This window comes from Dipodomys merriami, unplaced genomic scaffold, assembly GCF_024711535.1.
Source record: "Dipodomys merriami isolate MVZ:Mamm:240054 unplaced genomic scaffold, mDipMer1.0.p SCAF_7, whole genome shotgun sequence".
NCBI lineage: Eukaryota > Metazoa > Chordata > Mammalia > Rodentia > Heteromyidae > Dipodomys > Dipodomys merriami.
In genome coordinates, this window is record NW_027206290.1 from 47,557,706 (window position 1) to 47,629,794 (window position 72,089).

Genomic DNA, 72,089 nt, shown 5'->3' on the forward strand with positions numbered 1-72,089 from the left:
GTAGTTCTTTGACAACTTTTCTATTTCTCCGACAGAAATCAGTACACTATCACTAGTTTTGTTAAATTGTATTTGCCTAGGAAATTGTCTATTTTACTTAGAGTTTTACTCTCTTATCTTTTTTTTTTTTTTTTGGTCTGTCATGGATTTGAACTGAGAGCTTGGATGCTGTCCCTGAGCAATTTTGCTTAAGGCTAGTGCTCTAACACTTTGAACCTCAGTTTCACTTTTCAGTTTTCTGGTGGTTAATTGGAGATAAGAGTCTCTTGGGCTTTCTTATGTGGGCTGCCTTTGAACTTCAATTACTTATAAATGTAAGCCATCAGCACTCAGCTCTTATGATTCTTTAATTACTTTATCTACATATTTTTTTTTACTTTCTGAGTTTTCATTTCTTTTAGACAACTATTTATTGTATTTCGACACTTCCCCACAATCAAAGGCTATTTTTTATTTTATTGGCTATTTTATACCAATGTTCAATTTCTATTAGTTAAATTTTGATTCATAAATTTTTGTTATTCATTAATTCATTTTCATTGATTTATTTTTTCCTCACTAAGTTTGGAAATTATCTGTGTACTTAATTATTTTATTTCATAGTTAGTTGAGTGGTTAAGATTACAAAGCATTTGCTTAAAGTTACTGTGGTTTATTTTCTAAGTCTGATGACTACGTTTTTTTTTTTTTTTCCTAAAAATTTCAGTTGAGTTTCTCTTTGTCCTAACAGTTGCTCAAAAGATTTGTCTTTTACTTTTGCAGTGATTGGATTTGAATTCAGAGCTTCACGTTTGCTAAGCAGGTGCTCTGCTGCTTGATCCAGGCCTCTAGCAGTTTATTGCTTTTTGTAATGTGTCTTCTTTATACTTCTTACCACAGCTGGATTGAGAGATGTGAACCACAATGCCCAGCTTTTTCTATTGAGATGGTGGGGGGAGGCGGGGGTTGTCTTATAAACATTTTATTTTTGCCACTGTGGGACAGGAACTACCATCTTCCCTATCTTCCCAATAGCTGAGATGAAATGTGCCCTACCATACCCCACTACTGATTGAGATGGGGTTATTGGGAACTTGTATCACTAGCTTCAAACAGACATCATCCAATCTCTGCCCTCTGAGTAGCTAGGGCTATGTGCTTGAGCCAATTTCAAGAGAAAAAAATTTAACATTTACATAGAAGCAACCTTTTCTCTCCTTTTGTAAGTATTTACTAGCTTTAATCCATTGTGCTTTGGAAAAGTTGTGGGTTCTATTTTTATTTCTTTTTCTTTCAGTTTTTGAGGCAGAGTCTTGCTAGGTAGTTCAGGCTGTTCTATTTTTACTTTTTTTGAGGTTTTATTTGTGACAGAATATGTGGCCAATTTTCATAACTATTCCATGAGAACTGAATGAAAGGCTATTTTTTACCTTGGGGCTTTGAATTTGATATATCTCAATCAGGACCACATCACTGGGATTCTGTCTAGGTTTTTTTTTGGTATCTGTGCATGATTTTTTTCCCTCCTCTGGTCTGCTTGATTGATGTCAAGGCAGAAAGGACTGTCTCCTTCTGCCAAGGTATCTTTGTACTTAGAGCTTGTGAGATTTCTGTCTTATGGATATTTCTGTTGAATTATTTGGTTCATGGCTGTTTATAACTCAAAATCAGTTGATTTTTCTTGTGTTTCTTTCTTTCTTTCTTTTTTTTTTTTTGGTCTGGTCTTGGGGCCTGAACTCTGGACCTGAGCGCTGTTCCTCAGCTCTTCAGTTCAAGGCTAGCACTCTACCACTTGAGCCACAGCTCCACTTCCGGCTTTTTTTTTTCTGCTTATGTGGTGCTGAGGAATGGAACCCAGGGCCTCATGTATGCAAGGCGAGTGCTCTACCACTGAGCCACCTTCCCAGCCCCTTCTTGTGTTTTTTTCCACACGATCCCAGGCTGGCCTCAAACTCGTGATTTTCTTGATTTAGTCCCCTAAATCTAGAATTATAATATACATTACCATGCTTAGCCTCCAAAACTTTCAACTTGGAGAACAAATTTAGTGCCATCAACTATCCATCTTTGTTTTATTTAATACTCTGGAGCTTTAATTCTACCTCTTACATTACACATTTTGTGATTGTTTCTTTATTTGTTTTTGTGCCAGTACTGAGGCTTGAACACAGGCCATTGAACTCTTGCTTGGCTGTTTTGCTTAAGGCTAGCACTCTACTCTTGAACCAAACCTGTACTTCTAGGTCTTTGCTAATTAATTGGAGAACATAATCTCATACTTTTTTTTTTTTTTGGCCTGGGATGGCCTCAAAATTTGATTCTGACATCTCAGCCTCCTGTGTAGTTAGGATTACAAGTATGAGCCACCAATGCCCGGCTGGTATTGGGATTCTTAAAAATAATTTCTTTGCATTGCATGGTTTAATTGAACTGCGTTTTCCTCCAAGATCTTTTATTTAAAGTTATAACTCTTTTATTTTGGTACAGAATTAAATTTGCTTTATGAATCAGTATGAAAATCCTTTCTCACTACATAAGTTAAACACATTTGCATTTTTGATTTGCAAATGACAAAAATACTTAGTTCAAATTGCATTATATTCCATGTTTTATCTTTTTCCTTTTAGAAGAGATTTCATTTGTGGTTGTTTTTTTGTTTACTTTTTGTTTGTTTGTCATTTTGTAATTTACAAAGGTTTAAACTTTGGTTTTAATGGCTTCGTTTGTAATTATGATTTGCCATGGTCTACTTTGTAGGCATCTCTGCATTCTCAGACATGAACTAGAATTACATTATCATGAATTGTGCAGCACTTCATGCCACTGTTAGATTATCTAACGAGTGGATAATTTATAAGAATACTTTTGTTTTCCCACAGCTCACGAGGCAGAAAACTACCACCAAGGAGACCATGGGTTTGGTTGTCTAGAAAAATCTCTCTCTCTCTCTCTCTCTCTCTCTCTTTCCAGGTGGCCCCTGCGAGCCTTGTGCTACATAGAAGTGCAGTGCTGTGGCTTCATATGGCAGAGAAGGCAGAGGACAAAGGAATGAGCTTCCTCTATGAAACCCATCCATTCTCAGTTGCATTCATGAGGGGAGTCCTTGGCTGATCACCAATGAGAGAGAGCCCCACCTATAAATTCCACACCACTAAATTCTTCAAGAAGCCCATTGAAATCAGAGCAGCATGTTCCCCTTTCCTCAAACTTCCTCTATGTTTAACACTAGCCACTAGGATTAAGAAAGTGCTGTTCTAGGTCCTTCCTTGCTGGCATTAACCATGCTGGAGAGAGCATAGGATAACACATGTGCCCTCCCAGACATCACAATTCTAGGACTTTGCTGCCACAGTACTAGTTAGTACTCTGCTTCTTAAAACTTTAGCTATTCTGTGAATTTAAAAAATTATTCTAAAAAGTTTAACCACATTTCTCCTACTTTTCCAAGTCAAATTGGATCCTGGCAAGCTTTTCCTCACCAGCCTTGTTCTCCCAATTGCTGCAGTAACCATGTCCTCCAGGAGGTGTGCTCATCTTTAGAGGTGGAGATTTTTTTTTAACTGCCCTTTTACCTCATCCTAAATCTCGTCTCATGGTTCTGTTGCAATGCCTCCCATATATCACAATGTTTTGAAGTCCTTGCATACATTTTGGAGTTTACAGATTATATGCTAGCCTGCTCTTAAAAATGGAATTTCAAGGGCTAAGAATGTGGCTCAGTGGTAGAGCGCTTGCCTTGCATACATGAGCCCTGGATTTGATTCCTCAGCACCACATAAGCAGAAAAAGCCAGAAGTGGGGCGGTGGCTCAAGTGGTAGAGTGCTAGCTTTGAGGTGAAAAGCTGAGGGACAGCGCCCAGGCCCAGAGTTCAGGCCCCACGACCACCATGGGGAAAAAAAAGGGAATTTCATCACCCTTCCTTTGTGCTTTCATAATATTTTCAGAAGTCTGATTCAATTTTAAAATATAGTGGGCACTCTACTTTTATAATTATAGGTCAAGAGCAAAATGAATAACATACAAAAGTTTTTAAAGATCCACAGTTACATAGAGTTGTGAAGATAAGGGACAAATTGTGGGAAATCTTATGCAATGTTTTGTGACTTTTAACCCTGACTTCATTCTCTCACACTCAATATCTAAGGGTCCCTACTGGTCCTTTGAGAATGCTCCAAATCTTTTGATGACAGCTACATTAGCCTAATTGTACAGGTGTCACACAAATAGGCCATGAAGCAGATCTTTGACATTCTGGATGATAGTATACAAAGTAATATGATATTCTTGATATTTGCTTTGGTCCTCATAGCCTCACACTATCTTAATGTCCCTCCCATTTACACATAGACCTAAGTGTAGAATGCTGGGAAATAACTGGGTAATAGAAAAGCTTCTTGAAAACCACAAATTATGATATAGAGTCAGTGAGCATTTCAGATAAAGGCTGTCATCACCAAGAGGGAACTCTTTATTCTTGAGTAATCTAGAAAGTATAAGTAACCCAGGAGATTCTATATTTTCATGCCTGTGATATATTACCCTTACCATCAGTACCTCTGAATGTCAAGGACAAAGTTATCTATGGATCCCTTTTATTACTCCTTTCCAAAATCACTTAGCTACTTAGCAACACTCCACTACATTTTCTGGTTTTTTATCTGTCATGTTGAAGGCAGAAATGGTTGGGGGATGGGTTGAGCATGATGGGAGAGAATATGAAAAAGGCATTTTTAAAAAAAAAAAAAGAGAGCACTTTCAATATATTAAATTCTTCACCCATAGTGACACAATGATGACTAAATCACCTGCCTCACACTAAAAAAAGGCAGTAGACTTGAATTTATTAAATACCTATTAGGCAGCAAATATTATATTAGGTGTTTTTTTTAAATTGCTCATAACATCTCCATTGCACTGGCATTATTGTCTGGCCTCATAGAGGTCCAGAGTAAAGAGCTAGAGCCCAAGTTTGGTATCTATCAATGACTTCAAACTGCTCATTTTTTTTCCTGCACCACTCCAGGTATGTGAGAAAAACAGCCTGTGCTCTAGGAAGACTTGAATCCTGCCTGAAAATCCTGTTTGCATCTGGAGGCTGGGTAGTGAGGCCTTGATGGAGCCAGAGCTGAGAGATGGATTTGGGGTTCCTTGCATGAAAATTAAAAACTAACAGCAATAAGGAAAACAAAATCAAGAATGCATTGTTTCACACTCAAAAAATACACATGGGGTCAGGTTTCTTGTCTACTATTTGAGGGGAAAGGCTAGATTTGTGCTTCTTGTTCATCATTGGCTGGCTTCATGCTTTCTGGCTTAGTGTAGGTGTGGTCATTAGGATAGTTTCCCCACCACTCTGTTGGAGAGGGGTCTAACACTTACCATGGACTTAGCTGTTCCTCTCACCTTTTCCATTCTTAGGGCCTCACCAGATCCAAGCTAGCCTCACACTGTACTGTCCTGGACTTCCGTGTTGAGCCTACTCTACCATCTTGCTTACACTCATTTGCTTTCAGTGCAGTAGACTTTTTCAGCATGCCATTTCCTGTGACACGAAGGTAATATGGCTGTGTAATTAAAAAGTTTAGCAACACTGACATTTCTGTGTTTGCACTAGAATTATCTTGATATTACCAGGGATTGGAGAATGCTGCCACCTGCTAGGAACATATGCATATGTTTGAGCAAAGGTTAATGAGTCTATTCTGAAAAATACTCAGGTGAGGGCTGCAGAGCTGCTTGATACATTCTAATGCAGCAGAACAGTATGCTTTGAGAACAAGGCCAGTTTGGGGCAGGACAATTTGAAGTTTCCCTTTTGGGCATGGATGTGGGTGGAATCTTAGAGGGAAGACAGGTTGTCTGTGGCTTTATTAGATGCTCCACCTTGCAAGTCTGGGTCTAACATATGAACTAATTTATTTTGTTTTATTTTTCCAGTATTGAGATTAAATCTTGTGTCTTTTGTCGACTAAGCATATACTCTCTCAGCTATAGTCACAGGCCCTCACATATTAGTTCTATGTTAAACTAGGCATACATTTTCTTTATTTTTTATCATGAGAATACTGTACAGAGGGGTTACAATTACATGGGCAAGGTAATGAATACATTTCTTATCAAGCATTGTAGCCTCCTCCTTTGTTTCCCTTCCCATCCCTTTCCATCCTTCCTCCCCCAACCCTCCCCCCTTCCCCCCCCACACAGAAGTTGTAAAGTTCGTTTTTGACATAATGACTTGTACATCTCATTGTTGCAATGGGTCCACCTGTATCCCTATTTAAACGATTTTTTCTTTCCCCTTCCTCTCCACAAATTATACTCACATCAAATACAGTGAAAGCAGGGGTTATACTGTGGGGGAGGGACATACAAAGCAACAAAGAAATAATCTTATAAATGTGTTAGAAACAATTGCATGAAAGAAAAAAAACATTTGAATACATATCTTAGGGTTCATTTTCCCTAACATCAACTTATCTGACCTTTTGTGCTTGACGCAGACATATAACTAGATATTGCAAATAAGGGAAACCATGGGACCTATGTTTCTTTGGGCCTGGCTTACTTCACTTAATATAATTTTTTCCAAGTCCTTCCATTTCCTAACAAATGGGGCAATGTCATTCTTTCTGATGGAGGCATAGAATTCCATCGTGTATATATACCACATTTTCTTGAACCATTCATCTACTGAGGGGCATCTGGGTTGGTTCCATATCTTAGCTATGGTAAGTAATGTTGCAATAAATACAGTTGTGCTGGTAGCCTTAGTATGGTCTTGTTTGTGATCTTTTGGATAAATGCCCAAAAGTGGGATTGCTGGGTCATAGGGGAGCTCTATGTGGAGTCTTTTGAGGAACCTCCATACTACTTTCCAAAGTGGTTGAACCAGTTTACACTCTCACCAACAGTGCAGTAAGGTTCTCTTCTGTCCACATCCCCTGCAGCATCTGTTGTTATTAGAGTTCTTGATTTTATAGGCATACATTTTATAGAAGGACAATTGTCCCTTTATTTTAGTATTTTTTGTGCTGGTACAGAGGCTTGAACTCAGGGCTTGGGCACTGTTCCTTAGCTTTTTTTTTTTTGTTGTTGTTCAAGGATGTTATTCAACCACTTGAGCTACAGCTCCTTTTCTGCCTTTTTGGTAGTTAATTAGCAATAAAAGTCTCACAGATTTTCCTACCCATGGATTCTATCCATGATCCTCAGATCTCAGCTTCCCAAGTAGCTAGGATAACAGGCATGAGCCATGAATGTCCGGTTAAATCTATATCTTAATCTTTATGTTTTTGCCGTTGTCTAGCTCAGTGTAAAGTGAAAGATGGCAGTTACTGTATAGTCATGTGTGCATTGATTTGGATTACGCATATAAACATGGTTGTGTAATACTATTGAAATATACACATCTTTCCTATCCATCCTCTATTGTCTGAAGGTTCTTATTTCACTTAAACACAATACCCAAGATTTTGAAAAGCTTCTAAATCCCAGAGCCTTTGGGAAAATGTTATTTGAAGAACACTATTTGTCAGAGAGTTTGCTCTTTGATTTACAAATTGTAGTAGGACCCTCTTGAATGCTCATCAGGACAAGCAAAATGTCCTGTGCAAATCAAGATGGCAGCTAGACCTGGAGGAGCACTTTCACTTCCCAGGAAAATAAAGTAGTGAAACTTGTCTCTTTCTTTTTCAACTTGTTTTACTTTAAGAAAAGGACTTATTAGTTTAAAAATAGTCATCTTTTTATTCCTTGCCTGTCAGGGCCTTTCTGCCTTCTCTCTTGGCATTTACTGATGTGTTTTGATTGACACTCTCTAAAGAACTAAAAGGGAATGCTCCATTTTATTGACAGATGCTTAGACCTTGTCAGGGACAATTGCTTAGCAACCTCTATGGCGCCACTTTGGATAAGGGGGGGGGGGGAAGGACAGAATTACAGATAAAAGAAAAGAATGCATATTTTAAAAAGACCATCCATCATTAAGCATGGAGTATTTTTTTTCCAACTCAAGTTAGCAATGTATCGTATAAAACCTGCATGATTTTTTTTTTCTTCAAATCTTGGGTTGTTGGATTACTGAAGTGTTGAGATTAGTGTAAGCTTTTGCAAATTGTGCACAAAGGCGAACAAGTAAAAGGTGTTTTTGAATCTGTGCAGCCCACCAAATCTCCTGAACCTTGTGGATGGCATTGAGAAAACACCTATGCAGAGACAAAAATGGACTCATCATGCATGTGCCAATAATTGAGTTTGAACTCAGGGCCTGGGCACTGTCCGTGAGCTCTTTTGCTCAAGGTTAGCACTCTACCTCTTTGAGCTACAGCTCCACTTTCAGTTTTTGAGTGATTAATTGAGGATACTAGTCTCATGGGGACTGGGCTGCCTTTGAACCACGATCTTCAGATCTCAGCCTCCTGAGTAGTTATGATTTACAAGCATGAGCCATTGGTATCAGGCTTCCTGTGCATTTTTATTTTTTGCTCAAGGTTAATGTTCTAGCTCTGGAGCCACAGCCCCACTTCAGCTTTTTGGTGATTAATTGGAGATAAGATTCTCATGGACTTGCTTGGCCAGGTTAACTTTGCATTGCGATCCTCAGATCTCAGCCATCTGAGTAGCTAGGATTAGATTACAGATGTGAGCCACCAGCACCCAACTTCCTTTATATTTTTAATGATTAGCACCAACAGAGAAAATTATTCTTATCAAACTACTATAAAAGTATTATTTATTATTATTATTATTAGGCAATACGGGGTTGTAACTCAGATCTAGGCAAGTACTTATTCACTTGAGCCCAGAACCCAGTCCATTACTTTACTCTTATTTTTCAGATAGGGTGTTGCATTTTTGCCTGAGGTTACACTCAGACCATAATTCTCTTAACTTATACCTCAATCATAGCTGGGATCATACTCACACACTACCATGCCTGGCTTATTTGTTGAGATGGAGCCTTGCTAACTTTTGGCTCTGTTTAGTCTTGAGCAGTTAAACCACTTGATCTGTGCTTTTCAAAGAGGCATGAAGCCACCACACTTAACCTGCAATAAAAATTTCAAATGCTCACTTCCAATGTTTAGACTTAGCGGGTGGTAAGCCAGTACCAAACAGTCCCCAGAGCACACTGGCAAGAACATTAGTGAAAAGATAATTCTCTTGTATTCACACAATCCCAGAAGGAGCTGTAACTTCTCACTCTCAGTTGCAAGTGCAAAGAAGAGCATCTAATTGTCCTTAAGACTGACAGTGTCCAACCAATAGTGGCAGTCCCCAGAGTGAGAGTGAACGGTGGTAAACACAGAGAAGTGGAGAGAAGAGGACACCTCAAGAAATGAATCCAGGAAGTAGAGATGTGGTTCAAGTGGTAGAAGGACAACCTTGTGCAAAAAAACCAAGCGAGCGCCTGAGGTCCCAAGTCCAAAACCTAGTATTGGCACAAAACAAAAGAAAAAGAAGTGACTTCCTATGAGATGAGTCACTGCCAGGGGTGCAGAGGGCACGTCGTGTGACAGAGATCCCTACACACCCCTGGCCTGCATGGAGGAGGACAACGGCAGAGATGGGAAACGGGGAAATCACAGAAAGTCTCTTGGCTTCTGTGTGGCTTAAACAGGGAGGTTTGTCAGCCTGCAATTTGGGAGGGTCATGCAGGACCTTTGAGGATGTCGTTAATTCAGAAGCAAGGGATATAGACTGGCTGTGAGGAAGCCAGAGTCAGTGAAGACGAAGATGAGTCTGGAACGTGGGAAGAAGGTAATGCTTTGCTGGGATGACTGTGCTCTGAAGAAGGGAGACAATGAAACAGAGCCTCCTGGTAGAAAGCAGATCACAGCAGTTGACTCTATGGGATATTAGTAGTCAATGGCTTGGGAACATGAAGACCTTGTAGAGGAATAGGGGTAGCCCAGCTTCCGATTTCTTCCTTTTCCTACAGTGAGTGTTGGTTTTCATGGAGATGTCCTCAGACAATTAAAAAAAGAAATGTAAAATTTGATGTGTGCCTTCACTACCCTGAATCATGGGTCTTTCCTCCATATGGATAGAAATGTGGTCTTATTTGAAAACAGGGGCTCTGAGGACAGAATTATGGATCTCTGGATGCAATCGTTCTGGATGTAGAGTGGCTCCCCAAACCATGTATACAGTGCTGACAGAGACAGGAGAGGAACATTGGCCCGATGGAAGACCAGAGTATAGATGGAGGGAGAGCATGAAACGATGATGCTACCAGCCAGGGAATGCTGACAGCTCCCAGAAGGAAGAGGAGGCAAAGAGAGTCTCCCACGGAGCCTTTGGAAAGAGCCTGGACTTCCTGAGGCTCAATTCAAATGTGTGACATATGAGAGAACAAAGATCTGTAATTTTAAGTCACCTAAGTCAGGGTAATTTGTTGTAACAGCTTCAGAAAAAAAAATCATCTAGGGCTTCTTTTCAGGACTCTATTCTTTTAAAAATAATAGTTTTGCGAAGTAGGGGAAAATGGAGCCATTCAGCAGAATGAAGGTTAAGGCAACTTAGCAGGGGTGACAGTGACTGAACTGCAGGCGGCCTCCGGCTTGGCCCACTCTTATTCAATGATCTTCTGCGTCCTCCTATCCTTCTCTACCAGTTACATCCTCTCCATCTTCTTTGTCTCTCCACATTTGAATTTACCTAACATAAAATTAAAACATATTAAATATGATTTATTAATTTGAAGTTTGTGTTGGACTTTCTAAGTTCTAATCAAAACTTTCCACTCTAAAGGACCTATATTACCACAGTTAAAGGTAACCATGGGGCTGGGAAGGTGGCTCAGTGGTAGAGTGCTTGCCTTGCATGCCTGAGGCCCTGGGTTCGATTCCTCAGCACCACATAAGCAAAAAGAAAAAAGCCGGAAGTGGCGCTGTGGCGCAAGTGGTAGAGCGCTAGCCCTGAGCTGAAGAGCTGAGGGACAGCACCCAGGCGCAGAGTTCAAGCCCCACGACCGGACCCCCCCCCCAAAAAAAAAAGGTAACCAGTACCATAGATAGTTAACCCATCTTCTGGTCAAATGTGTAGTTTTACTTTGGGGCCTTTCTTTTTATTTTTCTGTTGGTTGTGGGTCTTGAACTCAGGACCTGGGCACTGTCCTGAGCCTCTTTGTGCTCAAGGCTGGCATTCTAACACTTGAGCCACAACTATACTTGAGCCACAGTGCCACTTCTGGTTTTTTAATTTTTGCTGGTTAATTGGAGTAAGAGTCTCATGGGGACTTTTCAGCCTAGGCAGGCTTTCAAGCATGATCCTCAGATCTCAGCCTCCTGAGTAGCTAGGATTACAGGCGTGAGCCACTGGTGCTCAGCGACCTTCTTTCATTTAGAAATGTGTTAGACAAAGCTATGTTAATATGGGAAGTCTGAGAAAATAAATAAGGCAATTTTTTATCTGTCCGTGTATATTGCACTGGGTCATACTCTTTGGTTGTATTATACATTATTCAATTCCAACAGTGATGCTATGCAATTGACCCTAATAAAAAAGTCCCAGCACTTGCTCCGAGGAGCTCACCTGCAGAGCTGTTTAAGCCATAATAATGGGCAAGGGGTGAGTAGCTTGAAAGTCTGAGGTGACCTTATTCTCTCAATTTATTGCCTGCAACTATGGATCTATTGTGTGACCTGAAGGTTATAACCCTTTGAGAGTGTGCTGTTGACTTATCTATGGTACATGTATTTTACCACATGGACTTACATCTTTTAAATTAGTTAACCTTGTTTGACCATCTTAAGCCAAGGTCAGTGTTTATTTATTTATTTTTGCATTAGGTTCTTCAGAGAAATAGAACCAAAAGGATATCTATCTATCTATCTATCTATCTATCTATCTATCTATCTATCTATCTATCTATCGATTTGGATTTGTTATAAAGAATTGGAATTGGAGGCATGGTTGTATGCCAGTCCAGCAAGCAAGCTCAGAACGCACAGAGTAGAAGGTTCTGAATTAAAGCCCCCAGTACAGGCAAAAAAGGCATTAGCTCACATGATTATGGAGGCTGAGAATTCCCAAACCAAGAGACCTAATTCTATAGTTCCTTTGTGCATCAAAAGGCCTGAGAACCAAGAGAGGCCACAGTGTCAAGTCTGAAGCAGCAGGAGACAGATGTCCTATCTTGAAGACAGAGAAATTCTTCTTTAGGCTTTGATTTAGTCTAGGTTTTCCACAGGTCACATAAGGCTCTAGTCTCATAGAGAACCAGTGAGAGCAATGATGTGTGTGTGTGTGTGTGTGTGTGTGCGTGCGCGCGTGTGCGCGTGCGCGCTGGTGTGAGAGAGAATTTCATAAGAGAATTATTTAGTGCAACTGATCAAAATAAATAGATACATGTTAAAATTACCCAGAAATACCCTCACAGGCTCATCTAGAAATAATGTGTGAACAAATATGTGTAGATACACAGCTGCCTAGTCCACTAGACACATGAAATTAACTGCCACATTATTACACTACTGATGTTTTTCAAGTGAAGAGTCATATTTAACTAGCCTAGGCCAATCCTGGGCTGCTACTGGAGCTGGAGCTGTGTGGCCAGTGCTGCCTGAACCACTGAGCTCAACAATGGACTAAGGGCTGAAACGAATGCTTGGAGAGGATGTCAGAATGTCCACTCATTTCCAGCCCATTTTCAGTGACAGAGGCCATTATTGTCTGCCATTTGCAAGTGAGATAACTGTGAGATTCAACTCATTGACTTTGTGTATCCGTTTGGCAGAGATGATCTGTTTATATAAAGGCCATTTGGCAATATGAGAGATGGGTCCATTGATTCTTCAGGAGGTGTTTAATAATCTGTGCTTTGTGGAGAATCAGGACTCCCCCAGGACATTTCACTGTTGAGATATAAGAGAAGCTGGTAAGGTTTTGCCCCTGGACCCCTCCCTGCCTGCCGCCCCCTGCACCCAGCCCTGCTCCAATCACAGTGTATTTCTCCTACAAGCTTCCTATCATCTCTTGTTCCACACATGAGGCTCCAGTTAAGATTTGAAGCTGCTGATATGCAAGTTAAAAAACACTACTTCATCCTCCCTCTGTGATCATACAAACGGCACCCACTTCCCCTCTTCGGCCTTCAGTTCCCTTTACTTGTAACTCCCAAGGGCTGGACTAGAAATTTTCAAAGGCTTTTCATCTCCAGCTGTCTATGATTTTGGTGACTTTTTTTTTTGCCATTGGCCAAAGTAGCAGTTACGAATTTTGTGAAAACTGATGAAATCACTACCTCAGAAGTTATTAATTCAGTGCAGTGTCCCCAATCTTAGTGAGTTTTCAGCTAGCTAATGCCGCTCGACAGTCATAAAATGCCAAGCATTGCTGGTGTGGGTTGGAGCTAACAGTGTGAGATTTGCTAAGTGTTTCCATGCGATCAGTATGAATGCAATCACGTCTCCAGAGTGAGAAAGGTCAGTGCCCTGTAGCCGCCAAGCGTCACCATACTGGGGACAGGAAGGGGACTGCCACCCGCTGAACACAAATCAGGCTAAAAAATGAATACCCTTTGCAGTCACAGCCTAATAGCTTCGAATGTCAAATGATATTACTTTGGGAGGCTGGTAAGCTCCCTTCTCAGCACACAGCAGTGTATAAATCCCCTCATCTCATTTGATTAATCTGAGAGACTATAGAATATGTTATTAGACCCAGAAAACATGAACGCAGTGTGATAGTCAGTAGCATTACTGAGCATAGCAATTCTTTTAAGTTCTGGGTGCTTTTTTTTTTCCTGCTTCCATTTTGCTTGAAAGGGTGAAACTCCCTATTGAGCTCAGTGAATGAAGGTCTTATGTGAAGTTATGTTAGCATGTATGTATGTAAGTAAAAATATGGTTTGTTTATACCGGGAAACAGCACTGCAGTAAGATCACAATGCTTCCTCTCTCTCCCTTTCACAACCCACACCTCCAAAGCTGTACTTAGCAGAAAAGAGACCATAATATTCACAACTATTATCTCTACCATGTTAAGATGGTAGAGACTTTTAAAAAAATATCTTGTACCTTTTTTTTTTTTTAAAGTGGACACCTTTTGGCAATGACACGAATTGGCAATGATGTGTTATTTTAAGATACATTTTCCTTTGTTCATTTTAATGTAATGCTTTTATTGCCAATCCATCCCCACCCCTTCAGAAAGCCCCAGGGAGAATGTTCTCTTTCTTTCCTTCCTAACATGCAGGAAGGCATCTGAAATGCCACGTGCAGTAGATTAACTGCACCTTGCCCGGGAATCATGCAGCATCTTCCCTTTTAAGACCTGGAAGCCACTGTGGCCTGACAGGCAGTAAGAAATGTGATAATAAAGATGAGGGCCACTCCAGGGCTGGATTTCATTTCCAGCTTAATTAAGTCTTAGAAGCACACCTGACCTCGAGCTTTGAAGCGCTGCAGCCCAAGCCAGGTACCCTCATCAGCTTCGACTCACCCTGCAGTGATTGCGGAAAAACCACCCGAAAGGCAGGGTAGAGGGAGGCGGAAGCCGATGGAGATGAAACGGCAGAGTCAGGAGGCAATATTTCAGAGAAAGCTGTTTTATCCAGTGGGCAATCTAGTTGCCCATCTGCTTAAGAGATGAGCAGTGAAGCTAACATACAAATGTAGTGAATTGAAACTCCTCCAACAGGACTCCTCTGTTCTGGCCACCTGTCTTTCTCTCTCCTCTCAGAACCCCCAGCTACTTCTTCAACTCCTGTCCCCTCCCTCTGCCACCCCCCTTGTGGTTAATTGGGTATGAATGTACTCGGTGAGCAACAGTCCTGACCAGCCCATCAGTATGCGTGGTTTGAGTGATGCAACTATTTACATACCCCTTTAGTCACTGCTGCTATGAAGGGTCTCTTTGTTGTACAACCTGGTGGCCTGAAATTCTCTCAAAATGTAGACAGAAGAACAATGACTTGCCATGATTTATTGGGCCTAGATATGATTCGAGGATCTTGAATGACACCATCTCAGCTGGTTTTTATATCCACTTATGACTTATTAACAGGGTTTTCTAGGTGAGGAAATGCAGCTTCAGAGAGCAGGTAACTGTCTCAGATCTAGTAGCCAAGTGTGAAGGAGGAATGTGGGACCTGGGCTTATTAAGGTAGTGTCCTGGGAGAGACCTGAAGGGAGGCACAGGAACGGGAGAGAAATAAGAAAGGATGAGCAATGATATGGCCTTGGACTGGCCCACAGGAAAGCTCTGAAATATAAACTGTCCTTTCTTTCTTTCTTTCTTTCTTTCTTTCTTTCTTTCTTTCTTTCTTTCTTTCTTTCTTTCTTTCTTTCTTTCTTTCTTTCTCTTTCTCTCTCTTTCTCTCCCTCCTTCCCCTCCCTCCCCTTTCCCTTCCTCCTTCCTTCCCTTCTTCCTTCTCTCCCTCCCTCCCTCCTTTCTTTCTTTTTTATATTTTTTTATTGTGAAAATACTGTACAGATGGGATAGAATTACATGGGCAAGATAATGAGTACATTTCTTATCAAGCATTGTAGCCTTCTCTTTTGTTTCCCCTTCCCATCCCTTTCCAGTCTCCCCCTGCCCCCCTACCCATTCCTCCGCCCCCCACCAAAGTTGTAAAATTAGTTTTCCACATGACAACTTGTACAACTCATTGTTGCAACGGGTCCACCTGTATCCTTATTTAAAGGACCTGTTTTTCCCCTTCCCCTCCACAAATTATACTGACACCAAATACAGTGAAAGCAGGGGTTATACTGTGAAGGAGGGACATACAAAGTGATAAAGAAATAATCTTATAAATGCGTTAGAAAAAATGCATGAAAGAAAAAAAAACATTTGAATACATATCTTAGGGTTCATTTTCCTAACATCACCTTATCTGACCTTTTCTGCTTGCCTCCTTTCTTTCTTTCCTTCCTCTATTTTCTTCTCTCTTACTTTGCTGAAACTGGGGCTTAATCCCAGGGCCTGGATGTTGTCTTTTATATTTTCTTTTGCCCAAGGCTGGCACTTAGTGTGCCACAGCTCCAGCCACCTGCCCTGGGATAAGTATGAGTTTCTTGAGAGGGGAAAAACTCATTTTATGTGTGACATCCCACACTGTATAAGATGACTTGCCTGCAGGACTTCTGTGAGTACTCCTTGAATTTGGGAAGTTCTTTCTGATGTCACTACCCCAGTCAATAAATCAACATTAATTCAGTGTCCATGATCTGTGAATAGCTGCAGGGGTGGGGTGCGCCTTGACAGTGGCTGGCCTGATTCACTTCCTGTCTGTGATCTCAGAGTTCATAAAATAGCAACAGGCAGGAGAGCACTGGGGTATTTCTAGCAGGGCTTTCCTGCAGTATCAGAAAGCAGGGGAGCTATCTTGGAGCCACAGAGAATAAAGACAGATTCTTAGAATCAGGAGGCTTACATGTCACTCATTAATCCATTTGTGCTTTGAGGGGTGAGTCCAAGATGCTTCTGGCCCCATCTGCAGGGCTACTATTGAAGATTGAAGAGGACAATAGCAGTGAAGCCTACAGACATTACATAGTGAGCAAATGCATCTTTGAGGACCAATTGTTGGACCAGTGCTGGCTCAGAGGCAAGGATGGGTGGGGGGCATCCCTCCCTGATATTCAGAAGGCATATGCTAACTGAGCACCTGTGGGTGCTTAGAATTCAGTGCTCCGGGCCATAAAGGAGAAAAAGGGAAATCAACATTCCATTCTCTTTTCCTCCTGACTGTAGTTGTCTGTATATGCTGTAATTAGGGCCCTAGATTACATCTCCCATTTTAAAAAGTTTCCCAGTTAATTGTACCAGGACATACATACTTTACAATGCTTGACACCCACTCAAGCAGGCAAATAATTGTTTTGACATTGTGACAGTTGCTGAGTGTATATTTTAAAATTTTTTTCTGAAATCTGCCAATGGGATAATTAGAGTCTAATTCTCATTTGCCAGGGCAATGATCTCTTTAGGCCAAATGAATCCCCAACGGTGTGCCAGACTCCATTTCCTGGTCCTGACTGTCTGGCAATTCCACATAATATTTCCATTCTCCAATGATGACTGATGTTTGACTTTTAATGATGGTATCTATTATGTAACACATACATGTGTGTTTCTTTGGATATTTTCCCCTGACAAATCTCAAATCTCATTCCTTAAAAAATAATTTTAATTTTGTTTTCATGGTGATCAAGAACTTTACCTTCCTTGCAGGGTCACCCCTGTGGCTGGCCTCAGGCTATGGAGTATGGGGTGAGGAATTGGCACTTCAGTTCTGGGCCAAGGGTCCAGGCAAGGAGTGATACCTGAGGAATGGCATGCAAGGAAACAGGAAGAAAAACCAGGATGTGAGGTGAATGACTGGGGAGAGGCCTGGCCAGAAGCACCAGAGGTGGCAGAAGCACCACCTTGGGTTTCCAGGTTGGATTCAGTAAGAGTCCTGGAAATATGGAGAGTGGAAAGATGTGGGATTTTTTTCTTCTTGGAAAGCTAGGGTTGCTCTGCTGGGCCATGAATTTGGGAGCTATTAAGATGCTGAACTAGGCCAGGGAGCCTTCTACAATTCTAACCTTGCTCAAGGATTCCACAGGGCCTCTCCTTCATTCCTATTGTTTTGTGGACAAGTAATCCAAAATCTGAATATCTGAGGTGGCCTGTGCTAGGGTATATACCTCACAGGTATTCACTCCAGGCAAAATTTACTCTGCCACATTCTCCAGGTGACATAGGAAAATGTTCAGGTATTAAATATTAAAGGTTTGATTTTTTTTGGCTCTACCCCCACCAATCCTACCCTGACCTGTAATTATGTAAATAATGAAAGTGCTTTTAAGAGTTTTCATGGTTTATCTTTTTTTTAATAGTGAAAATACTGTACAGAGGGGTCACAATTACATGGGCAAGATAATTCACGGGTTATCTTTACAATAAAAGTATATATTGAAAAAAGAGTTTTCATGGTTTGCGCCCAAGGGATACATTTTGAATCTTGTCTGTTTGCGCATCAGAGTGGTCATTGATTCATATTAATTTGGTCCTTATGCCTGTCCATTTTGCCAATGAAAAAACTGAGATCTCAGGAGGTGGTGTGGCCAACTTAAGGTCACATGATTAGTAACAGGGTTAGGGCAACCAAGAGCTACAAAGTATTCTGTGTGTGTATGATTATACTTGTCTTTCTACATACATAGAAGTCAACCAAGACCCTTGTAGGCAAGGGGCAGGGTAAGACTTTGCTGTGTGTGTATGATTATACTTGTCTTTCTACATACATAGAAGTCAACCAAGACCCTTGTAGGCAAGGGGCAGGGTAAGACTTTGCTGTGTGTGTATGATTATACTTGTCTTTCTACATACATAGAAGTCAACCAAGACCCTTGTAGGCAAGGGGCAGGGTAAGACTTTGCTGTCTGCCCTTTCTTAATAGGCAGAAGCTGGAGCCCAGAGATTGGGGTGCTGAAAAGCTGGACACCTCTCCCTTGGGTCTTAGAGCTGTTCTGTGAGGAACATGTAGACCCAAACAGGAAACTGTTTTCTAAAATTAGGGAAACAGAGTTAGGGTAGACTATGATAGGCAGACTTATCTAGGGGGCAAAGGAGAGTAGACAGTAGGTGAACTATTTATGATAAGTCAAATGAAAATAGTACAGAAAGGTATGTATTGAGAATCAACTGTCATTGTCTCAGCACTGTTTCCTTGGTCCAGTTTGCATGTAAGTCCTTTCTGCCTTTGCGTCTCCCATTTGGTTACTTCCAGAATTGTGATTGGTATGTGAAAGATTTATTTCTCCAAGTTTTATTTATGTATGTATGTTTTATTTATTTGATCCAGTACTGTGACTTTAACTCAGGGCCTTGCCCTTTTGCTTGGCTTTTTGGTTCAAGGCTGGAGCTCTACTACTCCAGTCTCATCTCTAGTTCTAGCTTTTGGCTGATTAATTGGAGCTAAAAGTCTCATGGGCTCTTCTGCCTGGGCTGGCTTTGCACCACAATCCTCAGATATTAGCCTCCTGAGTAGCTAGAATTGCAGGAGTGAGCCACCTGTTCCTGGCTTCCACTTGTTAATCTTAATGTTAGTCATTGACTCCCTGTTGTATATAGTAAATAGTTACTCTGTGTCTCATTGATTCCCTCCCTTCATCCTATTTGTCCATGGTTAAATTATTAGTTTATTAGTTTAGGTTCTTCTATGGATATATTCCTAATTTTAAAAAGCAGATGATCCATCAGATTTAGACAAATTTTGCTTGCTTTTGTAGGAGACATATGATGAAATTAAAAACTCCAAATTTTTACTTTTCCTCTTTGCAGTTCTTAAGATCTTTCAAATACATCATTAAACATCATCAAGGTTTATTAACTTTTCATATATTTTATGAGTATGTATCAGCTTTCTTTGATTTATCTGTAGCTTGAATTTGAAAATGAAACATCAATGGGATAATGTAATAATTCTCAATTATTCATCTAATAAATAAAGAATGACTGGACTTTTCTGAGTACAGGAGTCTATACTCTGGTTTCTTTTCAGAGCATATAAATCTATCAGCTTTTACTGAGTGTAAGAGTCAGCATAAGACATACCTAGATTGAAGACACCAAACATTTAACACCCAAACCTATTTTAATTTGCTTCAGCTTCTTAAAACCATGGTATTTTAATGTTTCATGTTTTTAGGGTTTTTTTTTTTTTGCAGAAATTCTGTTTTGCCCGACGTTTTAAATTTTCTTACTGAAAGCACATTTTTTTTTCTCTGTTTGATAAGGAATTTTTTTTTTATCATAATTACCTACCAAGTTAGACTCTACCTTATGATAACTTTGTCCTGAGACTGTTAACATTTTCATTGGGGTGTTTTGATTTTTTTTTTCATGGTCAGTTGCATAGTTGTTCCTGCTTTCCATTTCATGCATTAATGGCTTTACTATTTTCATGGTTTAGATTTTCTTGAGATTCTATTTTTCTTTTGTTTCATGAGTATAACCTCAAGTAATCTTCCCCTGTCCCCTCAAAGCACTCATCATGAATTAACTCTATGAATTTTTATGTGATTTAATATTCATCCTTCACCTTTGGGTGTTCTGTTGGTGTAAAACTGGAGCCAACATTAATGTTGTCATGTAGATTTAAAGGCATTGGCAGCAGGTTGAGTTCCTTTGAGGCGGAGACAATGCAGAATTGGGCTGATGGAGAAAATAGGCCGAAAAGCAGGCCTCACCAAACCTCAGCTGACAGGGCAGTACTCTAGAATAAGATTAGCCATATATGTGTTGTGTTAGGTACCAAAGATTGGATTTTATGCCTTTTTTCAGTCTCAAGGTTGCTCTAGGAAGGACAGGGCTTGACTGAGACTCTATCTTTAGCTAAGCTTAGTCCTGTAGCAGATGACAGCTAAAGATTCCGTGTCAACTTCAGTCCTTGCGTCTGGCACATCTTCTTTGAAAGCAGGATAAATTCCTCTTTGAAGAGAGATCAGGGTAGAGCATTTCTGTGTCAACCACAGTGGTGATTCATGTTATTCTTGCAGAGCCTTTTTGATTCACACTACAAGCTTGAGGACACTTCTTTTTCCTTGGCATTAGAGTTGTCCTCACGCAGAGTGACATAGTGTATACAAAGCATCCTTTTCTGGGCTAGTGCAGCCCTGTAGTTCTGTGGCAGAGCCAGACTTGATGAGTGAGCATCAGTGTCTTGGCTGGGAGAGGTTCTACAGGGCCCTGCTGGAGTATCCTGAGATATGACCACACATTCTTTGCTCACATCCACAAGAAGGTATCCTCATTTTGCTCAGCATTTGTTGGAGTTTTCATTTTAAGAGCTTGACCCTTATCTTCCTTCTGGAGAATTTTCTCTTTTATTCCTGCTGGCTACAAGTTCTGACAATTAATAAGCATCACTTTAAGGTCCCTGGCAGTAAATACATAGACAGATGAAGTTCTTCTCCGGAGGCAGCATCCTTATCCTGTTTGTCTGCCAAAAATGATTCAATAGATTTCCTCTGCTTAGAACTTCGTGAAGATTTTGTATCAGGAAGTACTCCTTCTCCTTCTATCCCCTTGTCTTCAGTGATAACATAGTTTGAGTAATGTTTTAACTTTTTTTTTTGAAGAAGACATAAACAGCCTTTAGTATCTTGGTATATCATAGTGGTCTTGTTGTTGTTCCTTCACATTTAAGTTGTTTTGTCACCCTCCCTCATCCCAGTCTGGCTACACAGTACCTCCTTAAATGGTTAGCCCAAAGCAGAAGCATGTTTATTTCTATATACCTGACACCATTCATTCACAGGGTCAAGGTTCTGTCTGCAAACACTCCCCAACAAGAGGTTCAATGCTTGCGAAAGAATTTGTAATAAACCAGGCCTCCAAGGATGGCGATCTCCAACTGGATGATAATGGAAACAGCAGCTTGTTGGTTGTCACTTTTCTGGATATTGAACGGAGAATCTTTTGACTCTTACTCACATTTTCATTTGTGTTTGCCAATCTGTTCTTGGTATGTTCTAACTGCTCTTGTTGCACTTCCATGATTCCGGAGCCAATCTGATCAATGTCTGTGGCAATTTGATGAATACACTCAATACTTCGGGTGGCCCAAAGTGCCTTGTAGAAGCAATGTCCTTTGAGTTTGTAGCCAATTCATATGTTCATCTTCTAAGGCCTATGTGCCATATTTCATGTCTCCTCCGTCCCCAGGTATGGCTGTCAAAGGTGTGGTCCTCACCTCCCAATGAAGTTTGGCAAGGTCCTTCTAGTAGTTTCGTAGCTTAGACATCATGGGGTTACTGAAAGATGGGTGGGTGCATCTCATAATTCTTCCTCCAGCTCTACCAGCATTTCATTCGCTTCTTGTTGCTTGTCATCAATATCTCTGATTAAGGGAAACCATGGGACCTATATTTCTTTGGGCATGGTTTCCCTTATTTGCAATAATTAGGATATGTCTAGGATAATCTTATCAGATAAGCAGAAAAGCCCAAAAGCTATGTATGTATGACCATATAAGATGATGCTAAGAAAAATGAAGCCCAAAATATGGACAAAAGTAAGAAGTTTTCTTTGTTGTTGTTGTTTTTAATGTACTATCTGTTTTTTTCTTTATTTCTTTTGTATGTTCTTCCTTCTATGGTATAACCCCTGTTGTCACTATATTTGATTCCAGTGCCCTATATCTTGTAGATCTGTTTATCTAATTTGGGGAGGGGAAGGGGAATAACAAAATGCTGAAACAAGGACACAGGATGACCCACTGGCAGCAATGAGACTCAAAAGACACTATGTTGGAAAGGAACTTTACAACCTGGGGTGGGGTGTGGGAGGAGTGGAGGAGTTGGGGAAGGGAAGGGATAGTAGGAGAAAAACAAAGGAGGGGGTAACAATGCTCGACAAGAAATGTAACTCATTACCTTACTCATGTAACTGTAACCCCTCTGTACAATATCTTTACGATAAAATAAAATTTAAAAAAATCTCTGATTAACTTCTCTTCGGTCCTGGCCATCCCCAGCAGCCACTGGTGCATGGCTGGTAGGTCTTCATGGAGGCCACTGAAAATCTCCAGCTTCTGGAAGTACTGGGGGAGGGGAGGGGTGGGGGAGATGCCCTCCTAGACCAGCGGTCAGCAGCCCAGTCCCGAAGTCACTACCACTGGTGCCACGCCACAGCTAGCCGACTGTTTTAACTTGTTTTTAGGTATTGACATTTGAACTCAACTTACACTTGCAAGGAAGGCACTGTACCACTGAGTCATGCCTCTCTCTCTTTTTTGTGCTTATTAATATGATTATTTTGTGCTGGTACTGGGGCTTGAACTCGGCCTGGGAGCTGGCCCTGAGTTTCTTTGCTGAAGGCTAGTGCTCTACCACCTTAGCTACAGCTCCACTTATGACCTTTTTTGGAGCTTAATTAGAGATAAGAATCCCACTGAGTTTCCTGCCTGAGCTGGCTTTGACCTGTGTTCCTCAGATCTCAGCCTCCTGAGTAGCTAGGATTATAGGTATAAGCCACCTGTGTCTTGTTCTTTGCTGTGTTATTTTTGAAATAGAATCTCTCACTTCCTGCTCGGCATGCACTTAGAACATGATCCTCCTATTTTTTTTCTCAAGAACTTTGCTGCCTGGGCTGGTCTGGATCAAGATTCTCCTGAATTCATCCTTGCACATAGTTAGTATAACAGAAGTGAGCCACCAAATACTAGGCTAGAGTATTTTTAATGATCTCTGGGATTTTAGTGATCTTATGGTGCTCTGAGTGGCAGATGGCTGAGAATTTTCTGTGGGTTGGGCTTTTAAGGTCACATTCTAATTGAATTCTTTGTGTGTGTGTGTGTGTGTGTGTGTGTGTGTGTGTGTGTGTGTGTGTGTGTGTGTATGTGTGTGTGTGTACGCGTGTGTGTGCGCGCGTGCGCACCAGTACTTGAACTCAGGGCTTGGGTGATGTCACGTGACTTTTTCACTGAAGGCTGACACTCTTGACTTGAGCCACACTTCTATTGATTGCATTCTGATGGAAAGGAAGCAGGAAGGAATATTCTCTGAAACTATTTGCTTGTAGCAAGCACACTGTTCTTCTTTGAGTATATGGTAATTTGGCATGCATGTCTTGGGTGCTATTCATGATTATGGAGTCAAAAACCACACATCCCAAGGTACCATAATGTTTAGAATAGACTTTGCTGAGTTGGCTATTATTAGATATTTATAGCTATCTTGGAGAAGGTTCAGCTATCTTGAGGGGTAAGTCAAGGGCCAGTGGGATGACTTAAATAATTTCTTTCACAACATCTAATTCTGTGTTTTTATAGAGACAATCCTATGTAGCCAATGGACTATGTTTTATGCAAAATTTCTTCAAGAAATTTTCACTAATAAAGATGAACATTAGGGCTGGGAAGGTGGCTCAGTGGTAGAGCGCTTGCCTTGCATGCCTGAGGCCCTGGGTTCGATTCCTCAGCACCACATAAGCAAAAAGAAAAAAAGCCAGAAGTGGCGCTGTGACTCAAGTGGTAGAGCGCTAGCCTTGAGCTGAAGAGCTGAGGGACAGCGCCCAGGCCCAGAGTTCAGGCCCCACGACTGGACCCAAAAAAAAAAAAAAAAAGATGAACATTATTTCTGGCCACATTCTCACAATCCTCATAAAACAACTCTTTCTTTCTCTGTTCTTTCACAAGGCACTAAAGAATGTAGTTGTATTTTCCTAGAACTCATATGATGAACCACAGATTATATTTAGAGACCATATGTAGCTTTACAAAGGTAATTAATATTAAATAAAATCATAAAGATGAGTCTTAGATGCTGGAGGGGATGTGGACAGAAGGGAACCTTACTGCATTGTTGGTGGGAGTGTAAACTTGTTCAACCACTTTGGAAAGCAGTATGGAGGTTCCTCAAAAGACTCCACATAGAGCTCCCCTATGACCCAGCAATCCCACTTTTGGGCATTTACCCAAATGTTCACAAACAAGACCACACTAAAGCTACCAGCACGACTATGTTTATTGCAGCATTACTTACCATAGCTAAGATATAGAACCAACCCAGATGTCCCTCAGTAGATGAATGGATCAAGAAAATGTGGTATATATACACAATGGAATTCTATGCCTCCATCAGAAAGAATGACATTTCCCCATTTGTTAGGAAATGGAAAGACTTGGAAAAAATTATATTAAGTGAAGTAAGCCAGGCCCAAAGAAACATAGGTCCCATGGTTTCCCTTATTTGCAGTAACTAGTCTGAGTCAAGCAGAAAAGGTCAGATAAGTTGATGTTAGGGAAATGAACCCTAAGATATGTATTCAATTTTTTTTCTTTCATGCAATTGTTTCTAACACATTTATAAGATTATTTCTTTGTTGCTTTGTATGTCCCTTCCCCACGGTATAACCCCTGCTTTCACTGTATTTGATATTGGTATAATTTGTGGAGGGGAAGGGAAAAAACAAATTGTTTAAATAGGGATACAAGTGGACCCATTGCAACAATGAGATGTACAAGTCTTATGTCGAAAATGAAATTTACAACTTTGGAGGGGGGAGGAGGATTGGGTGGGGGGGGGGAGGATTGGAAAGGATGGGAAGGGAAAACAAAGGAGGAGGCTACAATGCTTGATAAGAAATGTACTCATTATCTTGACCATGCAATTGTAAGCCCTCTGTACAGTATTTTCACAAAAAAAAGATGAGTCTTTAATCTGGTACCCTTATAAGAAATGGAAAACAATAGGAGAAGGAAAGCCATGTGAATACACAAGAAGAAGAGAAACCAAGATATCTACACCTTCATCTTGGAATTCTAGCTTCCAGAAAAGAGAGAAAATGTTTTCTGTTGCTTAAACTACCAACTCTGTGTTATTTGTGTGTGTGTGTGTGTGTGTGTGTGTGTGTGTGTGTGTGTGTGCGTGCACGCATGTGCGCATGTGCATGCCACTTCTTGCTGAACTAATATAGCAAAAAAAATGTTTGGGAAAGATTTTTTTGCAACACACTATTTAGTCTATTTTAACCAAATGCAATTTCCCAATTATTTTTGACCTTTGCAAAGGTCCAAGATTAAGTAATTTGTCAAATGTGTTTTAATTATTTTTATGCTGGCCACGTACTGAACTTTACAAAGAGAAACTATGCATTGAGGGCTATTTCATTTGGTGTTTAGAAGATACAGAAGCCTAGGAGATGTGGTTTGTCCCCTTAAGTACTTCTACCCTTGGGCTGATCTGCACTAGATGATATGGCTATGCTCACTCACAGAAGAACATAGTGGACATATCTATCCAATGATGGCTGAGAAAAACTCTGAGATGGGAAATGACAAAGGAGTTGAATTCTTTCTGAAACACTGAAATGTTTATGACTTTTACTTCATATTTTCAAGAGAATATAGGTTTCTCAGGGTGTGGGGCTTTCTATCACAATGGTTCCTGATCTTTTACACTTTGCTTCTTGTTGCTGTTTGCTGCACCTGGAAGTTTTTCCTGACACCTAACTGCTTCCTTCCTGAGTAGACTCTAGTGACAGTATACCACTATATTCTATATGTGATTTTAACATTATGCCTCTTTCCTATCTCTGAGTAAAGATTGTAGTTAATCTTCAGCATCCATGAATTACTTAGCCTTATTAAGGTATGTACTAAGTGTCAGATGTGCCTGTAAGATGCCTACTCACTTTCATGGAGTTATTCAAGTTTTCTACTCCCTAGCTCAAGCCTTTCTTCCTCTGGGATCCTAGAGTCTTTGCATATGTCTGTCCTATTTTAAATCTCATGAATATAATGACTTTTTAAAAAAAATTTTCTTGGTTGTGGGGCTTGAACTCTGGGCCTGGGTACTGTCCCTGAACTCTTCAGATCAAGGCAAGTACTCTACCACTTTAGCCACAATGCCACTTTTGTTTTTTTGGTGGTTAATTGGAGATAAATGTCTCATGGACTTTCCTGCTGGCTTTGAACCACGATCTTCAGCTCTCAGCCTCCTGAGTAGCTAGGATTAAAGGTGTGACTCACTGGTGCCCAGCTATAATGACTTTTTAAATGATCCCTTTCTCTCCTTAGTTTCTTGAACCACAAGACTCATCGTGATGGTTTGAGAATCCTGTAGTTGCATTTCTATTGTGATTTGAGCCTGGTTAGATGTGCTTGGCACATCGTAGGCATTCAAAGGTTGCTGGCAATTGAATACTTTAGACAAATTGCTCTTTGATTGGAAGCATAGTATACAGGAAAAGAGGAGAAGAAAAAAGGGAATTGAACCAAAAAACATAGGTGAGGCAGATAAGAGAATTCCATGATATCCAACTACATGTAAGGCTGAGAACTGATGATTATAGAATACCTGGTGTAAAGCCAGATGCAGGTGGCTCACACCTGTAATCCTAGCTACACAGGAGACTGAGATCCGATGATTGCCACTGAAAGCCAGCCCCGACAGGAAAATTCATGAGACTCTCATCTCCAATTAATTATCAACCAGGCAGAGATGGAGCTGGGGCTTAACTGGTAACCTTGAGCAACAAGAATGGCCTGACCCTAAGTTCAAGTCCCAGGACCAGCACAAAACAAAACAAAACAAAAACCAAAATACTGGTGTGATCTGACCTAGTGAAAATTGGGCAGGTGAATGAAATTCCATTTGGCAAGACTGGCCTTCTTGAGAACTGGCGGAGGACTGTTCATCACTTTGATTGTGTTTACAAGTGTTTACTCACATATGATCATCACTACAAGCCCAATGTTCTCTGCAAACCAATCCTTGATTTTCTCTCAATCTGCAGGAATGGATGTGCAATTATACTTTCGTACAGAGAATACACTTTAAAGGAAAAACTTTGAAAAAATCCAAAGCATTGTTATTATAGACATAGAAGAAAACTTTATTTTGCAGATTATTTACCTAAGATAGGAGCCTTTAAAATTCATGGGTTTATATGAGGTTCCATGAGTGCTTGTATTTCTCATTCATGAGGAAACCGATTCAAGATTCTATACAAAGTGAGTTTTGTTTAAACTTCATTATTAGGAAGGTACATCGATTCAGAAGATTGTGAGACTGTGGCCATTCTGCTCAGATCTCCAAGATCAAGGGAAAGATACATCCTTTTCCAGAACCCTGTAAAGGTATCAGCTTGGATGGCATGCTGGTGATCATGACAGTAAAACATTTTGAAACATTATTCAAATGAAGATTTTTTTAAATAAAGAACTGTGGTGTGAATCACACTGTTTTCAATCACAGTCAGTCTCTTGGGTGAGCTGACAAATTTGTATACATTATCAGTGAGACCCAAGAATAGGTGGTAGTTTTCCTCTCCATTGAGAAATAGTGCTAGGGAGATCTCAGAGACTAGATTTCTAGATGGGTTGGCTACCTAAACTTGGTCTCCCAATACTGGTAACTCTGATTTACTATTGACATCCACTGAAATACAATGTTCATTCATTTAAATGCTGGGTTCTCATGACTGCTCTGTGGCAGACATTCTGCCTTTGGATGGGTTCAGCTCATGCTTGAGGGTATAGCATGCTCTTCCTGTGGCCTGATTTGTGGGACTGGAACCTGTCTAGACAAGTTCTCTACAATAAAATTCTAATACATGTCTTCTGCTGGTTCTATTTTTCTGGTTGAATTCCAATTCAATGACCAGGTAAGAACCTTGACATATTTGTATAATAATGTATAGTTTACAAACTATTGTCACATATTACCTTTACCAAATCCTAAGGCTGTAGAGACAGGGATGTCAATTTATTATCATTTTTGTTCATTATCACATATATCATTATCTGATAGCATCACCATCATCATGGCCATTATTACATTGTCACTTCAGAGCTGAGAACATGATTAATCTGCTTATGTGAGGTAGAAGTTATCCTAATTCAACAAATTATGGACAATACTAGTATCTACCTGCACAAATAATTAGAATTACTTTCTGAGTTTCATGATTGTCTATTCTCTTTCTCTTTCTCTCTTTCTCATTTCTTATGTCCCTCCCTCCCTCTCTTCTCTCTCACTCGCTCTCCCTCTTTGTTTTTTTCTCTTTCTCTCTTGCTCTCTCTTTCTTTCTTTCTCTTTCTTTTTTTTTTTGTCAGTCGTGGGGCTTGAACTCTGGGCCTGAGCACTGTCCCTCAGCTCTTCAGCTCAAGGCTAGCTCTCTACCACTTGAGCTACAGAGCCACTTCTGGTTTTCTGGTGGTTTATTGGAGATAATAGTTTCACCGACTTTCCTGCCTGGGCTGGCTTTGAACTGATCATCAGATCTCTCTCTCTCTCTCTCTCTCTCTCTCTCTCTCTCTCTCTCTCTCTCTCTCTCTCTCTCTCTCTCTCTCTCTCTCTCTCTCTCTTTCTTTCTTTCTTCTTTCTTGTCTCCCTTTCTTTCTCCTTCCTTCCTTCCTTTCTTCCTTCCTTCTTTCCTTCCTTCCTTCCTTCCTTCCTTCCTTCCTTCCTTCCTTCCTTCCTTCCTTCCTTCCTTCCTTCCTTCCTTCCTTCCTTCCTCTCTTTTCTCTCTTTCTCTTTCTTTTGTGCCAGTCCTGGGGCTTGAACTTGGTGCTTAGGCATTGTTACTGAGCTTTTTGTGCTCAAGGCTAGCACTCTATCATTTGAATCACAGCTCCATTTCTAGTTTTTTGGTGATTAATTGGAGCTAAAAGTTTCATGGACTTTCCTGCCCAGACTGATTTAAAATCATGATTCTCAGATCTTAGCCTCCTGGGTAGAATTACAGAGGTAAGTAAGCACCTGGTTCCTCATGATAGTTTTCAATAATCATTTTCACCATTGAACGAACTTACTTTTTCTTTCTTTCTTTCTTTCTTTCTTTCTTTCTTTCTTTCTTTCTTTCTTTCTTTCTTTCTTTCTTTCTTTCTTTCTTTCGTTCTTTCGTTCTTTCTTTTGTTCTTTCTTTCTTTCTTTTTCGGTCATGGGCCTGAACTCTGGGCTAGGCGCTGTCCTTCAGCTTTTCAGCTCAAGGCTACCACTCTATCCCTTGAGCTATAGTGCCACTTCTGGCCTTTTCTGCTTATGTGGTGCTGAGGAATCGAACCCAGGGCCTCATACATGCAAGGCAAGCACTCTACCACTGAGTCACTTTCCCAGCCCCACCACTGAATTTTCTAAACACATACCTTTCTAGCTGGGCACTGGTGGCTCATACCTGTAATCTTAGCTCCTCAGGAAGCTGAGACATGAGGATCACAATTTGAAGTCAGCCCTGGTAGAAAGTCCCTGAGTCTCTAATTTCCAGTTAACCACTCATAAACCAGAAGTGGCACCGTGGCCCAAGTAAGCACAAAGAGGCTCAGAAATAGTGTCCAGGTCCTGAGTTCAAGCCACCAACAAAAAGCCCCCACACAGACAACATACCTTTCTAGCTACCCTACCCATAGCAAACTCTTACCTTATCATCATTCGGCACATTATTTCTAAAAACTCTATTTTCAGCATACATTAAAAAATATATGCAGCTAAGACCTTTACCTGTGCATGTTATTAAAGTTCTGGTCATTTTGAAGTCTAATATAAGATGAGGACAGATTTTGTCCATAGTGAAGTATAGCCTGCAGATAGTCCTTGACTAAGCTAAGTTTTACTTAGTAATATTGAAATTCATTGTTTTTACAAAGTGATTGTCAATCTATCCACAAAGATTCCAAAATGCCTATCCTCTGTATCTAACACAATTCTCTTGAGTCCTTAAGATGAGACCATGAGAGGTAGCTGTACCAGGTGTGGGAAATGGCCAGCAAGTGGACTATATAAAGCCTACAAAATCATTTGGAACACAATAGGAGAGGCATGGATGCCTCTCTCTTTTGTTGGCTTTCTGACTCCTCTGGATGTATTTTTTTTATTATGAAGATACTGTACAGAGGGGTTACAGTTACATGAGAAAGGTAATGAGTACATTTCCTATCAAGCATTGTTACCCCCTCCTTTGTTTTTCCCCTACTATTCCCTCCCTCCCCACCTCTCCGACACCTCCCTCCCCTCCCCAGCCCCCCGAAGTTGTAAAGTTCATTTTCAACAGTGTCTTGTACATCTCATCGTTACAATGGGTCAACCTGTATCTTTGTCTCTGATTTTGTTATTTTCCTTTCCCTCCCCAAATTACAAAAATGTATATACAAGATGCAGGGCACCGGAATCAAATACAGTGACAACAGGGGTTATACCCTGGGGCCATCAGAAAGAATGTTAGGAAATGGAAAGACTTGCAAAAAATTATATTATGTGAAGTAAGCCAGACCCAAAGAAACATAGGTCCCATGGTTTTCCTTATTTGCAATAACTAGTATATGTCTAGGATAATCTTACCAGATAGGCAGAAAAGGTTAAAAAACTATCTACATATGTCCCAAGATAGGGACACAAGAAAATTTTTCTTTGTTGCTGTTGTTTTTAATGTATTGATGATTTTTAATAAGTTTTTTATTGTGAAAATACTGAAAAGTGGGCTAAGTTATGTGATCAAGGTAATGAGTACACTTCTTATCAAGCATTGTTGCCTCCTCCTTTGTTTTTCCCCTACCATCCCTTCCCTCCAACTTCCACAACTACACCCCTCCACACCTAAATTGTAAAGTTCATTTTTCAACATAGTGTCTTGTACATGTCATTGTTACCATGGGTTAACCTGTATTTGGTTTTTCCCTTCCCCTCCCCAAATTATACCAATATCAAATACAGTGACAACAGGGGTTATCCCATGGGGGAGGAACATACAAAGCAACCAAAAAAATCACATGGTACCCTATGAAAGAAAGAAAAAAACCACTTGTGATCCTATCTTGGGGCTCATTTTGCTTAACTTCATCTTATCTGGCCATATATACATAGCTTTTGACCTTTTCTACTTGTCCCAGACATTTTGTACAGCTTGAGAATGACGTTATAAATATCCAAATGTCTCTTGGCAGAGACTGTTCCTCACCCTTGCAGGGATATATATTGGTCCACTCAATTTCCTTCCTTCCCTATCTCATTTCCATCTCTGCACTTCACATTCTCGCCAACAGACCAGCAGCAACTAAGTCCTTGCCTCCATGCTGCCCCTGGGAAAAGCTGACCCAAGCACTATTGCTGAAACTGAGCTGTGCTTTTGCCTGTGGTCTTCTCCCAGTTTGTTCACTGTGTCATCATCCATCCTCTCCTACTGATGTTTTTAGTCCTGGTGAAGAGCTGGATGCCTGCCTAATCAATCAAGGTATAATCCTTGTTTGTCTCCCTTGTCTCATGGTCCTGTGTTTTAATTTTTCACTTTTAATTCATTGAGGATTTCTGAATTAGTGTAAAAAGGCACTGGACAAAGCCAGCAGGAAGGGTAGCTACCCCCAGACTGTGAGCTCTGGTGGGCAGAACCTATAACTATGTTTTGTACTTGTCTGTGGAGATGCATACCTCCTTCAAACCCCTGCACACAGCCTTGCTCCCTTCAGTCAGCCAGTCCTCCTTCCTGGAGGGCTGGCATCACCAAGCCTTGGCTAAAACACTCCGAGAAGAATTGTGGTGACTGTGAGGGGCCTCCTTCCGTGAACCAATTCTAGAATGTCCTGCTGGATTTCCCTTTCCAGATCCCTAAACTTGCCAGCAGAGACTCTAGCCCAGACTTGGAATCTCATCAAGATGCCTTACCCTTATCATCAAAGCAAACAAACTGTTGAAGAGCCTCAGAGCATTGTGCTACTTGAGATTCAGTTATCAACTTTGCTATGAAGCTTGGTAGAAGCTTTGGGTCATCCTTTGGCTTTGTTACAGCTGGTTTTTTCATCAGTAAAAGGAGAATATAAAAATTGATTGCAGTAACATCACTGTGGGGGGCCAGATGAAATATTAGATTCAAAAGGCTTTTTAAGGGGGCATCTCCAACTCTCATTGTCCATGCATTCTTTTTGTACTCTGGGGAAATCTTGAACTCCTCTGAACAATTCCTTCAAATATCCCAAACCCAAAATACATAGATTACACAGGAAATGGGTTATTAATACAAGTATCAAAATGTTTTCTCTAAGTACAGTTGCATTAGAGAGTAAGATATATTTGTTCATCTATTTATAACTAAAATCAAGACAAGGGCCTGATAATTACCATAATTTTGACCTAGGGAAGTACCTAATATGATTTGGATTTATTATCAAACAAGGACATGAAAGTAACTGTGGATTCTACAGTTACTAGCGCCATTCTGTGGCTTTGTATCCTACATTCATAAATAGAAAATGTAATATTATAAAGAATGGGGAAAAGAATTATTTCCTTTAAGTTTAAGTGGCCTTGAACCTCTATTGAAGCTGATGCTTGGTAGAGGCTAATTTGCTTTCTTCTTTCTTTCCACTTTCTGACACCTCCTTTCAGTTGTCCTCAGGATGTCTTCTGTTCTTATATCTTGACAAATCATCACCTGCGAAAGGGTATAGTATCAGGTACTTGGTCTGTGTGGCGGGCCATTTTCCATTTCCTTGCTCTCATTCTTACGTAGTTTTCTCATGGAGGAAGGAATTGGAAGACTTTCAGAACAGAGACAAGGTGGGCTTCTGCAGTTCAGCTCCCAGGGAGCCGGTGGCCTTTCCTCCTAAACTGCAGGCTGGAGTCAATGATCAGCTCTGCTTTTGATCTAAGTGGCTTGGTTTGGGACTTCAGTGACCTGGGTACAAAAGCCCAGAGAAAAGGACTCTGTTTTATGTTTGTTTGTTTTGGTTGTTGCTCTGTTCCTGGCATACTAGAGTGAAAGAGGATTGTGTGTTCAGTGATGTCCCATGATGACATAATGGCCAGCATGGTGGGAGTGTTTACACTTCAGGGACTGGCAGATGTCACATATGGGGCTTCTCACCTCCCACCTGCATCTCATTTGGAAAGCTGCTTGTGAAACATTTGCCATTGGCTTTCTGCCTAATAGCAAGGTGGTCAGGTAAGAGGCTGGCAGACAAAGATGATGAAGGCTGAGACTATGGCGGTAACACTAGAGAGGAAGGAAAGAGGAACTGGTTAGAAATCCTGGAAGAAGTAAAATGTTGAGTCCAGCATTACTCAAATGCTGAAGAGCTCCTTGAGCCCTTCATTTGTGGACTATGCACTAATGCCCAGATGAAGTCAGTACTATGGGATGTACTTTAGGGTTCATTGACTTGCTCTTTGGGTATATATTTCATGCTGTAGGGGTACATGCACCTTAGAATGGAAGAGTTCATGAGTTGTGTATGTGTGTATGTTGTGTGCATGCTGTGTATTTATGGAGGCAAACTATTATATGAAAGACTCCTAACTCTTATGGAAGGTTATGTATTACAACAAATGTCATCTTACTACCTGGAAGAAACTGGGCAGGGATTCATTTGGCCAGATTGATATCTTCATTTTTAAGTTATAGATACTTAGTGAAAAGAAGGTGTGGATAGTTATTTTGTTTTTTAATATATTTTATTGTTATTGTAGAATGATGTACAGAGGGTTTACAGTTACATAAGTCAGGTAATAAGTACATTTCTTTTTGATCCACCTCTTCCCGCCTCGCTGTCTCCCAGTTTTCCTCTCCTGTCCCCACCCACAAGTTGTATAGTTAATTTTCCACATAGTGTCTCATCAATACAGCTGCTGCATTTGCTCACCCTTCGGTCCTCCATTTCTGTGCCTCTCCTACCCTCCCCAAGACCAATAAACAAACAAATAAGACAAAAGGAAAAGACAACAACAACCGCAGCAACAACAACCACAAGACGTGTTTCCATTTCTTGGAGTTCATTTCAAAATATCATTTTATAGGATCATATGCACATAGTTATTGAGTCTTTGTGTTCCGATCCTATGAATATCTTCTTTTGGGCTCATTGTGTGAATGTCTAAGGACCTTATCTAGAGATCATTTATCATGTCCCTCTCTATATATATGAACACATTTACATAAACTATTTTTGTTACTATATGATTACTTGACCCTTTAAAATCTCCATTTAAATTTTTTTCAATCTGGTCCCTTTATATAGCTGTCTTTGAAATGCAATTACTCCCTTATTTTATGTATTTTGGAATAAAAAATAATTTGTAGTAATTCCTGTATTTCTCTCTTAAAGCATATTGTATTGTATTGCATTTACTTGGGTATTCCAATAATTTGGTAGAATAAATTAGTAAAGGATATCTTATTTATATTTATTTTCCTATCATTAGCATAACATTAGACACATAATTTGCATTCCTGAATTAATAAGTTAATAAAAATTTGAAGAAATTGATATAGACCATTTCAAGCTATTTCCAAAACACAACTATAAGGATCTCATCAGAAAGATAGGAGCCACACCAGTTAGTTTAATAGAGATAATTTAATATAAGGAATTGAATCGCTAAGAAGAAATTTGGAAGATTGTCATTGCAGAAAGATATATTATTTTGTACCACATTTCTGATGAATTGGTCAGAAATGGACCATATATACAATGGTGATCCTACAATATTCTAGTGAAGCTGAAATGTTTTGTGCTGCCTTGTGGTAGCACATCATGCCAACAGCAACACTGTGTATTATTGTTGAATTTATGGCGAGGCTAGGGTAACATCTACTTCTTTTAATGGTGGTTTACATCTGTCATTCTAACTGCTTGTAGGGGGAGGGAGGGCTGAGATCTGAGGATCAGTTCAAAGCCAGTCCAGGCAGGAAAATCCTTGAGACTCTTATCTCCAATTCACTAACCAGAAGCAGGAAATAGAGCTGTGGCTCAGTGGTAGAGCACTAGCCTTGAGCACAAAAGTTCAGGGACAGAACCCAGGCCTTGAGTTCAAGTCCTAGGACTGACAAATAATAGTAGTAGCAATAATAACAACAACAACAACCCCACCTGTTAAGTGACACATGGCTGCAGTAACTGCAGGAAAACCTCTTCCATCTTCAGGGCAGGAGGAAGGAAAGAAAGAGGGAAATCTCTAGAACATAGAACCTTGGACATGAGCCCCACAGAGTTCCATACCAAGGAGCCGGTGGCGCCATCTGCCTGGTGCCAGTTTCTCTGCAGGAAAAGAGAGAAGCTGCTCCTAGGAATTTTTGGAAGAAGGAGGAGGAGGAGGAGGAGGAGGAGGAGGAGGAGGAGGAGGAGGAGGAGGAGGAGGAGGAGGAGGAGGAGGAGGAGGAGGAGGAGGAGGAGGAAGAAAGGGGAGGAGGAAGAAGAAGGGGGAGGGGGGAGGGGGAGGAGGGGGAGGAGGGGGAGGAGGGGGAGGAGGGGGAGGAGGAGGAGAAGAAAAGAAGGAGAAAAAGAAGAAGAAGAAGAAGAAGATGAAGAAGAAGAAGAAGAAGAAGAAGAAGAAGAAGAAGAAGAAGAAGAAGAAGAAAAGAAGGAGAAGAAGAAGAAGAAGAAGAAGAAGAAGAAGAAGAAGAAGAAGAAGAAGAAGAAGAAGAAGAAGAAGAAGAAGAAGAAGAAGAAGAAGAAAGAAGAAGAAGGAGAAGAAGGAGAAGAAGAAGAAAACTGGAAGCAACTAGAAAACTGGAAGCAACTGCAGCCATAGTTTGAGACGCCTGTTCAGAAGTGACACTGATGGAACAGGAAGCAAACAGCAAGAGGCAAATCCCTTCTCCTTCTTCCTGCCCTGCAGCTTCCCTCTGACAACCTTTAATTGGAAGAACCTAACAAGAAGCCAGATGGCCGAGGAGACATTTTTATCTATGGAGTCCAGCCCTAGCAGAAGGGTGGGCGGTGTTGTTAGACAATAGCTTCATAACCAGCCCCAAACTTCATGTTTGGTCCATTTCCAAATAGTCTGAATCTGGCTGGCTCAAGAGCTCAGTCCTCCCAACAGTTAGCTACTCATGGATGGATATCTTTCCATGTCTTCTTTCGTAATTTCTTTCCTTTCTTTTTTTTTCCTTAGAGAGCAGAAGCTGTTCATTTGAGTAGAGAAAAATCATGGTTTTAATTACATTTCTCTTATAACTCAGAAAGGTTTAAATAAAGAGAAAAGATGTTTTGGCACAGAGGAAAAAAAATCTATCTGGCAACTTGTTCTAAAGGTTATTTTAGCATCCCGAGATTCAGCTGTTCTTAATCCTGTGATTATGCACTTCCATTTCCATTTTAAGCACCAGGGATTAGGAGGTCTCTCCTTTAGTTCTGGCAGTGTGCTTAGCAGACAGCTTGGGGCTGACAATACTCAGGGAGAAAAGGAAAGAAGAGCCCTGCTTTTCCAACTCCTCCTTCCTCTGAGAGAGTCAGGGTGAGGCACCTGCAGTACCTAGGGGTATCTCTCTAGGTGTCCCAGTAGTCACTGTAGAACAATCTTTTTTTTTTTTTTTTTTTGCTTATATGGTGCTGAGGAATCGAACCCAGGGCCTCAGGCATGCAAGGCAAGTGCTCTACCACTGAGCCACCTTCCCAGCCCACTGTAGAACAATCTTTTGAAACTTTTAGCGAGAATTTAATTTAGTGTAACAGGGTTAAAGTAGTCAGTAGAAATAGAAAAAGAGGAAGAAAAATTAGGCCTTTTATTTTAAGCTTCCTCCTCCTCCTCCTTTCCCTCTCTTCCTTTTCCTTCTTCTTGTACAAAGGGGTTACAATTCCCTAAATCAGATTAGGAGTACAACACTTCTTGGTCACCCCTTTCTTCAAGCTCCTCCCTCCCCATCCTTTACAAAAAAGCTTTTAACAGATAAAACTGGAAGTTTGGCAAAAGGAATAGCTGGATTTGCATGAAGCCCAGTCACTTTCTAGCTGGATGGACCGGATACTCATCTCATTTATTTTTTTTTTCATTTCATTATTGATAATAATTCTAACTGTTCTTTTCTCTTACTTGGCTCACCCTGGGGAGCTAAAGAGATAATGAATGGACAATATACAGAGTAAAATGGAATACAGGCTCAAAGAATCTACATTGGCTTTGGGCTGCTCCAGTTCATTGGAGCTTGCCTCTGTAGGGTGGGGGAGAAGCGTGTCTGCCCAACAATTCCTTTTTGTTGTGAGACGTTGTCAAATATAACATTATGTCTCTTTGTACCAAGTTGTCACAAATGACAGGTTTCATTATTTTTTGGATGGGTAGTATTCCTCTGTGTATGGGTGACATTTTCTTTATCCATAAATCAGTTGATCGTCACAATTTTCCCCTACTTTTCATCTATTGTGAATAGAGCCACAAGAGAACATGAGAGTGCTAATGTCTCTTCCATGTACTGATTGCATTTGCTCTGATGTACTACCCAGTAGGGAGCTTATGATAGTTCTATTTTAATTTTGGAAGTAACTTCTACACTGTTCTTTTTCTAATGCATTCCCACCAACAACGGACAAGAAGTTTTACTCCCCTTCTCAACAGCATTTGTTAGCTTTCTTCAGATATCCATTCTTACTGGATGAGATGAAAACTCATTGTGGTTTTGATGAGCATTTCCACGATGATTTAGTGATAAGTAAGAATTCTTTCATAGATCAGTTTGCCATTTAGTTATCTATTTAGTCTATTACACATTTTTAATTGGGTAACTGTTTGAGGGTTCTTTTGGTGGGGGGCGCTATTGGATTTCTTGGGTTGTGTCTACATTTTGGATACTAGTTCCTTGTAAAATACATAGTTTGTAAATATTTTCTTCTATTCTGAAGGTTGTTTCTTCACTCTGATATTGTCTCTTTACTGTATAGAAGCAGTTTAGTTCAATGTTATCCCATTTTTTTTCTAGTTTTGCTTTTGTTTCCTCTGCTTTGGATTCTAGCTCAAATAGCCTTTCTCATACCAATGCCTTGAAGTGTATTCTCCTAGAAGTATGGTAGTTTCTGGCCTTACATTTAAGTGTTTTATCCATTTTGAGCTGATTTGTGGTGCTAGTGAGAGACATGGGCCTAGTTTCATTCTTCTGCATGCTGATATTTAATTTTCCCAACACTGTTTTAAAGGCTGTCCTTTCTCTAGTGCATTCTCTTAACACATTGTCTATAGATGTGTGGCTTTACTTCCAGGCTGTCTATTCTGTTCCATTTGTCTGTGTAGTTGTTTTTAATGTCAAAAGCATGCTGCTGTGATTCCTACAGCTTTATAGTGTATTGTGAAGTCTGATAGTGTATTACTTCATGATTGGTTCTTTTTGCTCTAGATTGCTGTGGCTATTTGGAGATTTTTGTGGTTCCATACAACTATTAGGATTGCTTTTTTCTCTGTGAAGAATCTCATTGTATTTTATTAGGGACTCCATTGAATCTGCATTGATTCTTCCAATTCTTTCATTCTTCCAAAGGAAGGACACATGCCCTTCCATTTTTTAAAATGCCATCTTTATTTCATTAATGTTATATAGTTTTCATTGTAGAGATCTTTCACTTCTGTGGTCAAATTTATTCCCGGGTATCTTTTTTCTTTTCTTTAATTGTGGTAGCTCTTGTCTTAGGTTGATTACTTGATTTATATTTTAGATGATTCACTACTGTTGTATAGTAATGCTACTGATACTTGTGACCTATCTTATATCTTATAGCTTTAAATGATGGTCTCTTATTTTCTCTTTGCAATTTTTGGGTGAGATCTGAGATGTACTCGTTCATTTACTTATTTCTCATTTGATTTGGCCTAAATTAGTTAAAAAATGGCCTCATGTCAGGAAGGACACAGCCAAATGAATCAGAAGAAACCATGGCCAAGAACCCAGTAGATCCCAATGGCCTAGAGTGCTTTCATGGAACTTTACCCTTGAGTACGTCAGCAAAGCCCCACCTGTTAGTGTTGTGCTGGAATAGAGCCAGTCAAGCTAAACACTCAGAAAGGCAAGAAAAGGCTATGGATACAAACAGAGACAAGACAAGACTCACTGAGGGAGAATGGTAATCGTTCAAGGCCATGCTGATAAAGAGGCTTGGATTTAAGTGCCAACATCTAGGGAGAGGATGAATAAAACATCATCCTTGAATATTAGCATCCAGAGCCAGTGGAAAGCATTTGTATAAATCTCTCTGACCTCTTGACCTTTTCTCCTCCCTTTACTTAGTCCATTCTAGAGACATTACTCTTTCCATTTCCATCTCTCTGACCTCTTGACCTTTTCTCCTCCCTTTACTTAGTCCATTCTAGAGACATTACTCTTTCCATTTCCCAGAACATGCTAAGCACATCTTGCCCTGGGCTGTTGCACATGCAGTTTCTTCTGCATGGAATATGCTTACCTAGATATGGACAGGGTTGATTTCCATACCTTTTGCAGTTCCCTGCTCAAGTATCATCAGTTCAGTGATGTTTTTTTTGGATTCTACGTAAGTTAGCAACCTCATGTCACCACTGGAACTCTGAATCACCATCATTTTTAATTGTCCCCCCAAGTGATAACATCTATCACATATTAGCCTATTTTATTGGTTGATCTGTTTTGTTTTGTAGCTAGAATACTTGGTTTGGTTTCCTATATTATCCCTATAGCTAGAAAAGAACTTGGCAAACAATAGGTGCTCAGTAAATAAATGACACAAAGAACTAAAAAACAACACTAAGACAAGTAATGGACATCAGTGGAGAAGGAACAGTTGATTTGGATAGAGGAGATAAGTTATGAAATACTGGATAAGAAGGTGTCATTACTTAGAAAAATAAAGTTCACATACATTGGGCAGCTATGTGGCTCACTTCCAAGGCAGATTCATCCAGCATTTCAGGAATCAAGTTGCTGGTTAGATGTGATGAATGGCCATATGATGCCTGAAAAATTTTCCATTACCCTTTGCAGGTTTTTTTGGCTATCTGGGACCATCTGGAAACAAATGGGTTTGACCTCATTTCCAAAACTACTTGTGCAGTCTGTTCCTGCTAACCAGGAACTAAATCTATGCTGTCTATGCTTGATGCTATGCTTCTATCCTTATAATTGCCTACTGATGGGGCTCGAGAGAACACTGAGCATTTTCCTTGTCACAAAAAGCTATCATTCATTAGAGATGGGAGCAGAGGAGAACTCTACTATCCAATGGCTCAGCAGAAGTAAGCAATGCCAAAGAAAACAGGTGTTCAATGGCTACTGAACAAGTCGGAGCAGAGACTCCAAGCTGTGCGTGGGCACATGTGACATTTTTGCTGTGACTGTGGATATCAGACAGGTATATGGGGACTCTCAGGCAATCAGAGATCTTTTGAAGTATCTTCCCATTTGTACATTTACTTAATCAACAGTTATTTACTGAGTGTCTGCTTTGTATGAGACTTGGACAATGACCTAGTGATCCAACCAGAGGATATGGTCATCAAATTTCAGAAACCCCAAGGGTTTCAGAGAGCCTTTTCCCAGAGAGTGTCCTAATCATACTGTACCACTTGCAGGAAAAAGAAACTCATTCAATTAAGGTTCTTCTAAAAGTTTTTTCAAAATTATCTTTTTTTTGTTGGTCATAGGGCTTGAACTCTGGGCTTGGATGCTGTCCCTGTGATCTTCAGCTCAAGGCTAGTGCTCTACCACTTAAGCTACAGTGCCACTTCCAGTTTTCTAGTGGTTTTATTGGATATAAGAGTCTCATGGATTTTTCTGCCTGGGCTGGCTTTGAACCTTGATCCTCAGATCTCAGCCTTCTCAGTAGCTAGGATTACAGGCGTGAGCCACTGGCTCCTGGCTCAAAATTATCTTTAAGTAGTTGTACAATAGGGTTTTAACTCACTGTATCATTTTTTTTTGGAGTAAAACTCATCTTTATCGGTGTCACCCCTTCCATCATTCTCTTTCTCCTAACTCCACCTATCCCTCAAGTTTCCTGGGTCCATTTTCATAAATGTACATTGAATATTATGACTGCATTTGCAAACCCTTCTTTTCTCCTCTTGTCTTTCTCCCTTGATTCCTGCCCCTCCCCACCTGTTTCGTCATATTTGTGTTCATTTTATTAAACTGTAAGTTGTTTGAAGGAGCTACACTATTGGAGCCCTCTCCTGCATATGTCATGCCTTAGTTGATATGTTTGTGTATGTAGGCATATGACCCTGTATATGTTTACATATATGTCAAACAGGATTCTTTAAAGGGAGAAGAAAGGAGGAATGTTCCAGAATGTAAAAGCAAGAGATGTCAAGATATAGTTTCTTTAGCAAGTGCTGTGCTCTCTGTACACCTCCTTCAGTCTTTTCTTTTTCCTTGGACCTGCTTTCTCCAACATTCAATAGATCTGGCCAAAGAGGGTCATTTCAGAACTGGCTGGAGAGCTCAAGGGTATGCAATCAAAGGAGATACTTGCAGCCTTTGCTAGAAAAGAGAACCTGATTGGCTCATCTCATCTCTAGGGTCCCCTTCCATCCAATCAGATATAACCAGCGTCTCCTGCCTCCTGCCTGATCAGTGGGGTTTGTGGGAGGTGACTACCTCAGAAGGGGAATGTGGTTTCTGGGAAGGCATGGATACCATCTCTAGAGTCACTCCAGCTAGAGACCAGTGATTTCAAACTGGTCCAGATAGAACAGAGCTGTCATTGATAGGAGTTTTTGTACCATTATGATTAGAAGACAAGGGGCACTGGTAGTTACCAGCTGGGACTTGTGGTTTGTCAAATGTCCATTTACCATTTAAGGTATTTAGTCCTTGCGGGGAGGCACAATAGGATGGGTAGTCATCCAGAAGATGCTAGATAGCACCTTGTCTGGGATATCTCTAGTATTTGACATAGTTGATAGAATCAGTGAGTGAATGCATGAACCAATGAGAATTCTTGAAGGATACCACTTCCTTTTTTGAAGCTTTTCTTATATATCTTTCTTCACAGTCAGTTTCTGCCTTATGATCCTTCTGCAGCAATCATATTTTAAGGCCATTGTCAGGTTACAGATTAAACCCCCATTCATGTAAATAGAAAGTTGAGATCTATCAACCTGAAATTTCATGCAGAGTTCCTGGTCAGGTAACAGCTACTTGCTAATTGACTATTGAATGTTATTTTTGCCTTTTGGTGACCTTGACCCAATGTCAAGGCTGTTTTACTTTGTTAGTTAAAAATTTAATACAATTGGTTTATGTTGTAAGAAATAATAAAAGTAAAAAATGTTCATAGCCTCGTATTTGGGTATATTTATCGCCTTTGGAGGAATAAAATTTTAACAGACATATATTTCTATACATAATGAACATTTCCAAATATGAATAATTATTCTTCAAATATTATTTTTCAATATTTGCAAAAATGCTTAGTCATACTGATTTAAGTTATTAGATATATAAGCCATTTCCAGGATTCACTTTCTAAATATTTTCTTATGAGCATTTCCTCATACTTGGGTATAGTGGGACATATCTGTAATTCCAGAACTTGGGAAGCTGAGGTTAGGAACATCTCAATTCAAGGTCAGTAGGGAATGTGTTGTCTGAATGAAACTGAACCAACGAAAGATAGATGTGTGTGTGTGTGTGTGTGTGTGTGTGTGTGTGTGTGTGTGTGTGTGTGTGTGTGTGTGTGTGTGTGTGAGATAGATCTACAGAGAGAGAAAGAAAGAGAGAGAGACAGGCAGAGAAAGACACAGAGAGAGACAGAGAGATACACAGAGATACATAGAGAAAGGGGCAGAGAAAGACAGAGAGACATAATTATTCTAAGAGAATTATATATCAAGCTTCTTGATAATTATCATCATTGCCTCTAGAGGGAATGAATTCATTTACTTGACACCAGCCATGTCATCTCCCACATTCTCACTATCAGACAGAATTATACTGTTGGAAGACGTCAGTTTGATTGGTGACTCCACATTCTCAGCCGGGCAAGGATTCTGGCTTGTCCTGGGAGCAATGTCACTCTTTTGACAGCATGCGTTGTGGCAGATGAAAACCGTGTACTTCATGCTCTCAAGGAACTTAAGAGTCTTTGTATTTGAAATATGTTATAAATGCCTAATTTTCAAACAAGGGAGGATTAAAATACCAATAGTACAGAGCTAACAAGAAGACAGGCCCAGACTGCTTATCTATAGGGGGGTATGGACACAGGTCATTTCTCAAGGTGGTGCCAGAAGGAAGACAAGATAAACCTTTCCACATGTTTGCTTGGTGTTGCTGTTAAAGGTGAGAGACACTTGGTCTGATCAGTGATGATTAGGGCATCTTTGGAAGTTCATTAAGCATCAAGAGTGACAGGTAGGGACTCAGATAATTGAGAGGCCATTTGACCCTGAACGGCCTTAGACTGTGAGGTTTCTGATTCTGCTTAATTTCCTTTCTCTTATTTGCAGCTAAGAATCATGTTTCATAGCATTAAAAAGGACATGCCCATGTAGTAACCAACTACTCTGTGTTTTAGAGTAATTCTTCACTGGATAATCCTCTCTCTCTAGAGATCCTGGGCTTGGCTCTGTAGTGATTGGCAGCATGGGCTCCTTGGCCAGCTGTGAAGGTCAGAACGTGAGCTGCATGGAGGAGGGCTGAGACATTTCAGTATTAGTGAACAGGAAACAAAGGCTGTAGCTGGAAGTGGAAACAGGTCAGGAACATCTTCTTGGGGGATCATGTGTGTTCACATCATCAGGAAGAAGAGGCTAAAGATAAAGGGCCTAATCTAACACTGATCCTAGAGGAGAGTAAACACAAAAGTGTTTCTGTCTTACCTTCTCTACCTTTTTCAAATTCATCCCCTGACACCAATCCCCCCAAATTTTAACTTGTGTAGTAGATAATTATCTGTTATTGACATTGTCTTCCTATGCTGTAAGCTTTTGAGATTTCAACTCCCCTGACCAATACAGTCTACCATAGTGTTCTCTTTAAACAAAAAAATCATAAGATGATGTTTTATCCTAGCTGCTAGAATGTTTTTCTTTATAAATTTTTGAGTGGTAGAGATCAAGATCCATATCAGATTCTCTATAGAGGTTCACTGGTCCCTTGCCTGAAACCTGAAATGCCTGCTGATCCCTCTTCCCTTTGTGCTGAAGATGTAGGATTCCTTTGGTATCTTGGGCCAGGTTGCTCTTAAAAGGGAGTCTTTGTTTAACTCCTTCCAAGAGCTTCTAATAGTGAGATTGTCCACCATGGAAATGTATGGGCTAGCCACTATCCTATAATCTAGAAGTTAAAAGCTCTTCTCGAAGCCATTGTCCAGACTATAGGACAGTGCTACAGTGCACTGGCCTCAAATTCATGTTTCCCACCAGAGACAGAAGTATTAAGGGCTAGTAGGTAGCCAGTACTGGCTCTTACCTCAGCCTGAGTGTGAAGCTGCAGGCACAGGGGAGTTACAAAACGACTACATGGGTCTTTCTTTTATTGCTACAAAACCAGAGTAAGAGAAGGGCTAAGGGTTCGCTTTGGATGCCGTGTGGGGAAGGCTGAGATGTTTCACACTTCCAAGGTAAAGCCCATCTATCCACTACTCTGCCTAGTACCACAGGCCAAAATGCATGCTGCAGGCACTCTACCCATCCAGCTCCCCATTGGCTCTCTCCCAGGACTCCAACCCTGTTCAGCTTCAAGGGGAATTTGTTCTCAAATGGCTCGGTGCCTGAAACTCTTCTTTGGAGGCTTCTACTTTGGTTGTGGCGTTCTTTTGCCTACACAGAGTTGGAAGTGCTTATGAGTTTTGACTTCCTTTAGAACCCTGTGGAAGCCCCTAGCTAGTGCCTAAGAAAGAGTATGGACAGCCACTCCCTTGCTCTCATGAAGCCCAAACTCTGGGGCATAACTTACATTCCTGACTCCCTCAAGGTCAGTCCAAGGCCACTCTTGGTGGGAGTCTCTCTGAGATGGAACTTTTGCTGGCCTTTTACTTAATCACTGTGTGTGTAAATCATAAATCTTGGTTTGAACTTGATCTGGATTCTCCTACTCTCACTTGAAGTTCCCCCCAAACCTTGTAAAGTAAATGTTATTGTCTCCATTTTACAGACGAGAAATGGAGGTTTACTAAATAGCAGTGTATCTATGGATCGTGATTCCAGTCTAGTTCTGTCTGACCTCTATGTACTGAATACTTTGAAAACCAATCAACATGTAGATGAAACTAGCCCATGTCTTTTCAAGGACTCAAGTACATTTGCTATCCCAAAGGTACACAGAAAGTTGTCTTCTGAATTAAAATCACAGGAATCAAGTAAGTCTGGGGTCGCAGGCTGAGTTAGAATGGACCCACAGCTCATTGCTGCTTTTACTAATCATGTCTTTCCTTTAGGTTTGTGCCATGTTCTAAACCTATTAAACCCTTTCAAGGGTCTGCTTTCCCATTGTCTGTTGTACAAACCAGTAAGGAGTTTGAGGACCAGAGCTGTGAATTACTTAACGTGAAATCCCTAAGATGAGTCAGTGTTTGCCATACACTCAAACAAAATACCTTCATTGGAAAGGTCCCTTCAGCAAAAGTCCACTCTAGAGAAAGCAATTAAGTCATAATGAAGGGATTTTCTGAGCCCTTAAAAAGGGGTTGCCATACCTTGAATCACGGTCATTTTCTTTGGCACTTATAGCTTACAGAAAGACTTGAGCCAATGCTCTTTCTTTAGTGTCTTTCCCTTGGGGTATGCTTTCCAGCAGCATTAGCTAATTCTGTCAAAAGGTTTCTACTCCTGATGCATTTTTAGATGATATGCATATTTTAAGAGTCCAGTGACATCAACTCTAATTCTGGAGAATTATGACTTTCTCTTCTTAATTTCCTATGCAGAAATCTTCCACTAAAATTAAGCCTAATCATTATATCAGCCATCAACTATGAGTAATGGTGGGAAAGGATTTAACCACTCTGAGTGGGGGGTGTCAAATGATCAAATGATGGCATTATTATTTTTTTAAAATTGTGAATCGATATCATAACCTTTTGTATTTTTCTGTCGATGCTGCTTGCATATTTTTCTTGCTGTGCTTTTAGTAATCCTCCCTGGAGTGTCCAAAGCCAGATAATAATTCAGATGGATATTATGGCCCTCAGTTCCTGGAATTTGTTTCTTTTGAATGATATGTAGGTGGACATTGTGATTATGTAAGCACAAAGAAAATAGGATTGGCAAAAGCTCCAGCTGAGAACAGGCAGGTGCCGGCCATCTTCCCTCTGCCTTGCTTGACTGCTGTCTCTTGAGGTGTGGGCTGGCTCCGTGCTGCTTCTGTTATACAGCTGCACAAGATAACTGCCCACTGTGCCCTGTGCCGTCCTAGTTCCTAGCTGTAACTGAGAGTATGGGATTGACTCATGGGCTGTGGCAGCTATTCAAGTCCTGGTTATAAGCTAAGCTGTGTTTAGTCAGAACTTGCAAGGCAAGGTTGGGGGGAACCCAAAGTAGTAACCAGAGTTAACTGGATATTGATGACACTGACCCCTAAGCTTTATAATTAGCTCTGTATTATCTAGCCAACTTCCCTGGGATTTAGTATTAGAAAGTGTCACTCATTTCTCATGAGTTGCAGGATTTAGAGATAGAATATCTCTTGTTTAGCTTGGGTATCTACGGGGGGTGAAACATCCCCCATAGCTCTCTTATTCACATTGATTACCTGATCTAGGATGGCTGGTGTGAATTGGCTGGGGTCATAGGTGTGACTGTGCTGTTGGGTCTGGTTCTTGGTTTCCTGTCATGTTGTTTCAGGACCTATCTCTTTCCACATTCAGCAGATTAGTGAGATTCCTTTTACGAGGGTTTAGAGATCTCAGGGGGAGCTTTGTTAAGGTGTAGGCTGAGAACAGGCATAGACTTCTTTCCCATTTCTTTGCTGAAGGAAGCTATAGTTCAGTCCAGACTCAAGGGGAAGGGACTACAAAAGTTTGAGAAGGGGAAATACGACCCTCTGAAATCTGCCGATGTAATTGACTACCATAGCAGAGATGGAAGAAGAGGGCTTATGAGTCTGAGATACATCAAATCAGCAAGAGTTGCTGGAAAGTGCCCAGAGTTGCCAAAATAAAATACAGAATACTCTCACACATATTTGAATCATAGATGGGCAAATAATAAAAGTTTTATGACTATGTCACGTATAAGTTAGCATAGCATGCAATATTTGGAACTTATTTATACTAAAATGAACATTTACCCAGAATTCAAATTGAACTGGAACTTCTATACTTTTTATTCGCGTATATCTTCACCATACCATGTGACTAGAACCAGGATCCAGGTCCCTGGAGGCTCCTAACTAGTCTAGTTACAGGGTGAATCTGGTCAAAGTGGGACCAGAGAAGGAGAATGAAGAGGAGGAGGACAGAGATCCAATGGTAGCTAGAATGAGTAGTGATAGAGGGACTCCCGAGCATCAGGCTATAGACAGAGTAACTGAGATAGGCCAGAGAGACATTTCTCAACTCAGCATCACAGTCTCAGCATCAGTCACTTCTTTGTATTTTTTAGCTTTCACATAAGTGAATATTAGTAAATCTCACTGTTACCACAGCATTGCAGTGAGATTTAATGTAGAGGTGTCTGGAATGCACTTGGCTGTCATTTTGCCTGATACACGGTAAGTGTCAAGAACAGGTTAGATGCAGGTTAGATAGACTCACTGTCAGAGCCTTGAAGGCGATGATGATGATGATGATGATGATGATGATGATGATGATGATGATGATGATGATGTGTGGGCATTAAAGCTCATGCAGGAGAAGGAAAGAGGCACAGGGACTCAATGTTTTTCCAGAATGCCGGCTGTGCAAGGCTGTGCCTAGTACTTTCCATTCTCCTTCCTCCTGAATCACAGAAGCCTTTGTGAACACAATAAATGAGTTGTAGAGATGAACAAATTGGTTTGGAAGAATTAGTGCATTTACATGAGTGACAGTCAGGTCTGTGTGAACCTCAAATTTCTTTTTTTGCCATCAGGGAAGACAGTTAATACACTTCATTGAGGTAGACCTCAAGCCGTCCGCATTACCCCTTCCTTTCTCAAACCTAGAGAGGACAGATAATACCCATGGGGCATCTCCCAAGCTTCCCTGAAGGCATTTTGTATGGGGAAGGGAGAGAAAGCACTCATAAATGCTAAGGTGCCCTCTGGACGCTGGCATGTTTTAATTAATCCTCAGACATCTAGCATTGATGGCAGGGAATAATGTAGTCCTGTGTCCTGCTAATTCCAGGCCTGGATAGAGGAAAGAAGCATGGTTCCCCAGATTGTACATAGGAAGGGGCTAGGTGAAGTGGGAAGAGGGGAGAAACTCATGTTGATGTGTGCTGTGTTGTGTTATGTTGATGCCTTTCCTTCCAGGCAAGATTCTAGAAGTAGAGCTTTTCTCAAGAGACTGACAATGAGGATTTAAGGACAAGAGGGCAGAGCAGGACAGGAGCAGGCTGTGTGTGGAGGCCAGCAGCTCTGCCTGGCTCATTGCTTTTCATGGCCTTGGCCATAGTCCCTTGCCTGAGGCCCAGGGAAGACAGGCCAGTGATTGGTGAAGTGCTGATTTCATGTCTCTTTCACTGTCTGCTAAAGATTTGGTAGCTATTTACAAGGCTACTATGAACTTTTAGACTTCCCTGGAGAGTAGCCGCTGAGGAACACATGTGGAAATATTGTCATTATCTATTTTATGGGCGAGGCTGGTGTAAACAGTGAACTGAGGGCACTGGAGTGAGCTGGGTCGTGCCTGGCACTCGCGTTTGCTCTTTCTCTCATTTACCCTGCATCTGATTCTCCATCCGCCTCGCAGACTAGAGACGTGCGGCTGCATTCATTATCTTCACCAGCTCTGCCCAAATCTGTCCCATACGGAACAAAATGGTCTGCAACTGCAGACTCATTTTCCGGGCAATAAATTAAAATAACATGACAAGATAAGGTTCTAGCCCTGACACATCCCCCCTCCCCCCCCCCGCCCCAAGTCTACCAGAGGTAATAGCATAGCTGTGGCTGTTGGTAGCATGTATGTGTATATATATATATATATGCGTGCCTGCATGTGTGTTCAGATATATCTTTGTGCACATGTGTATGTGTGTGCATGTATGTGTCTGCGTGCATATGTGTAGTGGATGGGGAGGGTTGGGGAAGATGAGTGCAAATGAGTGTGGGTTTCTGAAAGGCGTCTTATGAACACCACGGTTGAAAAGAGAGGCAAGCGTGTTTGCTGCTTGGTAATGAGATTCAGTGTTATGGGGCTGTTATTTTTAGTGTTTAAGCTATGAAAATCTCATTCCCTCCCTAGAGGCCTCCTTTCTGCCATTCTTCAGCACGTCAGGTGAGAAATCAAGTGTTATCTTTTAAAAATGGTAACAGATCCCGAGTTAGCTTATAAAACATGTTGTCTAGCCCAAGTTGGTTTGGTCTGGTAAAAGTGATTTTTATAAATAGGACTTTTGATTTGAGATGACCAGGCAAGGGACATAAAAAAAGAGTGTGGTTTGCAAGTCTTGAGTTAGATAGAAAGGGGTAGAGAGACACAACTGGAAAAAAAGGAATTTAATTATCTTCTCCATGAATAATTAATCATAAATGCACACTGCAAAACTGCTATCTATCTATCTATCGATTGACCAATATAGTGATCTATCATCTATCTTTTATCTATCATCTTTTATCTTACCTTTTGTATAAGTCTCTCTGATTAGGAGATATCTTTTTGATGTAGCCTATGAACACATTTTGATGATCTTGCTAAATTTCCTTCTTTGCTCATCCTTATAGTTTATGTTCACATATATTTTATGCTCATCAGATTCCTTGAGTGCAGCTAATACACTGATTGCACTCTTATAGGTCAAGAGGTTTTGAGGCCTTGGATATATAGCTTCCAAAGACAGCTATTTATTATTCTATCTGTTTTTGTTTCTCTTTACAACTGCATGAACCTAGTCATTTATCAAAATCCCACAGGCTGTGGCTTCAATCACCAATAATAAGTATGGTAACATCCAACTGTATGTCTCTAGCATTAACCATCATTATGAAACCAAGTTTGCAAGTCCAAATGCCCTGTAACATACACCTGTAACTAAAATCATTCCTGCTGATAGTACTTTTATTATTTGACAGTAATTGTGCTTGCTTGGCTGGTGCTACAATATTTTAACCATGCTTTCAGCTCTGTTTTTTGCTGGTTATTTTGGAAATGTAGTCTAGTGAACTTTTCTTGCCAAATAGATTTTAAACCATGATCTAACTGATCTCAGACACCTAAGTAGCTTGGATTCTATTCATACTCAGCTTTTACTTAAGTTTGTTGCAATCTTCAACAAATGCTGTCAACTTCTTGGGTCAAAAGTCATGGAGTCAGTGCTGATTCCTGTTTCCTTCTTTCAGCTCATGAACCCAATCCATCAAGAAATTCTTCCAGTTTTACCCTAAAATATTTTTCCTGAGTCTGACCACTTCTTCTCACCACCACTGCTCCACCATTGCTTAGTGACTGATCATCTCTGTAGTGTCCTCACTGGATTTTCTCGGAACAGCTTATTTTCTAGCAGCAGACCCTAGGACCTTTCAGCAGCAGACCCTAGGACCTTTCAAAACCCTCGGCCAGCTCATGTGGTTTCCTAGTTAAAAAAATTTTCAAAGGTGACTGGGGGCCTGGCTTAAATGGTACAACATTTATCTAGAAAGTGAAAGGGCTCTGAGTCTAAACCCAAGTTCTACAACTACAAAATAGACAATAGAATAGACAGATACAGAATAGACAAAATAGACAGTAGAACAGACATCTACAGAATAAACAGAATAGACAATAGAATACACATACACAATAGATGAGTAGATAATAGAATAGACATACAGAATAGACAAAATAGAGTAGAATAGAGCAGAATAGACAAAACACAGTCAGAAAAATAACAACAAAAATAAGAGAATACCTCTCCAAATGCTTCTCTAAATGGCTAAATGGGAGTCAGATCCTCCTGACACTGGTCCTCAGAGTCCTGGGGCAGACCCTTCACTTGCTCTGTCCAGCAGCCTATATATGATTCCTTTCCTTTCTCCGTAATCACAATCCCACCCCTTTCTCATTCTCTTTCCTAGACTGCTTTGCTTGCACATGTGTGCCTACTTCTCCCAAATTCCTTTTTTGTCTCTATTCAAATGTCACCTCTGTAGAGAGATTATCTTTGAGTCTTTCATATAAAATAGTATCTCATTCCCAATCTTTCTGACTTTGCTTCCCATAACCTTCTTTATTTTCTTTGCAATACTTATCACCATCTGACATTTTATGCCTATTTATTTGTCTGGTTCTTCTTGTCCCAATGTAGGATCCCTGAGGCAGAGACTCTTTTATAGCTATATCTAGAACAACATTCACAACATTTAGAAGATGCTCAGGCATTGTTAAGTAACACAGAAATAGGTGCTCTACTAATGCTTTCTCCAGTATTCTATATGCTATTTAGCATTAGTATATATTTTTTTTGCCAGTACTAGGGCTTGAACTCAGGACCTGGGTGCTTCTCCTTTGGCCTTTTTGCCCACTTGAGCCACAGTTCTACTTATGATTTTTTTTTTTTGGTGTGGTTAATTGGAGATAAGAGACTCATTGACTTTCCTGGTTGGGCTGGCTTCTAACCCTGGTCTTTCAGATCTAAAATTCCTAAATAGCTAGGACTGCAGGTGTGAGCAACCTGCTTGTGACTTCATTTTGATGCTGTGGGATGTGGCACAGAGGTATAGACCATCATGAGTCATGCTGACTCTGGAGGGGGCCCGAGTTTTCCCATCTTCTTTCTGAGCGAGATGAGTTCAGAGGGATCTGATCAGGGCAGCTGAAGGGGAGGAGGATGGATAGACTTTGAAAGCCAAGGGAGTGCAGAGGAATCACAGGTTAGGAACTATGTAGGCAGATGGCATCTTTCTCTCTTCTGGTGACTGTTCAGAGAGTGAGTTCTTGGTTAATCATTCTCTGGAAAGGTGAAGAGCTTCTTTTAGTCAGCAGAATTTCAACAGCTCCTAGATGAACACCTGAGTCACTGTGTGCTTTCCACAGCAACATGGAAGGAAATCTAGTGGTAACACTATTGCTTTGCAAAACTAGAAATAAAAATTGGAAGCCACAGTGTTTAACAACTTCATCGTCTTGACTCATCCTCAGCCTGGCTCTTCACTCTTTCCCTAGTTTACCTTTGAAATTGGTTCAGTCAGGTAATTTTGGACTGATGTTACAAAATATTTCTGTTTTCATATCAAGTTAAGACAAGTTTCTTGAAGAGGGTGGGTGAATGACAGGTGAACCTCTTAAAAACAACATGTCTGGGACAGGCATCTACCTAGCTACTCAGGAGGCTGAGATCTGAGGATCCCAGTGTGAAGCAAGCCTAAACAGAAAAGTTGCAGTTTCTTGTGTCCAATTAACGAGTGCGCTGGAAGTGGAAGTATGGTTCAGTGGTAGAGTACACCAACCTTGAGAAAAAAAAAAGCCAAGTGAAACTGGGAAGCTCTGAGTTTAAGCCCCAGTTCTAGCACAAAAAGGGAAACTACAAAACAACATCAACAAAAGAAAACAAAAGAAAAACCCAAGCAACAGTAACAATAATATAACAACAAACCAAAGAGCCCAGAAAACACACCCTAAAGAACATGGCTGCAAATTCATGGAAGATGCTGTTTATGACATAGTTGGAGATGGTGTGCCATCCTGACCCATGCTCCCAGGGAGTCTGGAAGATCCAAATCTCTGGCCCGAGTTTGTCCTCAGATCTAACATTCCAAGACTCTTTAGGCCATGTGTTAACTGATATGAATTAACTCATGTTAACTTTAAGTCAGGAATTAACTTGCTTGGATCTGAGGGCAAAGCAGAATGCTTTCAGAAAACTTGGCATACTGTGGGGTTTTCTTTCTTCATGGTTATCGGTAAAAGTAATCAAGTGAGTCATAAAGCCTGTTGCTGTGAGTCCCCACTCAGAGCCCCTTAGTGACATGGACTCCTTTGCCGTGGGAGAGACCAGGCCAGTGAGCCAGTGAGCATCCCTGCCTCGTATTATCAGTGGAATTCTTCATACAGCTCACTTAATGATGTTATGTTAAATTCTTACTTCAGTTAGGGAAAAAGTTACCTTACCAGGGCTGCTTTCTGTTGGAGCTGGGGATCATGAAGGTCCAGGGCTGACCCACTTCTTTTGTGGGTTGGTGGGCCCTGCCTTTCTGTGTACTTCTGGTGTTCCTAGAGTCCCAAGCCAGTTCAACTTCCTTCTGCCATTTGGAATTCTCCTAGGGTTATGTTTTAATTTATTTACCCTGAAATTACTTATTAGGAAAGGAGCCAGGAGGCAAGGCTGTGTCATCTTTTGCAAGTCAGAAGCTGAATTCGCTTAAAAAATATTTTCTAGCCTAATACTTTCATGATCTGGAGAAAGCACACATTGCTATAGAATTCGATGCACTTGACTGTGAGTCACAATGTCACTCTCTCATTTGTCATGTGGCTGTGGCAAAGTTTATTCATATTTTTAGTCTCAGTTTCTACCTGGATAAAAAATAACAGCATGTGTCAATGTGGCTTCTTCAGTTATAATCAACAGTCACAGATCTGACTCACTTGAGAAAGGAAGCCAGGGCTGATTGGAACAGAGATCTGTCAGGGAAAGAGATAGTGTACAAGTCATTTTAAGACAGGTTTTGATAAGGAATTGGGATTACTTGGAAACTGAAAAGGCTAATATAAAATGTTGGGATTGCTAAAGAGTAAGCGAAGAATATAGGCCCATTGTGGGGGTTGAAGAAACAAGGGGAAAAGGCTGGAATAATCAGATCCTGGAGCCTGGAGGCAGGAAACTAGTGAACTGCGACAGAGCTAGTCAGTAAACAGCAAAACCTGGGGGTGGGAACTTGGGGCTGATGGTCAGAGTTGGAAAAGATGCTAGGTCAGATTGTAGAAACAAAAACTTCATGGTTGAAAAAAATACTGGAACCAACTCTTGCTAGAACCAACTGTGTCTGGAATTAACTAATGCCAGTGGGTGAAGAAATGTGATCCAACTTCTCTGAACACCCCGTGCCCACACAGAGGGATCTAGACTTCTCTCCTTCCAGCTTCCAATACTCATCCATTCCTCTTAGGGCAGAGTGGAATATGGATGATTCTGACAATATATCAAAATCAAGATGAAAATATAACTTACATAGTTGCATTGTTAGCAACCTAGAATAAAGAGGTGTGTGCTGTGATCTGAGACCCCATCACTTTTTAACTCACTGGAAAAGATGGAGATTAGAGAATGAAAGGAGAGCTCTTGGAAAAGCCAAGAACAAACCATAAGGAGGATCTTGCAATAATAACTCATTGAATTCTTTGTGGAGAATATTTTTTTTTATTTTGGGGCAGTATTGGTGTTTAAACTCAGTATCTTGTTTTTGCTAGGCCTGTGCTCTACCACCTGAGCTATACCCTCAACCTTTTTTGCTTTTTATTATTATTATTATTATTATTATTATTATTATTATTATTATTATTATCATTATTATTTTTGGATATGACTAAGTCTTTGCCTAGACTGACCTGGACTGTGATCCTCCTATTTAAGCTTCCTGGGAAGCTTGGAGACAGGCATTTTTTTAAATCACAGTTTATTGATTGAGAGGGTATTTCACTAACTTGTTGCTCAAGCTGGTGTTGAACCTCATTCATTCCAATCTCTGAATCCTGAGTAGCTGGGATTACAAGTGTAAGACACTTTGCCTAGAATTCTTTAGGAACTTTCTCCAACCACTTTTCCACTTTTGGCCCCATGTGTGACCTAAGTAAAATGTCTGGGAAAGAGAGAAAAGTTGACCAATATAAATGGAAAGACTTGGAAAAAAATGTATTAAGTGAAATGAGCCAGACCCAAAGAAACAGAGGTCCTATGGTTTCCTTTATTTGCAATAACTAGTATATGTTTAGAATAATCTTACCAGACAAGTGGAAAAGGTCAAAAGCTATGTACATATGACCATATAAGATGATGCTAAGTGAAATGAACTCCAAGATAGGGACAAAAGAGGTTTTTTATAATTGTTGCTGTTGTTTTTAATGTACTCATAATGTACTATGTGATTTTTTTGTTTCTTTTGTATGTTCTTTCCCCATGGTATAACCTCTGTTTTCACTGCATTTGATTCTGGTACCCTGCATCTTGTATATACATATACAAGATATACATATACATATACATTTTTCTAATTTGGGGAGGAGAAGGGAAATAACAAAATGCTGAAACAAGGATACAGGTTGACCCATTGTAACAATGAAATGTGCAAGACACTATGTTGAAAATGAACTTTACAATTTCGGGGGAAGGGAGAGGAGTTGGTGAGGTGGGGAGGGAAGGGACATTAGGGGAAAACAAAAGAGGGGGTAACAGTGTTTGAAAAGAAATGTACTCATTACCTTACTCATGCATGTAACTGTAACCCCTCTTTAAAATAAAACATGTACATTAAAAAAAGAAAATATAAGCCAGGTGCCATTGGCTCATGCCAATCTTAGCTACTCAGGAGGCTGAGATCTGAGGATCTCGGTTCTAAGCCAACCCAGGCAGAAAAGTTTGTGAAACTCTTCAATAAACTATTCAGAAAAGGCTGGAAGTGGTAATGCGGCTCAAGTGGTAGAGCACTAGCTTTGAGCCTCGAATACAAAGAGGCTCAGGGACAGCATCCAGGCCCGGAGTTCAGCCCTAGGATTGGCAAAAAAAAAAAAAAAATGTAAAAAAGAATAAAAATACAGATTTCATAAATGTTAGGTCCCTAGGAACATTTGAAGTGATAAAGAGAATTTCAACTGCAAGGTATTAAGAAGTTGTAAACCTAATTCAGTTTTGGTATTTTGAGAGATACCTCATTAGGTGATTAGGATTTGATAAGGTCATCAGGGAGGCTGTATAAGAGGGAGAGTTGACCGCAAGGACACACATAGATCTTGTCCCTGTCTCTTGTCATATAATACTCTGTGTATTCCCGCACTTTTCTTTTCTTTTCTTTCTTTCTTTTTTTTTTTTGGTCCGGTCGTGGGGGCTGAACTCTGGGCCTGGGTGCTGTCCCTCAGCTCTTCAGCTCAAGGCTAGTGCTCTACCACTTGAGCCACAGCGCCACTTCCAGCTTTTTTCTTTTTGCTTATGTGGTGCTGAGGAATCGAACCCAGGGCCTTATGCATGCAAGGCAAGCACTCTAGCACTGAGCCACTTTCCCAGCCCCATTCCAGCACTTTTCTAGGAGAAAGGCATCACTGGCTGTGGGCCCTTCCTTGAACTCCTACTGTGAGCTATGTTAAGTCTTTTTAAAAAATAAAAGCTTCTGGCTTCAAGTATTTTGTTACAGTAATGAAACGTAGATTAATACAAGTCATGAACTAAGTTCCATAGAGGACTAATTTCTGCTTTACACATAAGGGAAGTAAAATATATTGTCTTGCTGTAGACACAATGTGGGCACCAGGAAGTGTGGCATCAAAGCAGGAACTTAGGTTGGTGTTGGGTTGATGTTTTCACTCTGCTAGTTCGATTTAGCCTTTCATGTTCTACTTCTTTAGTCTCTTAGTGATTTATAGCTTTTCCTTTAGTATCATACTTTATTTTTTTCCTCTGGGCCTGGGCGCTGTCTCTGGGCTCTTCAGCTCAAGGCTAGCGCTCTACTACTGGAGCCACAGTGCCACTTCCAGCTTTTTCTGCTTATGTGGTGCTGAGGAATCGAACCCAGGGCCTCATGCACTCAAGGCAAGCACTCTACCACTCTACCACTCTTCCCAGACCCACCATACCAATTTTTAAAGCATTATTTTGAAGGTTTTGAAATCATTCATGAACTGATGTTAACGTAACTGACTTACTCCTATTCTTCCCATCCTTCTCCTTCCTTTCTTCCCTCATTTACTCACTTCCTCCTTTCCTCCCTCCCTCCCTCTTTCTCTTCCTCCTTTCCCTCTATACAAATCTAAGAAGAATGACTTCATACATACATCTTGTTCTCTGCTCTTACCTTTTAGTGAGAGAATGCATAAGAAATTTGGTGTTAAACCGGGCACTGGTAGCTCATGCCTGTAACCCTAGCTACTTAAGAGTATGAGATCTGAGGATCACAGTTTGAAGCCAGTCTGGGTAAGAAAGTCTATGAGACTCTCCAATTTACCAACAGAAAACTAGAAATAGAGCTGTGGCTCAAAGTGGTAGAGTATTAGCCTTGAGCACAAAAGCTCAGAGACAGTGCCCAGCCTCTGAGTTCAAACCTCATACCTGACCTCCCCTCAAAAAAAAATCGGTGTTCCTCATCCTGAGTCCAGATCCTGGTGTGTAAGTGGGTAGGTGTATAGTTGTGTATCAGATAAAGTGATTCCTTTTGATAGAATGCAGTGTGAAATATGCACAACCATAGACAACAACCCTCAAATACTTTTTTTTTGGTCAAATGTGGGGCTTGAACTCTGGACCTGGGCACTGTCCCTGAGCTCTTCAGCTCAAGGTGGGTGCTCTACCACTTAAGCCATAGCACCACTTCTGGCTTTTTCTGTTTGTGGTGCTGAGGAATCAAACCCAGGGCCTCATGCATGTGAGGCAAACACCCTACCACTGAGCCACCTTCCCTGACCATAAGCTACCTTCCCAGCCCTCAAAGCCTTTTACCCTTCTGGTGTTTGCATTTTTGCACTGATGAAGTGGAGAAAGACTTCTTAGGGTTGTTTTGAGAATTAGATGAGAATATATATAAAAACCTCTATCAGAGAAAGCTTGGGATATAGCAATTATTAAGTACATTTGTTATTATTATGAGTTACTATTGTATTATTATTGCCATATGGCTTATGTTATAAATGCCAAATGGAAGCCCATATTTAAATGATTGAAGGCCTAAAACAATCACTAGATTTGGGAGCTTGATAAATTTCTCTGATATTAGATTGACATGCTTCATGTGCTACGGAACAAAATACATATATTCTTGGTACTATTTTGAGAGGACATTGGGATTCCTGAGCCCCATTTTTCAGAGAAGAATTGAATCATTAAGTGGGGGCCTTTGAGTCCAGATGTGTTATGGGACTGTGATTGCCACAGGAAACGCTGGTGAAGGAGGCTAGTGTGGAGAACAGGCCATCTTGCTGTGAGAGGAGAGAGGCTACAAGCTCTTCATGAGCAGGTGAGAACAGAGTCTTCTGCTCACCAGAGGGAAGTGTTTAGGTGCATCTGTTAGCCATTGATTCCAAGTCTAGGTGGTGTGCTTACCCTTAGCTTCATGTGACATTGCAGTCCTGATGAGATTTACATGTTTGCATCTGTTCTCCCTCTCAGAAAATTTTCCTCTAGAATAACGATGGTATGGTTCACCAGCACCAACCATTTTCAAAAGAGTGCTTCACAAAGATGCAGAACACAGCAGAATGTTGACCAAACCCATCTGGCTTCAGGTCTCTTTTCCTCAGCTGTGTCTACTCTCATTAAAATTCAACATGAAGATCCCCATGCCTGGGGACACAGACAGAGAAAGTTCTATTGCAGGCATTTTCAGCCTTGTCTGTGGAGACAAAGCAGAGGCTTGGGCTGATCTCTCTGCGTTGAGCAAGCTGTGTGTGGAGGCTCTCTGCTCTCTCACCTTGTATCTCTGCTTCTTCTTTTGAGAGAATCGGGTTTTTAGTGCTACAGTACCTTTTGAGGGTCATTTTTAACTAGCAGCAGGGCTCTTGTGTCAACTGCCTAACTTTGGATGGAAGCAGATTACAAGCCAATTCTTTGAGGGGAAGTCATTTTATTTGGGAGGCAAAGGCATTCAAGAAGAGGATGAGCTGGGCTTAGTGGTATGTGTGCCTGCAATCTTGGCCTGTGGGAAGCTTTGGCAGGAGGATTATGGCTGCCACATTAGTCTGGGGTCCCTAGCAATATCCAGTATCAAGAGCAAATAAACAAGCCAAGTGTGACTGTAAGAGGTAAACTACTTTTTTGCCAAGACAACACTGGCTATTACTTAAGCTCCTGAATTAAGTAAAAGCACGATCAAACTTAAGCTTTCCTGTTTTCACTTTGCATCTGCATTATTTGATCTGAACTCTCTCCTCCTGATGACTGATATGTTATGACCAAACGTACATTTCTCCAAAAGAAGAGAACAGCCAGAAGCTCTGGGAGGACACCAGCCAGACAACATGGATGAAGCAGCAGTGATTTGTTCTCTCTAATTCCCATCCAGTGATGAGTGATGACAACTTTTGGAACCACTCCTTCTTAGCTCTTCTCACAAGGGATGATAAAGGGATATGAAACTCTTCTGGAAACCAGGACTAAGACAATGGCCAGTCAGGCCACACCTGTGACAAAGTACAGTTTAGTCTTATGACACCTTCTCTTCCTCCAACCCAGCTCTCCATGTAGAGCTAAAGCATATGTCTGTAAGACAGAAGACAGCTGGTGAGGTGCTGGAGTGCTGTATTCCTGTGGCTGCCATGTAATAAATCCTCTTTTGCTATTCTTCGCCACATCTTTTTATTTGTTATGTAAGGGCAAGTGGAACTGCTGGAGTTTGGGCCTGGAGATTAAATGTTGGTATTTATGGTCATTCACACCTATAATTCCAGATACTGATGAAGTAGAGATTGAAGGATCTCAAGTTCAAGGCCAGACAGGGCAATGTTAGTAGAGCCCTATCTCAAAATAATAAGGATTAGGGTGTAGCTCAAATGATAGAGTGCTTGCCTAGCAAGCAGGAGACTTCAGGTTTGAATCATCACACAAATCCTTGTTGTTGTTGTTGTTGTTGTTTCTATCTAAGTTTATTCTTTTGTTATAGGCAGATCCATGAAGAGTATTTGTAAGTCGATTGGAGAAACTGAGGTACAGAGAGTAAAGAGGGGTCTACCTGAAGCCACTCAGTAAAGCAGTGGCAGAGCTGACTCTAAGAATGAAGGCTCATGCTTATAATTTCATAGGCTTTAAAAAATATTATTATTTTTTATTAATAGAAGTTAATTACATGAAAGGGCTTTGTTGTGAAACTCACAATATGCACATAATGTGCTTCGATCAAATTCACCCCATTTGCATTACTCTTTCTTCTGTCTCTCCTTTATCCTCCTTTTTTTATTGTGAAAATACCGAACAAAGGGATTACAATTACATGGGCAAGGTAATGAGTACATTTCTTATCAAGCATTGTTGCCTCCTCCTTTGTTTCCCCTTCCCATCTTGTTTTTTTTTTTTTAAGTGCAAATTTCCTTCATTCCCAGAACTCAAAGGTCTGCTGGGAGTTTTGGAGAAAACCCTTAGGTAAAGAGAGTGGCCTTAGATAGAACAGGTCTGCTTGAATACACCTAAATAAGGTCTGAGGTCTATTATTGGTGGAGATTTTTGTGGGGGATATTTGCAGTGTTTGGTACCTATAGGTCAACAAAGAAAGAAGAATTTAAGCCTTTCTCATGTCCTTTTTTCCTTCGGAGGATCTTGGCAGCTCAATCTGTCTAATGTTGCTAATATTGATTAAAGTCATATACAAATAAGGAGAATTGTTAGGTAAAGTTATATGGAAAATGTCCCTTTGTATGTGATCTTATCTCTGTCCTTTAGGATTTTTAGACGTTTCATTTAAAATTTATTTAGAAATTTATTTAATTTTTAATGTATGAATGTTTTGTTGGTATAGTAGACAAATATATTGATTAGGAAATAACACATGTCTTGGGAAACAAGAAATTTGGAGCCACACAATTCACAGGAAGAAACTGTAGAATCTGGATATATTTGCAACTACAAAATAATATGAGAGCACTAAGATGGGATAGAAATGAATGCATTGGTGTATATTTTTATAATGATTGACAGTTTACATGACTGACAACTAGGGAATGGCTCAGTGCTAACCTTGGTCAGGGCCCACTTACACGGGCAAAGTCCACTTGGGGCCTTACTTCCAGATAGTCAACTATATAAATGGAGGTAGGATGTGTAATTTAAATGCATGTGGACCTTGCGATTGGACGTGGCTTGATCTTGGTACTGAATTTAATGAATCCATAAATAAGAATCAGTCTCTTCCCACAAACATTTTCATAGAATTTTCTTTCTGCATCATGTGGGTGATGTCACAAGGGGGTCTTATTACCTTTCTGGTCATATTAGTATATCTGAACAGTTTCCTTTGTACAACTTTGGAAGTATGGTCTAACAGAGGGAGAACCAACATTTCAAACTCACTAAGTCAGATTCCCTACTTGTCCAAAATCAGATGAATGCTGTTTTGGTTTGAGAATAGGCAAGGTTAAGTGGACACTGTGGTCTGTTTTGTTCCTATATATTTGTTAAATCCTACTTACAGGCAGACCATGCTGAATTTAGCTTCTTTGGAGCCTGAGAGTATGAGATAAGGGTTTTCAGGAGGAAGCAATGCTTTCTGCTGTCTTTTTAACCTGACATAGATTGCATGTCTTTTGTGGTTCATTAAGTCAAGCACTCGATTTCTGGTTCCTTTGTGTGTTCTTGGACAACTTCAATGACAAGCACCATGTCTTTCTGCTTTGTGGGGCAAAGGTTGCATTTATGTGACTACCTGTATACTTCCACCCTGTATCCAGCCTACCAGGGCTCATTATCAACTAGGATATCCTCTCAGATAGAGGACGTCACAGGTTCCTCAAGAAATCTTGGCTTCTTGGATTGCCACAATTTGAAGGTGAAGTTCACTCTTATTTTGCCGTTGGTGAATGTTCTACTCTGCCCCTCTTTTTCATATTTCCCCAAGGTCTAGGGAACCCAGGTCATCATTTCCTCTTAAAAAATGATCCCACATACCAATTCTTTTTTTATTAATAAGTTTTTTTATTGTGAAAATACCATACAGAGGGGTTACAATTACAAGCATTGTTGCCTCCTCCTTTGTTTCCCCTTACCATCCCTACCCTCCCATCTCCCTCCCCTCCACCAAAGTTGTAAAGTTCATTGTTCTATCTTATGTCCTGTACATCTCATTGTTGCAATGGGTCTACCTGTATCCCTGTTTAAACAATTTGTTTTTTCCCTTCCCCTCCAAAAATTATACCACCATCAAATACAGTGAAAACAGGGGTTATACTGTGGGGGAGGGACATACAAAGCAACAAAAAAAATCACCTGATAAACATGTTAGAAATGATAGCAAGAAAGAAAAAATATTTGAATCCTTATCTTGGGGTTCATTTCGCTTAACATCAACTTATCTGACCTTTTCTGCTTGTGTCAGACATATACTAGTTATTGCAAATAAGGAAAACTATGGGACCTATGTTTCTTTGGGCCTGGCTTACCTCACTTAATATAATTTTTCCAAGTCTTTCCATTTCCTAACAAATAGGGCAATGTCATTCTTTCTGATGGAGGCATAGAATTCCATTGTGTATATATAGCACATTTTCTTAATCCATTCATCTACTGAGGGGCAGCTGGGTTGGTTCCATATCTTGGCTAAAATATTACAGGATGGAATAGGAGAAACCCTAGGTCTCCTTGGCACAGGCTGAAATTTTCTTCATAGAGACCCAGAAACACAACAAATCAAAGAAAGTTTGGACAAATGGAATTGCATGAAGCTGCATTGGAAAGGATATAGCTAGCAAAATCAATAGAAAGCCCACAGTTTGGGAGAAGATCTTCACTAACCATACAACAGACAAGGGTCTCATATCTAAAATATACTTGGAACTCAAAAAATTAAATCCCTCAACAACAAATCCTCAAAGAAACAACTGCCCAATAAATAAGTGGGCTAAAGACTTACAGAGAAACTTCTCTGAAGAGGAAAGAAGGATGGTCAATAGACACATGAAGAAATGCTCAACCTCTCTGGCCATAAAAGAAATAAATGCACATCAAAACAATACTGAGATACCACCTCACCCCAGTTAGAATGGCTATAATCAAGAACTCTAATAACAACAGATGCTGTAGAGGATGTGGACAGAAGGAAACCTTACTGCATTGTTGGTGGGAGTGTAAACTTGTTCAACCACTTTGGAAACCAAGATGGAGGTTCCTCAAAAGACTCCACATAGAGCTCCCCTATGAACTAGCAATCCCACTTTTGGGCATTTACCTGAATGATCACAAATAGACCATACTAAAGCTACCAGCACAACTATGTTTATTGCAGCATTATTCACATTCCCATTCTTATCACAGGGATCTCTGGTCAGAATCTCCTAAAGAAAATCAAGGCAATCATAACACACTAATACTAAACCAGCATGTAGATATCTGTGTGTGTGTGTGTGTGTGTGGTGTGTGAGAGAGAGAGGGGGGAGAGTGGGAGAGAGAGGGAAGGAGGAGAGTCCTATGCAAATTATATTTTGTTATAATTTTTCTTTTATGTCAGTATCCTTGGTTTAAATAACTGTCCATGGTGCTGAAAGCATTCTCATTCATTACTTTTAAACTGAATAGCATAACTTCCCACTCTTCCCAATTATTGGATAACCACAATTGATACAAACAAAACAAAATAAAATTTAAGATCAGTCTGAAAAGACTGACAGCCACCTGATCTTAAATTTTGTTTTGTTTTGTTTGTATCAATTTGATCTGTCTGTAGCACTGTAAGAAGGCTTTAACAATTTTTCTTCCTATTTGCTACTTTTCATTTTATATATTGAAACAATGTTGATAGATGCACATTCATGAAAATGTATAATGGAACTTTCTTTTTTTATCATTACAAAATGATAATTATGAAATCATTAAAAAATCTCTCTTAATGCATTTGCCTTAAGTTCAGCTTTGTCTTATTTTATTACTCCAATTGCAGCTTTCTGCTTATTTGTATTTGCCTGAGATGCTTTTTTTTCAACTTTAAACTTCTTGCTTAATTGGATTCTTTTTATATCAATCATGTTTAATATGGAATTTTATTTCTTTTATGTTCATTCAATAAATGATATATTTTCTCTTACTTCTCTCATTTTGGCTTTATTTGGTTGTTGATGTTCCTGCTTTTAGTTGTTGTCTTTTGCTGTATGGAATTTGCATTCATTGCTTTTCTTTTCCCCAGCGCTTTGTTGGTTTAATTGCAATCTTTCTAAATACCGTATTTCTTGAAAGTTTTTTTCAAACATAACTGAACACATAACTTTATTTGATATAACAACTGGAATATTTTCTTAGTCCCCTTGTATTTTCAAATAAGTATTTGGGTATATGTTTGCATAACTGTCTTGTTGTCTACATATTTATATGAACTTACATTTTAACTCAGTTTTGGAATTCTATTATTATTTACAATTCTATTATTATTTTTATATTTTAGATGTTATTGAGCATGTATTCCATGATGATTAAAATTCATAAGAATTTAACCTATTATACAAGCTGGTATAGCTTGTTGAAACTAGCTTTTATGCTGATATCTCCAAATTTTACAGTATCCTTCCCATTGTTTCATCTCTATTTTCAAGTAATTTCTTAAGGAGATATGTTCCCAATCCCCCTCTGTCCAGGAAATTGTCTTTCTTTGCTGTCTCACATGAATGAGAGCTAGAGCAAAGGTGACTGTATCAATTGGCAATTGCTGTGGAACAAAGCTGCATCAAAAATTGCAATTTAGCTTGAGTTGTGCTGACATGGTCTTCTGGTCTAGGAAGCTTTGCCCACTTGTAAGTGCTCAGCTGTTATTGGGATGACTTGATGTTGGCCTCGTATTGAGTGGCTCTGGAGTTCCTTGGCTCTAGTGTTGCATCAGCCTAGCCCAGCCTGTTCCTGTGGCACCTGGGTGGATTGCAAGCACAGTTTCTTGCAAACATCAAGCAGACTCCTTCCACAAACTTCACCCCTTCTAACCATTCTCAACCATTTCATGGCTTTTTCAGAAATCAACTATTTTGCTTACATCAGGGAACACCCACATACTTTACCCAGATGAAACAATTTTATGCTTAGCATTCATCAACTTTTTGTTTTTCACTAAGTCTATGTAGAATTACTGCTTTTGTTTGTAATACTCCATGTAATTGCATTGTAAGGATCAATCAAATTTTATTTTCCTTCTCCTAATGTCAAAGATTTAAGCATTTTAAAGGTATCATTAGTATGATTTTTCTATAAGGTAAATTTTGCAATGAATACCACCATAACTTTCTGTGCATATCTTTCTATATAATCTATAGATACAGTTCTAGAAAGACAATTTTAGAGAAGATCACACATATTTTGCATTTTGGTGCATGTTTTGCAAATTTACTTGGGAAAAGTTTCTACAACTCACAATCGAACTCCAAAGAAGTAATCGTACCTCTTTTTGCACCCTAAAAATATGTAGTTCAATAGTTTTCAGTTTACCGGTCTGACAGGCAAAGACACCCTTTTGAAAGTGTCTTTCTATAATTATTGGCCATCTATATTTATTGTTCTGTGAGAGGTTCTTATCTTTTCCATTCATTTGAGCTTGGAGATTCACCTTTCCCCATTGGGTTTTAAGGGTTAGCAGCATAAGCAGAATAAAGTGGTGGTTAGAAGCAGGGCTGTGTGTTAATCTGAAAGGTTTAATATCCTACTTCCTATTAGCTGTTCCATCTGGGACAAGTTATTTAACACAGCTATAAATAATTTCTTTCTCTTAGGTTTCTTGGGAGGATGGAAACAGATAATTCATACCAATCACTAACCATAGTACTCCATTCACAGTGTTAAATATTAATGACAAGAAAATGATACTTTAAACTCTTGTTTGTTATCATGGGTACTGCCAAACTTTTTCCAACTTCAAATTTTTCTTCAATTCAAAAGCATTTTTAACTTAAACATATTTGAAAGTCATTAATGCATTCTTTAATAAATTTAGGCATTTAGTTTTTACTTAAAATTATCAATCAATCTGGAATTTATTTTGATAGAAACTTTGGAGTCTTACTCTACTTCCACTTTATTTCTATATGGTGATCCAATTGTCCCCAAATTATTTTCATCTCAGATGAAATATGTCAACATTTTTTGTATGATAAATTCCATGTAATTTTAATGTCATTTATAGACTTCTTTAGATTATTTTTCATTTTTTTCCTGTACATCCCTTTGCCTGTAAACACATTACTCTTGATTCTATACCTTAAAATTCTGTTCACTAACAGAATATCTAATTTCTTTCATTAACTCACGCTTTTTATTCTTTTTCAAGTTAAATAAACACATTTGTTTGTCAATGAAATTTAAAAGATTTTGGATTAAAAAGTTAAATAGTATAAATGCATATTTTATCACAAATTTAAATAATAAAGATTGTTAATTAGATATGAAGGAGCCTACTAGACTGAGAGATAGAGCGTTACTTAAAATGAGCATTAGAAGGTCCTGTAGGCACCTTCTTAATTCCATCTCCACATAAAAACATGGTTTTCAGCATGTATTTATGTATTCATACACAAGACAGTAGTCTGTTTATCTTCACTTATTTTTGAAATGTGCGCAAATTATGTTGAATGGATTTTTTGACTTGGCATAGTTTTTAAAGTGTATGCTATTTTCTTACTGTTGTTAATAATCCATTACATAGACACAACACAATTTATGTGTATTTTAATACACCACGATTTATTTGTGTGTGTATTGTGGGTCATATTATCGCCATCAAATATTTGGAATTATTTCTCTCTGATGTATACATGTGAATGTTTTTCAAGAGATGGAATTGTGTTGGGCAATTCAAGATTGCTAGCTAGTGTCAACTAGGTTTGTTAAATAATTGAGCTAATTTATGCTTTTCTAATCAGGTTGTAAAATATCATTTTTTAATTCATAAGGTTCCTCAACCCTGAGTTCTCAAATACACATTGCTGTTGAAATCAACTCCCATCTCACTGGCATTTTATTTAGAGTAACACTGAAATTATAATATACTCCATAAACAGACAATTGTTGTTCACCAACTTAAAACAAATTTTACAAACAATGCACAGAAAAAGTACAATAGTTCAGGGAAAACTGACATCCTTTTGTTTTTTGTTGTTGGTCATGGAGCTTGAATACTGGGCCTGGGTGCTGTCCCTGAGCTCTTGTGCTCAAGGCTAGGGCTCTATCACTGTGACCACAGCTCCAGTTCTGGTTTTCTGGTGATTAATTGAAGATACTAGTCTCACAGACTTTTCTGCATGAGCTGGCTTTGAACTGCAACCCTCAGATCTCAGCCTCCTGTGTAGCTGGAATTACAGATGTGAGCCACTAGCGCCCAGGCTGAACCGCCATCCTAATTGTATGTCCTAATTGTACACTGTTATTATGACATTTTCATGCATGCACATAACAATCCTTTGTCATATTAGCCATTCTAGTAAACTCACTATCTCTTCTCTTCTTTCTGTATTTCCTTTTTTTACTGTCATGATCTCTTTTGTAGATTTTACGTCTAAGAGAAATATATAATACTTGCTTTCTGAGTCTGACTTTTCTCACTTAACATGATGTTTTCCAGTTTCATTTATTTTTCCTGTAAACAGCAAGATTTTATTCTTCTTTGTGGCTGAATAATGCTCTTTGTGTGCTGATATCACATATTCTTTATCATTTTTTCCATTGATGGTCATTTAGGCTGATTTCATGACTTGGGCTATGGTATGATTAACAGTGCTGCAGCAAATGAGTATTCTGATATTTCTATGGTGCACTGATTCCTTTGAATGGGAAGTAATATTTTATGATTTCGTATTTTTATACCAGCACAATGGATAACTTTCTTTTTTAAGCTGCATTTTTTAAAATTTCTTCTTAGATTTACTAATAATTCCAAAGGATTTATTTCAAATATGGCTTATTTCAAACATAAACCATATAGAAAAGGTTGGTATTTGTTATTTTATGTTTGCTAAGCCATTTGAGATTATATATCATGATACTTTGTACCTAATTACTTTGGCATAATTTTTAAAAATACATACATGCATACATACACACATACACACACACTTAATATCATTGTCTTATTTAGAAGAATTAAGCCTAGTTTTCTACTATAGGCTAGTTTACATTCATCTTTTTCTATTTATCCTCAAATGCTTTTTATCTTTTACTTCTGTGACAATACTGAGGCTTGAACTTAAGGCCTCATGCTCTTCCTTTGCTTTTTCACTCAAGGCTGGTGCTTTACTACTTGAGTCACACCTCCACTTCTGGCTTTTTAACTGATTAATTGGAGATAAGAGTCTCATAGACTTTTCTTTTCATGTTGGTTTTGCACCTTGAACTTCAGATCTTAGGGTCGTAAGTAGTATTACTTAGGTTTGAGCTAGCTGCACCATTTTCAAAGTATTATGTTTTACAGATGTGCTTTCAAAAGAGGATTGAATCAAGGTTCAACATTGTTTATTATATTCTGTCATGCCTTTGTTATTTTTTGTAATTTCCTCTTTAAGAAGATTTCATCCTCTATTTAATGATACATTGCAGACATTTTCACACACATTCAAAAGTACATGTGGTAATATGTACATCTGCATGTACCCACTACATAGTTTTAGCAATTAACATTACTTTGCGAACTTTATCTGCTTAATTTATCTTTTCATACACCCCAGCAAGAGATTTGTTTTCCTCATGGACATTTTTTGAAGCCTTTCCCAGCTATCCTGGGAATAATTGAATAATAATTGAATAATTAGTTATGCATATCTAGCAGATAAAAGCTTTTCCCATGTAATCATCATACCATTACAACAGTGAAAAAAATGAATGTGCCTCACTTTCATTTCATATTCAGATTTATCTGATTGTCAGATATTTTTTTGGAAGTTATATTGCCTGACTCATGATCCCCCAAAATGGAACCCCAGTTGTATTTTGCTGTCACATTACTCTGTCGTCGGGGCAGTTCAGGTACTCCTTCTTGTATTAGTTTACATATTTATTCTCTGTCTGTCTCTTTCTGTCTCTGTCTCTGTCTCTCTTTCTTATGCTGGATGCTGTCCCTGAATTAGTCTGCTCAAGGCTAGTTCCCTAACACTTGAGCCACAATTCTACTTCTGGCATTTTGGTGATTACTTGGAGATGGGGGTGGGTAGTGGGGAGGATTGAGGTGGGGGGCAGGGGGAGGATGGGAAGGGATGGGAAGGGGAAACTAAGGAGGAGGCTACAATGCTTGATAAGAAATGTACTCATTATCTTGCCCATGTAATTATAACCCCTCTGTACAGTATTTTCACAATTAAAAAAAAAGAGTCACACTGGCTTTCCTATCCTGGCTGGCTTGGAACCATAATCCTCAGATCTCAGCCTCCTGAGTAGTTAGGATTACAGGGGTGAACCACCAGTGCTTTATTTCTCTCTCTCTCTCTCTCTCTCTCTCTCTCTCTCTCTCTCTCTCTCTCTCTCTCTCTCTCCTCTCTCTCTCAACTGTAGAGTTTTTTCTTTTGTATTTAATGTATTTTCTTAAATTTAATTTTACTGTTAAGGTGATGTACAGAGGGGTTATAGCTATATATGTAAGTTAGTGAGTACATTTCTTGTAAAATATTGTTACCCCCTCCCTTGTTTTTCTCCCACTTTCTTTCAGATCAAAAGTCTAGAGCATGCAAAAGCAAATACTCAGAAAATTCTTTTTTTCTATCTTCTTCCTTTTCATTTGATTACTTTTCTGATTACCTTTGATTTCTATAGGTAACCACTCTCGTAGTTTTGGCTTATTGTGGCAATATTTTCAGCAAAAATAAGCATCTCTCTTTCTTTCTCTCTCCCTCTCTCTCAGTACACCCACACCCACACACCCACCCCCCCCACACACCCCAAACACATATGTCACAGTTTTGCTCTTATACAAAAGCTACCACATTTATTGTTACCTTTAGTAACAATAGTGCTTTAGTGCTACCTTTGTTACTTAAAGTATATTGCGGAGATAGTGCTACATCAATACATAAGCCTTTTATCTTTTTCTGTGCTTTTGTAATTGGAACTCAGGGCTTTACACTTGCTAGCCAGGTGCTCTCCCACTTGAACCATGCTCCCAGCTCCATTTCTTTTAGTAGTGGTAGGTTACTTCACAGGGTAGAGATATCGTAGTTCATTTTAACCAGTCCAGTGAATAGTCTTGAATATGTCTTGCCTAGTACTTGGGGATTGTATGCTTAGGATAGATTTTGAAATACAGGATAAGTGAATCAAAGGGCAAATGCTTATGTACCTTTGTAAGATATGGTTGCTATAATCTAGGATCCACTTTTTCTGTTATAGTTTCTACCAGGTCAGATTCAGCCATTTTCAACAGCCAAGCTTTGGGTTGCATCCTCTGTCCATTTGCGTAGTGGTTGAGTTAATCACAGTTGCTTAGTTAATAGGAAGGTAGATAAGTAAATTTGATAGCTCAAGTCCTGTCTTCCAGGATTTCACCTTCTGTATTGGAATAGTGCAGTTTTCTCTTACACACACTATTGTGCCTTGAATGTTGCATGTGAAAATCTATAATTCCTAGACTTCACTGCTGCCAGGGGACTCCTTCCCTCTGCTCTTGCCTATGGCACTTTTCTTATAGAGCTCAAGCAGCCCCAGATATGCAATTTACCCAAACACATATGCCTTAACTCCTGTTCAGGTAATATATGGGCATTACAATTCTATTCTGTATGGAGGAAATGGCACTTGATTATGGAGCGTTTGGGGAGCAGATAGAGGAGGCGATTAGTATTCTGCCTTCATTATGGAGTAGTTGAGAGTGAGAACAGGCAGTAGAGAGAGATTACTCTTCAATTTTCTGTTCTGTTGTTATTAATTTTTAGATGGCATTTTCTCTGGGTTCTATGTGCTCTTTCCAGGTTTATAGATTATCTCTTCACCTAAGTGTGTGTGTGTGTGTGTGTGTGTGTGTGTGTGTGTGTGTGTGTGTGTGTGTGTGTGTGAGAGAGAGAGAGAGAGAGAGAGAGAGAGAGGAGAGAGAGAGAGAAAGAGAGAGATAGCATGAATTTTCTACCTCTTTTCATGTTTTTATTGATATTTCAGTGAGCAGCGGAAAAGCAAGAATTAATCAAATGTTATTTTAAACCAGAAATGTCTTTTTCTTTCTTTCTTTCTTTCTTTCTCTCTCTCTTTCTTTCTTTCTCTCTTTTTCTCTTTCTTTTTCTCTCTTTCTTTCTTTCTTTCTTTCTTTCTCTCTTTCTTTCTCTCTTTCTTTCTCTCTTTCTTTCTTTCCTTTCTTTCTTTCCTTTCTTTATTTCTTTCTTTCTTTCTTTCTTTCTTTCTTTCTTTCTTTCTTTCTTTCTTTCTTTCTTTCTTTCTTTCTTTCCTTTCTTCCTTCCTTCCTTCCTTCCTTCCTTTCTTTTTCTCTCTCTTTCTCCTTCCTTCCTTCCTTCCTTCCTTCCTTCCTACCTTCTTTCGATTTTCCCCTTTTCCTTTCTTCTTCCCTCTCTTGCTCCTTCTCTCTTCCTTTTCCTTCCCTTCCCTTCCCTTCCCTTCCCTTCCCTTCTGCTGGTCCTGGGCTCGAACTCAGCATATTCGTGCTGTATTTTACCTTTTTTGCTTAAGGCTATCATTCTATCATTGGAGTCACACCTCTACTTTTGGCTTTTTACTTGTTAATTGTAGATAAGAATCTCATGGACTTTTCTGCCCAGACTTGCTTTGAATTGAGATCCTGGGATCTCAGCTTCCAGAGTAGCTAGGATTATAGGTGTGAAACATCAGCACCCAACAAAAATAAATCTCATTTTTAAATTTATTACATCATTCAACTAATTGTATGTATCAAGATTCAAAATCATGACTTGCTCATTTGCGATTTGTCCATGCACCAAGTAGCCTAGGCTGTATTTGGCTGGGTAATTCTGTATTATTGTCATTCTGAAGGCCATTGGGCTCCTTCTGCAGATTGAACGGAGAGCTCTGTGCCCATTTATTTTAGATTTCAGATCTATTGCCTGAGAAAGCTGTCCTTATGGTGGCAAAAAAGA

At 39.8% G+C, this 72,089-nt stretch overlaps 1 pseudogene; it reads right to left on the bottom strand.

The window, feature by feature from the left end:
• Positions 1–21,275: 21,275 nt before the first annotated feature.
• Positions 21,276–43,206, bottom strand: LOC138817107 (vesicle transport through interaction with t-SNAREs homolog 1B-like; annotated as a pseudogene).
• Positions 43,207–72,089: the final 28,883 nt, after the last annotated feature.